Here is a 72,089-nt window from a genome sequence, read left to right as displayed (position 1 = left end):
AAAAGAACACTTTCTATGCTGCTGCGTACCATGATCAAGAAGAACCTGAAGGAATAGGAAGAGTGCTTGCCACACGTGGACTTTGCATATAACAGGGCAGTACATTCTACCACTCATTTGTGTCCATTTGAGGTTTTATATGGATTCAAACCACTTGCTCCGATAGATTTGTTATCATTATCATTGCAGGAAAGGAGTAACATGGATGCCTCCAAGTGTACTGCATATGTAAAGAAGATACATGAGAAGACAAAAGAAGCAATCAATAAGAAGGCCAAGTACTATGCTCAGTGGGCGAACAAGCATCGCAAGAAGATGACATTTGAACCAGGAGATTCTGTTTGGGTACATCTTCACAAAGAACGCTTTTCCAGAGAGCCATAAATCAAAATTGATGCCAAGAGGATATGGGCCATTCAGAGTACTAGCAAAAATAAAGGATAATGCCTACAAGATTGAACTCCCTGATGACTATGGTGTTAGCACAACCTTCAATGTCGCTGACTTGGTGCCATACTTTGGACCTGAAGAATCAAAGTCGAGGACGATTCATTTTCAAGAGGGGAAGGATGATGAGGTCATCTCAACCAGCCATGCACCATCACATGTAAACCAAGGACAAGGTATACAAGATGTCAAAGATGTCACCCAAGCAAGAGAACAAGTGAACATTGGACCAATTACACGCAGTCGAGCTAAAAAGCTATAGCAACAGGTGACTTCACTCCTAGCAGAAATTAACTTCAACATACATGAGAATGTTATACTACCTAAATGTTCTACATTGGTTGTACTTAGGTATGTACCCGAAGCGGACGATGCTGCTCTACCTGGAGATGAAACTCAAAGATCAAATGACAAGGAATGGAGTAACAAGCACTATTTTGATCAGCTTGGAGCCAAAGTTTGGAGTGAACACTTCGGAACCCGTTTCGAGCAGTTCGGACTAGCATAATGAATCAACCATAACTTTTTATTCCCGATAGTTCTGGAGATCCACAAGTACTAGATGCAACGGGATTGAAGTCTACTTTCCAATGCAACAAACCGCATGTCATTTGGACTTCCCAATAAACCGCAGATTAGTGGAGACTGTACAGAAGGCCAACAGCCACGCGAGGCTCCTCGGGAGTTCAGTTCGTGGTGACCTTGTTGAGTTAGCATAACTCCAGAAACTCTAAGGTCCATTCACACCTAACTAGGAGGGTTGTTCCTAGTATAAATAATCCTTGAATCCAAGGTAGTGGACAAGACTTTGATAATGAAATAGAACCCCTTTTGTTCAGTTGTGTGCTAACAAATTCAAAGAGTGATCTCTACCCCTTTGCTCTTGTGATTTTCTTGAGGGATTACAGAAGCGGCCGCTTCATCGGCTCCCAATTGGTGCTCCTAGTCCATTGATTTCAGGTTATGTTGATTGGTTTTTTGAGAGTGTGGTTGGGCGAATCCTCAATTCACATTGTCGATTAAAGACGATGGTTGGCTTCGAGTTTTATTTATCAGGTTGCACTAGTTATCGCTGCTTGCAGCAAGTTATGTTGACTGTTCTACATCTAGTTATCTTGATTGGGATTCTACATCGTAAAGATCGGGACCGAGTCTCATCATCGTGTTGTGAACATGCTGCATGCAAAAGCTCCTACTTTAGAAACTGTGCAATCAGGAACTGGCGACAACTTTGCAATTGTACGAGGATATTTCTACAAAATTCCTCGGAAAAACAAACTTGTCAGATTTTTTGAATTTCATATGGGCTTCAGACCATGTCCTCCTTTGGGCTGGATGGGCCCGGCTTGATCCTGCTCGCTCGACGAACTGGCTCAGTAAGCCTCGGCCCATCTATATGGCTGCCCCCGTACCTTATCCGATGACATTGGGGTTGGTAGGGTTTTCGTTAAATTGGCGACTCGGCAGTGGCGGCAACTGTGCAATGTGCATAGATCTCAACCAGGGTGGCGGCACGGTATCCGGTGCCGATGGTAGAGCAGATTCTTGGATCCAACGATCGTATCGGCTGGTCTGCCCACCTGGAGATGAGCCGGATAACGTCAGAGCACACTGCAGTGGCACACACATCGGGGTGATCAGGGCAATGCGTGGTGGCTCCATTCCGTTAGTTCATGGCAGCGCTGACCATGACATGCACGGAGGTGTGGCTTGGCTTTGCTAGCATTGCTGGTGGCGGACCAGTGCACTTGTGCGGGCCGGGGGACATGCATGGTTTCACTTGATCGGACGGTCATCCCGCCCCATGGTGGCAATGGTGCTAGCTAGTTCTTCCGCTCACAACAGCGGGGCAGCGGACGAATGCGGTGAGCCCACTTAGAGTGAGGCGCATGCTGGAGATTTGAAGACAGGTTATGCGGAGCAGTATCTATCCTGAAACAATGTCTTTTATCTGCCCTGCCTTGGTCAGATTCAGGAGAATGACCCATTGAGCCCCGTACTCTTTTCTGTTAAAAGGAAGACGATTTTTGCTTACCTGACGTGCCAAAAATAAACAATTACGTGGAAGACAAAATCCATATCAACCAAAGAAGTAAATCGACAAATAATGTGGAGAAATCGAAAGATGGACGGACGGGTTTCCTATTGCTTCCATTGCTCCTACGTTATAGATGTTTTGGTCTAGGATCTGTCTCCTTTTACCCACCTGTTCTGTATCTTCAAGTACACATGTTTGCACCATTTCCCAGTTCATCACTTCACGCAAACTCGAAGTTGTAGCTGTTTGTGTTTTTGGACTATTTTCACCTACAACACAGTTTAATTTGTTAATTAAACACGTAAACCCCACAATCATAAACACAAACTGTGTGTTGTAGCTAGACTTGTAGCTGTTGGTATTTTTGCTACAATTGTTGCTCCTTAATTAATTTCGATGGGAAAGAATAACCTGGCAAGATCGAACCCAGCAGTAAGCATCCGCGGCCTCTTTTTATCTAGTGGCTATGCGTGTTAGGAACTTTGGCTTTCAATCCTGCCGCTGCCGGTGGAGAACTTGTCGACGAAGCATCCAAGAGGTGGAACTTCAAGGATGTGTGTGCTACAAGTAGCCAGTGCGCACCACTACGCTAGATGTGTCTCTTTCCCTATATTAATTAGTAAATTACTAAAGTATATATACTATATAAATAACCAGGCAAACTACTCTTGAACGCACCAAGGAAGTGTACCCAGGTATGTAGTACTTTATATAGCTGATTCCAACTAATAGCTAAGGTTCTTTTTTTTGCTACAAACCGAATCAATCAATTAAGCAAGGAGAGTTCGTGTTTACGTGCAACCGCCCGATCATCTGGTCAGGACTCATGGTACTTCACTTCATGGTATTTCCTTTGTTTCCACCGCTCGATTTTATCGGATGGACAGCTCTAATTTTTTTCAAAAGTCCTCTAAAATTTCTCGTCCATTATATGGTCATCAGTTTTTTGGTGGAGCAATCAGCCTACATTGTTCATTGTCATGCATGGGCTGGACTCCACTTCGATTTTTCAAGTTGTATGGAAATTGAGCTGACGATATTCCTTCTAATTTTTTTAAATTCTTCCATCGTTTTAATGGAGCCATAACTTCAGCGCATGCTATTAAGCTATTTCGTCATGTTGATTACAGATAGATACACAGTACTAAAAGATGCCAATGATACAATCAGCATGGACTGACGTGCCACCTCATGCGGCGCCAAGTACACCAGGTGCTTACCCACAACAAGAGTACACCAGATTCCAATAACTAACTAATACATCTCCAACCATCCATCATCGGGAAAAGCAGCAGCGATAGTGAATAAATAGCCACAAATAATGAGACATACATATATGATGCTAATCCTGGAATTAAACCCTCATTAGATAGGCAGTAGGGTGCACCCATATCCCTTAACCACTCAAGCAACGCCTGATTCTTGACGATAAAGATGAACCTGACATAGCAATGCATGCCAGCTGAGTGATACTAATGAATGGGATCTCAGACACATGTCACTGTTGATCGGACATCGATCCAAGAACACATGAACGAGGATCGACATGATTCAGGGGTGGACCGTCTTGTGACTTGCCATGTACCCCTATGTGGAAATTAAGAATAATAGTGGTTGGCAATTTAACATCATGCATGCACACCCGATCGAACGTAGCCTGTGTTTCGTCCTAACAATGAATGCAAAGAAGATACTTCGATCACTACACGTACAGTTACCTCCAATTTAGCATTTACACGGTGTAATTAACTACTGCCGTGTTCCTTTTTAACTTTTCACTAATTTTGAAATGCAACTTTGAGCATTATTTTCTACAGCTACATGTTAAGATATACGACTAATAAAATTATAATGTCGTTAAACTATTTCCACAATACAATTTTGTCCCCATTATAGCTAGGGCGGCTTGCGACTTTACTTAATTACCACTTCCTCCATTCCAAATTTTAGGTTATTTTCGCTTTTCTAGGTGCATAGATATTATTATGCATCTATATATATACATATATATATAGATGCATAATAAATATAGATGCATAATAATATCTATGCACCTAGAAAAGTGAAAACGACCTAAAATTTGGAACGGATGGAGCGGTAATTACCAAGGGTAGCTCTATATATATGAATGAATGTGGTTACTTGTGGCACTTCTGAGTTCTGAGCATGATACAAGACCAAATATTCCAGAAACTAAATAAAGATTTTAGCACAGGGGTTAAAAGTAACTTACGTACTGTTACTATATATATTTACCATTACAGTCCACTAGAAATACACGTGTTCTTTTTTTAATGCAGTGCTTAAAAGTAACTTAAGTTGTCAAATGCCATTTATTCAGGGTGTGGATGTGTCAAAATTTGCACAGATAATTCAATAATTACCATCGTTTGTAACATGAGATCCACTTTACATAATGATGATCAAGCAAGATTAGGTGCATTACATGCTGTTTGCCCTTGCATTATATATTGTTGGCGCTAGAAATCGGTCAACCGATTCCCCAGCGTCTAACACACGACCCGGGAGAATCTGCTTAACTCCTGTTCGGGTGATTGCCCTGGTGCAATTCGCGCGGCGTGCCAGCCAATCTGACCTGTTGATTGGCAAGGAAGAGTGCGTGTCAAATCCAGAAGTCGCGATCGGCTATACTTCCGATCTCGAGAAAGCTTATCAGCAAATCGGCCGATTTGCCATAATAAAGAAATTGGCTATGAAACAGCCGACTATCAGGTAGCGTGAACGGTGATTAGTTTGAAGTAATCGGTACAACGCTACAGTAGCAACACTAGGAACAGATCTAATCGGCTATGCGTAGAATAAGTAAATTAAACAGCAAATTATGAAAAAAAAAACCGAAACTGCCGATTCCTAGTTGGATAACTAGTGATAAAACTAGAAAAACAGGTAAAACCTATGATTCTAGTAAATATCGATAACTGGTGAATAAATCTAAACGAAACGACAGCGATGCGCCCGAAGTTAAAGCTTAGAACTTACTCGGTAAACGGAACCTACAAGATCGGCCGGAGGTCAAGTTGATGCAGCCCCGCCAACCCGTACGAACTCGTGAAAAAGAAGAAAGTATTTGGCGAAGTCGCCCGCTTGAAAGTAAGTACGAGGAAATAGTAACTTGTTGTATTGAGTAGTTGATGATTACAGATCTACAAAGGTAGCTATTTATAGCCCCGTACAGATGACTCCTTAACTGACTAGAACTCTATCTCTAATTCAAATAGAAAATGAATATTTACAAGTACGATTCGTACTAGGTTGGTTATTATACGCTTTACGGGCTGATCTTCCCTTCATCCTTCTATTCCTTTCCAGGCCCATACCGGCCCAATTGTTCCAACCTTCTAATCGGCCGATTCCTCATCGGCCAAAAGTAACCGATCGGGAACCTGGCGTGTCCGATCCAAACCCCCAAGAGTTAAGCGAGGCAGAAGCCATCGGCCGATCTCGTACTGTAGCATTGGCCGATCTTGGACTGTAGTGCCAACCAACCGATCTCGAACTGTAGCGCCATTCGGCCGATTTCCAACTGTACTTTTCCAATTTCCTCTTTTCCTGGCGCCGATTTCACTGGTGATGAAATCTGGCGTCAACACATGCCCCCCAGTTTCGGAGTAAAACATAGTCTTTTACTTCGAAATTCTTTTCAACTTCCCCTCCGAAACAGCTGCAATGAAAATATCCTTCCGTTTCGCGGTCTTCCAGCTGATGATTGCAATCTTTTCGAAACAGGCGCCCACGACAACCACTACTCCCGAAAAACTCGAAACACCGGCGCGATAAAAATTCCATTTTTACCCCTCCTTAGGCGCCCTTTAAATAGCAGTTCACCCCGCATTTCACCTTCGAGCTCACGTCCTTCTTCCTCAGCGCGCGCGCCTTCTTCTTCCCTCAGCACTTTCCCTTAGCTCCGAAGCTTCCTAGCGCCATCCTCCTATTGCTTTTTCTCTCACCCTCCAATGGCGGCACCTTCAGGCAACTCTCCCGGGCGCAATGCTCCGGAAATGGCGCCCCCGGCGGAAGTGACGACAGCGGTTGCTCCGTCGTCAGAAGAAGGAGCTTTATCGGAGATCCCAATGGCGATCCCCATAGCGGCCTCATCCTCCGCAGCTGCACCGTCGGTCACGCCGATTACAAGGAACTTCATCCCAGAGGTTATTACCGAATCCTTCCTCTATCGGCAATGCATTTACTCTAGATCTATTTCTTACTTTTCGCACCCCCTTTCCTTTTTTAGGCGGTTAGACATCGCATTACTATCCATCTTACGGGAAATCCCGGCCTTGTCTATCTCGGACCCATGGGGAACCCAGATCCAACCGAGCTCATCAATTTGGAAACCCATAGAATCCCCTTCAAAGAATCCACCATGGACCTGGATCACTGGCTAAGTACTTTTAGGTCTTGGCCAAATGAAACCCCTGGTTGGAGGGAGTGGTACCAACGGATAGCCGAACCGAAGAGGGTCCAATGGGACGAACTCAAAATCGGCCAGTGCATCAACCTGTCTTTGTCCCAGATGGAGCGAAATGAACCGTTGGTGATAGCGGCCTCTTACTTTTGGTCTGATGCCCTCAATGCTTTCTTGTTTGGGCATGGACCTATGACTCCCACACTGGCCGATGTGGTTCTGTTGACCGGCCTTGACATTTCCTCCCCAGACACACCTTTCTGCCTCTTAGCCGCAACGTCAAATCGGCTGGACACAAGAGGAATCGGCAGGTGGAAAGGATTCATCAGATGCAACAAAAGAGCCGGGTCTGTTGAGAATAGGGAGCACACGGCCTTTTTAATGATGTGGTTAGAAAAACATTTCTTTTGCGGAAGAGTAGCCGGCCCATCAACCAACACCCAGGCTTTAGCTGAAGCGCTATCGGCAGGAACCCCTGTTCCCCTTGGGAAACACTTGCTAGGGGCGGCGTACCACATGCTCCACCAAATCGGCATCAAACTATCCAAAGGGGAGCCGATTGGAAATCCAGGTGGCCCCTGGTGGTTCATCAATTTATGGTTGAACCTTTATATGAGCAAGATCACTCAGCAGAGGGTGGAACACATGATGTTCCCCAACATTGAATCGGCAGAAGAACCTACTGCTCGTCGCCGATGCACATCTTTCGGCGAAGCGGCGTCGGCCTTCCCGGGTTGCTTGTACTCTGCTACAAAAGTGGCCGAGTACTTCCGATGCTTTTACAACGGCTTTAATGAAGATGCAACCGTCTGGTTTCCTTATCAGCGGGATGACCCAATCTTTGAACTCCCAACCTGCTTCGACTCGACCACTGGCCGATTCGACGAAGAACTCACCGATGAGCTAATCAAGCCAGGAATCTTGCCAGCCAACTTCTTTTCGGGGAAAGATGCCCCCACGTACGAGTTCTACAATCCCTCTGCTGCAGCACGCCAACTCGGCATGGGTCAGCTGCCGATTCAAGTATATTTTGCTGGCCGAGTCAAGTTCAGAGATGGGCTCACAACAGGTCTGGACTACAGTCGGGTACGAGACCGGATCCCGGACTCCACCACTATTGACCTGAACAACTGGATAGTAGCCCCCTTCGCTGTCCAGCCATTCAAACTTTGGTGGGCCGAATGGAAACAATTCCTCTTCTGCAACTCGGCATCGGCATACTGCAATCTCCTAGATTCAGCCAACATCGACCCGAACGCCGAGGTATTTTCCTTAGCTGATTTTTACTCTTTTTTCAACGTAGTTGAATACTAATGCTTCGCTCCATTTCTCCAGTCTGAGAATCGTGTCCCCCCAACACACAGCCGGAGTGGTCGGCTAATAGAAGATCATCCATACACCACCTACCCTCTGATCGGCTATGATGCTCCGTCCGTGGATGTAATTGCTGGTCGATCGAAGCAAACACAGAAGAAGGTCACCAAGAAGACCAGCCGCCGAGTCCGGGCCCGTATAGAGTCGGCGGATCCTCCCATGCTCGTATCGGCAGAGACTTCGGCCGCATTACCCCCTCAAGCCACCAGAGAGACCGATGCTCAAGTCATCGCACAAGCTGGGGCAGCCGCCGCGTCACTGCTGTTAGAGGCCGTGCAGGTAAACTCATGTTTAATCCTTCCGATTGTCGTTTCGATATTAATCCTTCTTATCTTAGACTGCACAGAGTACCCCCATGGACACACAACAATCGGCAGCAACCCAATCGGCCACCGACGCGCCCCGGCTTCCATCCGTTGAGGTACAACACAATTTCACCGATTCCCTTAGTGTTTGAATAATATGCTTACTCAACCCTCTGACACAGGTCATCGGCACGCCAAGCGCTCCTCAACCATTGGTCCCCTCTCGGGAAGCTGGCCCAAGCACAGCGCCGATTATTGTGGAGTCTTCCTCTTCTGATGAACCCATGGTACAAGCCCCTGAGCCGAGGACGACGGCTTCCCGAATGCAACTTGAAGAGATTCGATTCAAAGAGGTAAGACATCTTTCAACTTCATTTAGCCGATATGCTTTTACCATCAGCCGATTTATTTTTCTTCTTTACTACTTCCAGGAACAGGACACCCCTGATAACAGCCTCTTCTCTTTTGCGGTCGCCCTCTCTGATGATGAAGAAGTCGCTTCTCACCAGGTCGCCCTGAGCTCCATTCCTGACGACGTCCGAGCCAAGCTTACCAGCATCCGATCCCTTCTTCAAGGAGACATTGGCCGATTAGAAGAAGATCCTTCGCCGATTCGGCAGCTTTTCGGTGACGTCAGCGGACGAGTGCCAGAAGAAGCGGAGGAAGCTTTGGCGCCGGCCGCATTTATTGAGTCCATGAGGATCCCGGTCTTCAGGGCCCTTCGTCATATGGCCGATCGCGCCAAGCTGGCCAAGACTCGTGAAAAAGAGGATGCGTACAAACGTCAAGCTCAAGAGGTGCACCAACGTATTCATTTTCTGGAGGACTCCCGCCCGGGGATCGTCGGCGAGATAGACCGTCTCAAACGCCGAAGGGCAGAGCTTGCCAAGGAGATGGAGCAGGTGACCAAGGCAATCAGTGCCGAAGAGAAAAGGCTCCAAGAACTTCCTTCTGTCATTGCCGATTTAAAACAGGAGAGGCAGCATTTGGCCCATGAAGCCCTGAAGCTCCACCGTAGCGCGTCAGAAGTCCCCGGATCGGCGGATGAAGACCAACGGGTCTTGGACTCTGCCGATCAGATCCGGCGTCGAGCGATTGCGGCTATCGATACCCTTCTGGGTAATCTGTAAAGGCACTGACTATTTTGTACGATCCTTTAATGACTGCTTTGACCGTCCTTCGCGACGCCTCTTTTATTTATTGCCCTTCTTACTTCCGATGGGACGCACCCTTACCAAATATCCATGCCTCTTTCTCTTATAAATGCCGGCCTAGACTCCCCCTTCCGAGAGTACCAGTTTGGCTTCGGCTTTATTTTCTCAATCTGCTCTCGTCGGCGCAACCTTCTGTCATGTCTTCATCGTCCTCCTCTCCCTCTGTTAACCAGGTGAAAACCTTATCCTTCTTCTCCGTTTAACTCTTTTGAAGGAGATCACTTTTTAAATCGTTTTTCCCTCAACCTCGACGCCTTAGCCCCGGACTTGAGCGCGCCATCGAGCTTATACACTCTGATGAACCATTGTCGTCGGAGGATAAGGATTTAATCAGGGCTCATCGTGACGAACTTCAAGAACATGTCTCTGCTGACGCCCGTCGGGTCTTGGACTTTTTGGGCAGCAACACCCGCCGGCGACCTCAAGTCGACCGAAGTCATCCGCTTCCTCCTCGAGTCGCCCTCGAAGATGCAGCGGCAGGAACTTCGCGCCCGGCCATGGACCGGAGCCATCCCCTCCCCCGTCAAGTCGAAGCGGAGGCTTCGATGAAAGAGACAGAAGAAGAGTACCTCCATCGTATGACAGAGTTAGGTCGGGCTGAGAGAGAGCGTAAGAAAAAGAATGGTGAGGCTCCAAAAGAGATGGACGAAGAGTACCTCCGTCTTATGATAGAATTAGGTCGGGCTGAGAGAGAGCGTAAGAAGAAGAATGGTTAATCGTTATTTTTTTGTTCTAAGGGCGACTTGTACCTTGTCGGCCGTGTAATCCGCCGCCCGTACCGAATGAATACATCGGCCGATTTGGACGACTACATGTTTTTTCTAGATGAACCGTTTTGTATCGGCTATGTGCTGTTGTATTGCGGTCAATCCATTATGCTCCGACCCATATACTAGGGTAGTATTTTTCAAGTACCTTCCATTCAGAGCCCTAGTAAACTCTTCTCCTTCGATTGTTTCCAAAATATAAGCATTTCCTGGAGCACATCTGCCGATTTTATACGGCCCTTCCCATGTAGGGGACCATTTTCCGAACTTAGGATCTTTCGACCCGATCGGCAATACTAACTTCCAAACCAGGTCTCCAGGGGAGAATTGTTTGACTTTGACCTTCTTATCGTACCACCTGGCTACCTTCTTCTTGTTTTCCTCAATTCTTATCGAAGCTCTCAACCGCTGGCCAGCCAAGTCATCGAGTTCCCTCTTCATGAGTGACGAGTAGTCATCGGCCGTTAACTGGTCCTGGAGCGAAATGCGCCTCGATCCCGCCCTTGATTCCCACGGTAGTACTGCATCATGACCGTACACCAACTGATAAGGGGATAACTTGGTGGCTCCATGGCAAGCCATCCTGTATGCCCATAGGGCTTCAGTTAGACATAGATGCCATTTTTTCGGCTGCTCCTCTATCTTCCTTTTAATTAACTTAATTATCCCTTTGTTGGAGGATTCGGCCTGGCCGTTGGCTTGGGCGTAATATGGAGAGGAGTTTAATAATTTAATTCCCATATCGGCCGCGAATTCCTCGAATTCCCCTGATGTGAACATTGTTCCCTGATCGGTCGTAATAGTCTGGGGAATGCCGAATCGGTAGACGATATGGTCTCTTACGAAGTCGGCCATGGTAGCCGATGTTACGGCTCTTAACGGAATTGCTTCCACCCATTTGGTAAAGTAATCGGTAGCCACCAGAATAAATTTATGCCCTTTGCTTGATGGAGGGTAAATTTGGCCGATAAGGTCTATTCCCCATCCTCTGAACGGCCATGGCTTGATAATGGGATTCATGGCCGATGCGGGCGCACGTTGGACATTCCCGAACTTCTGACAATCCTGGCATCCCTTATAATATTTGAAGCAATCTTCGAGGATCATTGGCCAGTAATACCCATTATTCCTGATCATCCATTTCATCTTATGTGCCGATTGGTGTGCCCCACATACCCCTTCATGGATTTCTCCCATTAGAGTCTTAGCTTCCTCAGTTCCCAGACACTTGAGTAGGACGCCATCAATTGTTCGGTAGAACAAGTCATCCTCGAGCAGTACGTACTTAGTAGCATGGAAGCGTACTCGTCGATCCACTTTCTTAGATGGGTCCTTCAAGTAGTCGGCAATTTCTTTTCGCCAGTCATCGGCCGCAAGTTCCAAAGCCATAGCGCCTAGAATTGGCCGATATCCAGACGCGTGCTGGGCGAGTCTGTTGGCGTCTTCATTGTGATCTCTTGGGATGTGCTCGATTACTGCCGATGTGAACTCTTTTAAAAGCTGCAGGCAATCTTCATAATAAATTCTCAATACATCGTCCTTGCATTCGGACCTCCCGGTTAATTGATCCACAATAAGCATGGAATCTCCGAAGACCTCAACAGAATCAGCCTTGACCTCTCTTAGTAGTTGTAATCCCTTCAATACAGCCCGGTACTCCGCTTGATTATTGGTGGCGGTAGCTTCTATCGGCGGAGAAAAATCATAGCTTGCCCCCCGAGGCGATATGAGGACGATGCCGATTCCTGATCCGACCCCACATGACGATCCATCAAAGTATAAAGTCCAAGGCACCGGTTCTACGAAGGTAGTCTCTGGTCCGCAGTGTTGGGCGACGAAATCGGCCATGACCTGACCCTTAACGGCTTTAGCCGATTCATACCGTAAGTCAAACTCCGACAAAGCCAATATCCATTTGCTGATTCGTCCTTTCCAGATCGGCAGTGACAGCATGTATTTTACTACGTCGTCTTTGCACACGACTACACATCCCGCCGACAGTAAGTAGTGCCTGAGTTTGGTGCATGAGAAGTATAGACATAGGCACAACCGCTCCACTGGAGGATATCTTGTTTCAGCGTCCAGAAGTCTTCTACTGACATAATAAATTACTCGTTCCTTTCCTTTGAATTCCTGGACTAGAGCCGACCCAATAGCCTTTTCATCGGCTGATAAGTATAATTTAAATGGCTTACCAGTTTGAGGAGGAACCAATACCGGTGGTGAGACCAAGTACTGCTTGATATCTTCCAATGCTTTGCGTTGCTCCTCCCCCCATATGAACTCCTGGTCAGGCTTCGACTTCAATAGTGGTGTGAACGCCTGAATCCGCCCAGATAGGTTTGATATGAATCTTCTGATGAAATTCACCTTGCCGATTAAAGACTGCAATTCAGTTTTATTCTGTGGGGCCACAACTTTGTTGATAGCCGCTATGGTCTTCCGATTGATTTCTATTCCCCGTTCATGCACCATGAACCCTAAGAATTGTCCGGCGGACACGCCGAAGGCACATTTATTGGGGTTCATCTTCAGCCCATGTTTCTTGGTGCATTCCAGCACTCTTCGCAAATCAGTCAGATGTTCTTCGTGTCCTTTGGACTTGACTACGACGTCGTCGATGTAGATCTCTACCAGAATGCCGATGAGTTTGTGAAATATGTAGTTCATGGCTCTCTGATACGTAGCGCCAGCGTTCTTCAAGCCAAAAGTCATCACCACCCATTCGAATAAACCAAGGTGGCCCGGGCATCTGAAGGCCGTTTTGGGTATATCCTCTTCGGCCATTAGTATTTGATTGTATCCAGCGTTTCCGTCCATAAAGCTAATAACCTTGTGTCCTGCGGCAGCGTCTATCAGTACATCGGCCGTTGGCATGGGGTACCCATCCATCGATGTGGCCTGATTAAGATTCCTAAAATCAACGCACACACGTAACTTTCCGTTCTTCTTGTACACTGGTACAATGTTGGAGATCCACTCGGCATAACGGCATTGCCGAATGAATTTCGCTTCGATTAGTCGAGTTATTTCGGCTTTTATGTCTAGTAGAATTTTAGGATTGCAGCGCCGTGCAGGCTGTTGGTACGGCCGATACCCTGATTTTATGGGTAGCCGATGTTCAACAATAGATCGATCTAAACCGGGCATCTCATGATACTCCCAAGCAAAACAATCCTTAAATTCTCTTAACAAATTTGTCAATTTACATTTGTACTCTGGGTCTAAATTTGCACTAATATAAGTCGGCCTTGGTTTGGTACCATCGCCTAAGTCTATCATCTCCAATGAATCGGCCGACGTGAACCCGCGCCCTAGCTTCCCATCTTCTCGGGCGAACTGATCCATTTATTCTGAGTCTTCGGAGCCGACTGCTCGGATCGGCTGTAGGCCAAAATCGGACACCTTCAGGAAATCGGTATCCCATACTCTGCCGGATATGCACTTGACGGTTTCGCAGCTCCACTGCTGCGTGTCGGCTGCCGCGATGCTGTATGCGGAATCGGCGTTGACTACCTCGATGTTGTCGCCGACCCACTGTACGAGTCATTGATGCATCGTCGATGGGATGCAGCAATTTGCGTGTATCCAGTCCCGGCCGAGTAACATATTGTAGGATCCCTTGCCATTAATGATAAAGAAGGTAGTGGGAAGGGTCTTACTGCCGATGGTGAGGTCGACGCAGAGGGCGCCGTGAGCAGGGGACACGTTGCCTTCGAAGTCCTTGAGCATCATGTCCATCTTGGTCAAGTCATCGTTGCTTTTCCCAAGCTTCCGGAGTACGACATACGGCATGATATTGACTGCAGCTCCTCCGTCTACCATTAATCTGGTGAGGGGGCGGCCGTTGACATGCCCTTTGAGAAACAATGCTTTCAGGTGTTGTCGTTCGTCGTCCTCGGGCTTCTCGAACGTGGCTATCATTGGCTCCAAAGCCAACTGTGCCATCTGTTCTTCTATTGCCGACACATCCTGTCGGTCGGCAGGAGTCATAAACTCCGTCGGCAGTATGAAAACCATGCCGATATCGGCTGCCGATTCATCACCCGCCGATTCGTCGCCCCCTCTGTCGTTTCTTTTGGGGCGCCATACCCGAGGCCTGCCTTCCTTCTTGTCCGTCGTGCTCTGTTGTTCCTCCTCCTGCTGTTCCCACTGGCGGAGACGTTGGATCCTTCATTTTTGAGATTTGGTCAATCCATCGGGACACCACCTGGGGTTTACTGGTTTGGTCCTTGGCCTGGCGCGCTCCCATTCCGGCTCACGTCCTAACGGGTTTTCGTCTGTCACCCGAGCATCGGCCATCTCTTCAAGCCGACTTTGAACGTTGGCCCTATTTTCTGACCGGTCATGTCGATTAGTCCTGCCCCCCGGCCTATCATGGCGTCTATCTTCCGACCGGTCATATCGGTTACTTCTGCCCCCAGCCGATCACGCACGGGAGGGCGCTGGTCGTCTTGGTCGCGCCAGTTCCTGTTGATCGGTTCTGGTCTTCCGTCTCTGGAGCGAGACCTGTTGAACGGCCGATTGCCACGATACGGGCCGTTGCATTCTGGGCAATTATCGGCCGAAGGTAGCCTGAGGTTGCTTTCCCAACAGTGGATGAAGAACGGGCACCTCCAGTGATCTTCGTGCCGCTGCATCGCTTCTTCCCGGGATCTTGAGCGTTCATGCTGACGCTAATATTTCTGAAGCAGGAACTGGGAAGTAATGCATGGCTCTTTTGATTCGCCATCGTCGTTCTCCATCCGTCGCTTCCCCTTAACGTCTTCAGGCGTCGCTTGATTTCTGGGGTCTACGGCACCACTCTTTCTAGCCGATTCGGACGTCAGCACCTTCGTTTGGAGCGAGTTCTTCCCTGTGTCAACCATGTTAGTGGGGAAGGGGTGCTGGTCGATCTTCATCGGCTTGGCTGATTTTGTTGGCACTTCAAATTTAAGTCTGCCTTGCTCAATGGCCGACTGTATCTGCTGCCTGAAGATTTTGCACTCATTAGTATCATGAGACGTGGCGTTGTGCCACTTGCAATATTTCATCTTTTTTAGCTGTTCGGCAGAAGGTATTGTATGATATGGCGAGAGCTTGATCTGTCCTTCCTGGAGGAGAAGGTCGAAGATTTTATCGGCCTTCGTTGTATCAAAGCCGAATGTTTCTGGCTCCTTTTTGCCGAACGGGCATGATATCGGCTTCTTTCCTTTGACCCATTCTGCCAGACCGACCTCAGCATCTTCTTCGGCTTCAACCTCCTCCAGGAATGCAACCTTCTTCTGGAAGTTCCTCCGTGGATCGAAAGAACGTACCTCCTGTCCAGACAATCGGTGGACGATTTGGCTTAAACTCTCGAACTCCTGTGAGGCGTATTTTTCTTTGATGTGGGGCAGGAGACCTTGAAAGGCTATATCGGCCAGCTGCGCGTCGTTTAGAGCCAAAGAGTAACATTTGTTCCTGATTTCCCGAAATCTCTGTACATATGAGAATATCGGCTCGTCGCTTCTCTGCTTGAGGCTGGTCAAATCGGACAGTTTCATCTCATGTACCCCAGCGTAGAAGTATTTATGAAACTGTCTTTCCAAATCGGCCCATGTAATAATCGAGTTCGGCGGTAATGTTGTGAACCACTGGAAGGCCGACCCGGACAAGGATGATGAGAACAGCCGCACCCGTAGAGCATCTTGTGCAGCTGCTTCTCCGCATTGGATGATAAATCTATTCACGTGCTCCACGGTCGAAGTGTCATCCATCCCCGAGAATTTGGTGAAGTCAGGAACTTTATACCGATGGGGAAACGGTAATAGATCGTATGTAGACGGGTATGGTGTCCTATAGGTGTAAGTTTGTACCTTCGGCTTCAAGCCAAATTGTTCCTGAATCACTTCTGCTATACGTGCCGACCAGTCCGGCTGTTGCTGGTAAACTGTTGGCTGAGGGACTGGCACGTGCTGGTATATCGGAAGTGGGATGGCCTGATGCTGAGTGAAAGTAGGTGGCATCTGAGTGAAAGCCGGCTGTGCATTCAGGGTCGGCTGTTTGAATGAGCCACTCACTTCATCGTATAGTACGAGCTCTGCTGCTTTACTCATCTCTGGTGCGACAGGCTGGTACGGCGGCATGGTTGGTCGAGTGGCTGCTTGGAAAGATGCCTGGAATTGGGGACTTCCCTGACCGGCCGATTGATCCTGAACGGCCGTAGCTGATGGTGCCCCCCAAGGCGCTGGGCTAACTGGAGGGAACGGCGCAGAGGACAACTGGACGGGGTGGGGCTGAAGGTGTTGTGTAGCATTATACCCCATAGGATTTGACGATAAGGAAGCGCCTGAACCCCCAACGGGAAATTGGATCGGCTGAGAAGCCGAATAACCCTTGTTTAGTGGGATCAGCTGATTATATACCGGTCCCTTGTATCCTTGAGCTGCTCCGCTAGCCATGGAGCTGATGACGACATTGTACACCGTATTTGCAAGCACCGGGGATTGATCAATGAAGGCGTGATAAACGGAATGTTGGACCATCTCGGCCATCTTGTCCGAGTCCTCGGTGATTGTGATCTGGCGAGGAGTTGGGAACGGAGATTTTTTGACAGTCTCCCCGCTTCTGGTGCGACTGAAGGATTGTAGGCAAGCCTTCCGGTAGTATGCCGTCTGCTTCTCTAATTCTTCTTTCTAGTCGTCCCTGAGATCTGCCTCTGTCACTGCGATGACGTTATCTTCGGAGACTTCAGCAGCTTTCGACATGGTGGCGGTTGTATTGGTCCCACCGAGCGTGCCAAAAGTGTGTTGGCGCTAGAAATCGGTCAACCGATTCCCCAGCGTCTAACACACGACCCGGGAGAATCTGCTTAACTCCTGTTCGGGTGATTGCCCTGGTGCAATTCGCGCGGCGTGCCAGCCAATCTGACCTGTTGATTGGCAAGGAAGAGTGCGTGTCAAATCCAGAAGTCGCGATCGGCTATATTTCCGATCTCGAGAAAGCTTATCAGCGAATCGGCCGATTTGCCGTAATAAAGAAATCGGCTATGAAACAGCCGACTATCAGGTAGCGTGAACGGTGATTAGTTTGAAGTAATCGGTACAACGCTACAGTAGCAACACTAGGAACAGATCTAATCGGCTATGCGTAGAATAAGTAAATTAAACAGCAAATTATGAAAAAAAAACCGAAACTGCCGATTCCTAGCTGGATAACTGGTGATAAAACTAGAAAAACAGGTAAAACCTATGATTCTAGTAAATATCGATAACTGGTGAATAAATCTAAATGAAACGACAGCGATGCGCCCGAAGTTAAAGCTTAGAACTTACTCGGTAAACGGAACTTACAAGATCGGCCGGAGGTCAAGTTGATGCAGCCCCGCCAACCCGTACGAACTCGTGAAAAAGAAGAAAGTATTTGGCGAAGTCGCCCGCTTGAAAGTAAGTACGAGGAAATAGTAACTTGTTGTATTGAGTAGTTGATGATTATAGATCTACAAAGGTAGCTATTTATAGCCCCGTACAGATGACTCCTTAACTGACTAGAACTCTATCTCTAATTCAAATAGAAAACGAATATTTACAAGTACGATTCGTACTAGGTTGGTTATTATACGCTTTACGGGCTGATCTTCCCTTCATCCTTCTATTCCTTTCCAGGCCCATACTGGCCCAATTGTTCCAACCTTCTAATCGGCCGATTCCTCATCGGCCAAAAGTAACCGATCGGGAACCTGACGTGTCCGATCCAAACCCCCAAGAGTTAAGCGAGGCAGAAGCCATCGGCCGATCTCGTACTGTAGCATTGGCCGATCTTGGACTGTAGTGCCAACCAACCGATCTCGAACTGTAGCGCCATTCGGCCGATTTCCAACTGTACTTTTCCAATTTCCTCTTTTCCTGGCGCCGATTTCACTGGTGACGAAATCTAGCGTCAACATATATATACCTACCTCGGCCATTACCTACTAGGGGCCTGTTTGGTTCATGGGACTGTTTGGTTCATGGACTAAAATTTAGACCTATCACATCGAATGTTTAGATACTAATTAGAAATATTAAATATAGGTTAATTACAAAATCAATTGCATAAATGAAGGCTAATTCACCAGACGAATCTATTAAGCCTAATTAATCCATGATTTGACCATGTGATGCTACAATAAAATGTATTAATCATGGATTAATTAGGCTTAATAGATGCGTCTCGCGAATTAGCCACGGCTTATGCAATTAGTTTTATAATTAGTTCACATTTAGTCCTTCTAATTGGTATCAAACATCTGATGTGACCCGAACTAAAAATTAGTCTATGGATCCAAACACCCGTAAAGTCAAAACGCATTATTTGTCTTGGGCTCGCTTGTATATCAAGCAAAATATATAAAAAGTTGATTTTTTCATTGTCTTGTGGAGAAAGAGAATGTGTATTATTGCATCATGTGCATATATATTGTTCAAAATCTTCTATTCATTCTGTTATATTTTCTTAATTAGTATATTGCCAACATATATATATATATATATATATATATGCACACGATAATGTGCGGTAGTATGCACGCATATCACTCTTATAGTCCACATAAACAAATATTAGTTTTGGAACACTATTACTGTACTTACTGTCATTTACGCAACTTCATATATTACATTCCCGCGTCCGTTTTCTCTCTCCAAATCATTTGCATGCCTTCAAAAAACAAAAGGTGGTCAGTGGCGTGGCACTCTGCAATCAGCAATCACTCGTCTAGCTAGCTTCCCTTTCGGTTAAGTACTTGTATACGCAGTGCTAGCAGCAGCAGTGTACTCCCTCCGTTTTAAATTATAGGTTATTTTAGTTTTTTAAGTTTGTAGATATTTGTATGCATCTAGATATACATTATATTTACGTACGTATAAATATTTATGAAAAAACGAACACAATTTGAAACGGAAACAGAGGAAGTAGAATCTAGCGCTCTGGCATCGGTATTGGGTGGAGAATTAGTGAGTTAAACCAGTGGTGTAACTGAGGTAATAACGTACAATGCAAGCTACGTACACAAACACGTACACCGGCCGGTACGATATTATCCAATTTATTAGCTGATGTTGCCGAATAGCTGGAACCAATTTATTGTAGTGTGACATCGACGATGTGATCGCTATCTGGTCGTCTCAGGTCCCACTCGATTGACTGGGCCGGCCGGCGCGTGTCGAGTCACCGGGAAGCTCCGGCGTTAGCTAGGGCCCAGTAATAATTTTTGCCACCTTACTACAGTGTGACCCTGCTAGTTGTGATCATGAAAGTTACCCCGTACCAGGGGAACTGGAAGGAACAGGTCTTGGGGCGTTTGATACCGGTCGTATCGGATGTTAGATGGTAATTAGAAGGATTAAATATGAGCTAATTATAAAACTAATAGCAAAATTTCTAGACTAAATCGCGAGACGAATCTATTAAATCTAATTAATCTATAATTAGCAAATGGTTACTGTAGCACCACATTGTCAAATCATGGACTAATTAGATTTAATAGATTTGTCTCGCGATTTAATCTAGGGATTGTACAATTAGTTTTGTAATTAGTCTATATTTAATACTTCTAATTAGTATTCAAATATCCAATGTGACAGGGCTAAAATTTAACCTCAGTCTCCAAACACCCCTTAGTCACATGATGATGTCTGACCTATGCGTATGTGTCATGCATGCATGCAACCTCTATGGGCAGCTGCGCCGTGGGCACGCTGCTTGTTGCTAGCTTACTATGTTCTACAATGCTGAGAGCATATCAGGCTCTCTATTTTTTCCTCTCTAGTAAAAAGATTTCTCTTTATTTTGAGTTGCTCATTCCAACAGATTATCCATTTCCTACTCTCCAAATCCCAACAGTTCTTAATAGGTCCCATATATCATATGTGGAGCATATCTGTCATCCTCTATTTTTCTTTTTTTTCCATGCATCTTATCTTCTTCCCCAGCTCCCTTTGCTTTACCACCAGCTCCTCCCCATTGTCTCCTCCCTGCTTGGCCTTGCTTCGCCAGCCAGCTCCTCCCCGCGCGGCCTTTACTGCGCCACCCGTTCCTCCCCGCACAGCCTTCCTCCGCCGACCGGCTCCTCCGCGCACGGCCTTTGCTGCGCCGCCCGTTCCTCCCTGCCGGCTCGTTCCCAAGCTCCCTTTGCTCCGCCGGCCGGCTCCTCCCCGCCGCTCCTACATGGCCTTGCTCCGCCGGCTGGTGCGTCCCGAGCGTAGCCCTTCCTCGACCGGCAGGTGCCCTGATTCCGCGCCCGCGCACTCATGCTCCGCCAGTGTTGTGCGGGCGATCGATGAAGGCTGGGGCGGCGCTGTGCAGGCATTGGAGGAGACCAGGCCGGCGGCGGCGCTGGAGGGAGACCAGGCCGGCGTTGGAGGAGACCGGTCGACGGCGGCGCAGAGGTGGCATCGTGAGAGGACAGGGCTTGCGTGGGACCCACAGTTGGCAAGGCAGATGGGAAGGCAGGTTGGCTTGCCAAGTTTAGCCAGCGGGAAGAAGAATTTGACCATTCATATGGGATAGCAGGGAAGATGGCAACTCTCTTGGAGCAAGATTTTCATCATGAATTGTTAAATTTTAGTTTAGAGAGTTAGATATCAACCCTCGTTGCTCGTAATGCATCCAGTGCAGTGCAGAGAGGAGACCGGCCCGGCCAGCTCAAAGCAAAGTGAACCCCCACATGTCTGTACACGCGGCAGCAGCACACCAAGGACGACGTGTCCATTGATCTCTCTGTCTCAATCTTAGTTGGGGATTCAGCATATATAGTCGGCTTTATCCTCCAGAGCAACCGTTGGTACCGGTGGGCCACTATGGACCACCAAATGTTCCATCGGGCATTTTAAGAGGCTACTAAAGCAGATCCGAGAGGGAGAAGTTGCGAGCGTAGCAGATTAGCGGTGACTCACTCTACCTTATTGCTACGGGTCCGCTCGCTATCACCACGCCGTTGTTGCACATGCATGCGCTTGCATCCGTCATAGATGTGCTCGTCATCGACGACGCAACCGATGATGATGCGCTCGAGTGCCCCCGCCGCCGCGATGCACTTCCCACGAAGAAACACAGATATACACTAGCCCGCCGGCGAAAGCTTGCTTGGTGGCCGGCGCCTTCCGAAGTTAATCGGGTGCAAGGGACGAGTCCGATAGTTGTCGTGTTTTTATATACATCCTCGTACAATAGTTTTTTTCTTCCGGTTTTGGCCCAATCCGAGTATAATATTAATGGGCTTACCATCCATCCAAGCAGCATTTATAGATCCAGCAAGTAAAAAACTTCGAGCCTGTAATTTACACCGGCCGGGACTTGTCGAATCGGCACTGGCTGCTCCTCAGTCCTCGCTCCTCAGGAGGGCAGGCCAGAGTAGTAGGGCGTTAATGATTCATAGCAACTACTGCGTTTATCCCCCTCTAGCTTTACGATAACGCGGCAGGTTGTTGTTACCTTTTAAATACGACCCTAGACATACTATTATATATTCAGCAAAAAACATATTATTAGTATTAAAACATAACTTTAACTAATAATCTTTTTGATATACTATCTCCATTCTTAGATATATGACACCATCAACATTTTTCATTCGTTTGACTATTCATCTTTTTCTACAAATATTTACACAAATAGATAAATCTACACGACCTTTAGTCTCACTAACCCCCTTTAGTACCGGGCGCCTGACCGGTATCGCTTGTTTGGTACTAAATGCCACGCTATCTAGTACCGGCCAAAATACCCGGTACTACACGCGCATAGTCGCAAGTCACAAGTCACGCGAATTTCACGTGTAATATGCGCGTGTGCAGTCCGTTGGATTCGAACCCACAACCTCAAGCCTCGCGTACCTTCCTTACCATCTCACCGAGAGGCCTTTAGTACCGGTCAATAACACCAACTGGTACTAAACGATACGCCACGGGTACTGGTGTTATTGCCCGGTACTAAGTGGTTCAGGCCTTTTAGTACCGGGTCATAACACCAACGTTACTAAATATATTGCCCGGTACTGAAAGGCCTCCGAGGATTGAAAATTTCTACCCAGTACTAATTTTGCGCATTAGTATCGGATGAAAAGCCGTCCAGTACTAACGTTAAGGACGAATGCTCATATTTCTAGTAGCGGATGACAGATGTAGCGGTAGTCATTTTACTTTATTTAACTAATTTATTAAATAAATATTGTTGGTCTAAGTTTGGTCAAAGACTCAACGGCGTCATATATTTGTTAAGAACGGATGCGGGTGTAATTAAAAACATAATATTATAAAACTATATATTTCTCAATACAAAGATACTCTTATAATTTTTCTTATATCCAAACTCAACATATACATTGGCATTGTTGTTGATTCCATCCATATAGTAATATGCAATCAAAATTTGGAATAGTTGACTCCAATTCAGGAGGCCTAAAATATCCCTTATCTTATTTGTAACCGCAGGGATCGAGTGGTATTATTTGATTGTTTCCTAGATATGTTCCAAAGTAACTTAATATTGTACAAGCACATCTATTGTGCCCACTATGGTTGTGTTTGGTTTGGGGGTCGAACTGGGTTGGAACGGGTTCGACCCCATCGACCCGCGTTTGGTTGAAAATACATCTGGGTTGGGTTGGACCCAGGAGGGAATATTCCTCCTAGATGCGGGTCGAATGCATCTGCCCAAAACGAGCGGACGCACTCGACCCACATCAACGCCATCCCTCTCCATTCGTGCGTGCATGCGAGTTGGCGTGGGGGATGGAGGGAGGGGGCGATGGCCAGCGTGGGGAGGGAGAGAGGGGGCGGCGGCTCGCGCAGGGAGCGAGAAGAGCGGCAGCCGGCGCGGGGAAGAGGCAGGGGCGGTGAGCGGACGGCGCCGGCGCGGGGAAAGGGAAGAGCAGCGGCCGGCGTGGGAAGGGAGGGAGGAGGCAACGGTGGTCGACGCGGGGAGGGAGGGAGGGGGCGGCTAGCGGTGCGGGGGAGGCTGACGTCGGGGAAGAGGAAGGGAAGCCGGCGTGGGGATGAGGCAAGGGCGCCGAGCAGCAGCCATCCGGTGGAGGAGCAGAGGCGAGTGGAGGGAGGATGAAGAAGATAAGGTGAGGTAAAAAAGAAAACAGGATGACAGATGGGCCTCACAACTGACAGGTGGAACCCGTTGCTAACGGTGTTAAAATAGCATCCATCACATCCCTCTCAACCCCTTCAACCAAATAAAAGACCGGAACGAACCCACCCTCTCATCCAAATGCGAGATGGGTTGAACCCAACCCACAGAAGTGGGATGAACCCAACCCGTCCTACTTGATTCCAAAATCCAACACATGCTAAGTACAAGTTTACATGGTTTTCTATTATTTGATATGCACCCAAGAGAACTCTTAAAACTTAATACCGCTTGCTTGCCATGTAAAACGACCATTTGTGGTTCTAATTAATGAATGTGCGCATGGTACTATTATACATCTAAATATCTAATCAATGGGAGGAGCCAACAGCCCAACAGTGTCAGGTGCGCCAATGTTAATAGTTCTTGCATGCATGCAGCTGAGGTTGCACCAAGCAGCACATCATGTGGCTTTGACATCCCTTTGCGTTGGCCCCATGCATTGCATTAGCTATACGAGCGCCGACAAAGTGACAAACGCTAGACAGCTAGCCGCAATTGCTTTGTGCTAGCTAGCTTGGCGCGAGTGCTAGCCAGCCCTAGTAGAGGACCCCATGTGTTAATGCAGCGCACGGCAGCAGACCACGCATGATGATGCGTCCTCAATACTGCAGTGTCTCTCCATGCTTGGCATTCACTGCTCATGTGCTTGTTCCATTATTATTGCCCACATCAACAATATGATCAGCTAGCATAAGCAGCTGCTGGTCCAGCCGGTCGGGTTAATTAAGACTTGATCCTGTTGTGGTTGTAGGATTTTAGTGTAACGTGGTTAGCGTGGTATCCACGATTGCATGTTTATATAGCCTTTAGGGTGGCGTATACAAGATGGAGTTTTGTTACAAGACTTGAGATACAAGTTGACAAAGAATCTATCTCTAGAACTTATCTCTAGATACTCTGGAACTCCTATTTGAATACGCATACAAGATATCTATATCTCCAACAGCCTCGCTCAATCTAACTTGTCTTGATCTTCAAGTTCAGATTGTGTCTGTAATCCTCAAATGCTTGTGTAGCCAAAGCTTTGGTAAATCCATCAGCAAGCTGATCCTTGGATGGTATAAACCGTACCTACAACAATTTCTGTACAACTCTCTCTCACACACACAAAGTGAAAATCAATTTCAATATGCTTTGCTCTTGCATGGAAAACGGGATTAGCAGAAAGATAAGTAGCTCCTATGTTGTCACACCAAAGACAAGGAGGTTGACTTAGCTTAACACCAAGTTATGCAAGAAGGGGCTCTACACAAATTATTTCAGTTGATGCATTTGCTAAGGACTTGTATTCAGCTTCTATACATGACCTTGATACCGTGGGTTGTTTTCTATCACTCCAAGAAATAAGGTGAGGGATATGGGTACCCTATGGGTCCCCACCAACCAGGATATGCTCCTGCGCTCATGCTCGGGGGTTGGGTGCCTATTTCTGGTCGACGTGTCTCCATGGCTCTGCCAGTCCTCAGGCTCAGGCTCGGGGGCTGGGTGCCTCTTTCAGGTCAGCGTGTCTCCGTGGCTTCGCCTATCCTTGTGCTCGGACACTAGGACCTGCTTCTGGGATCAAGTTTTTCTTCCTTTTTGACCATTGGACTGATTATACTAATCATTTCAATGCTCGGGGGCTACTCCATATGGAGTGCGTCTTACAACGCCCTCCATGTCCTTCGATTCGACTTATTGGATTCCCGCCATCCATCAACTCGTCACTTGACTTCGCTCTGCGCGTATGGCTCTGCGTTCGCTCGGATTTTCTTCTTTTTTGAGCACTGTGCAGCCTCTCCGTCACTATGACGCCATCGCAGCTTCAGCCGACCACATTCCAAGCTTCGCTGCGATGTCCTCAGGTTTCTGATTGCCTACACATCGCTTGGGGGCTTGAGTGATATGGGTACCCCATGGGTCCCCACTGACCAGGATACTAGCCAGTCCTGACAAGTGGACCCGCTCAACTAGAACGTGCGAGCCAAGGATGTAAAGATATTTGAAGTACAAGTCAAGGAGGTTGGGCGATTCAAATCATACCGGATATTGCGGGATACTTGTTGTAATCCGACTCAGATTGCTTTCCATGTAACAACCAACTAGATTAGATTCAAACCAACTTGTAACCCTACGTCATCAGCCTATATAAGGTGGCCAAGGACGCCTCCCGTGGGCATCCAATCCAATCTGTATTATGCACCAGTGCAAAGCAATACAAACCACCAAAATACAGAACGTAGGGTATTACTCTCCGGAGGCTCGAACCTGTCTAAACCCTCATGTTCTCATGATCACCTTCGAGTTCTTGGTCTCGCAATCCTCCCTGCCTCCAAATCAACCACTTAGGTAACCTCCTGGTGGACTGCGGGCTACTAAATCCGACAGTTGGCGCGCCAGGTAGGGGTGATTGTGAAATCCTCCCCAGCGAGCTCAATGGCATCTCGTCACGGCATCATCTTCCCTGATAGCAAGAAGGATTTCCTCGCAAGCTCCCACCCACCCACACCCTCCAACATAACTGGGTGAGTCGTTCATCATATTGGGATTAGATCGAACTAATTTTGTAGCAGCTAATCACAAGACAATTCTGTGTTTCCGATCCGGTCGTCCGAGCCCTCATTCCCCATCGAGAAAACCTCCTGGCGTCCGCAGGTGCACGTACGCCAAGGGCTCCGACCAATACGTCCTGTGACCTAATCACCGTTGGCTCACAACATCCATGAACAAATATACAGGGCATGGCTGACTCGGACTCGGCACGAACTAGTCAACAATGAGCCCAAGATGATCAAGAACTAGTCAGGCGCGGACCCGATTGGTTGGCTTCATTAGCTGCTGCCCGCTCGGACACTATGGCCTAGCTTCGCCGCGACATCCTCCGCTGAGGGACCGAAGTTCTCCACCAAGGGATCGAAGTCATCCTTGGGGAAGTCGGCAGCCATCCCTTCGCTGACCCGCTCCACAACGATGCCCAGATGGCTTGTATGCACTAGGACAACCTGCACACGACAACTGCATGCAGCCACACAGGCCCAAGCGTAATCTTAGGTTGGGGAGATCGACGACAGGCCTCGGAGATGGCGTGTTGGTTGTGCGCATGCACGGCCAGCGCTGCCATCAGCAACTCAGCAGCGACGACGTCATCAACTTGCAGCGCGACCACCTTGACCCGATATCAGTTTCATCACCAAGTTCACCAATGACTGCCTCCTCCGGCTCGACAACGATTACTAGCTCTGACTCGGCACGAATCAAGCTAAGTCATATGTTCAATTAAATATTTTACGGCCTCCATATATCTCCATTCGCCTCAATTGTCCTATGTCCCCGTGACTTTCGCCGACCGCCTCGGCTCTCCTATATCTCCGTGACTTCCATCGACCACCTTGGTCACACCCCGATTGCTCATACAGCTTGGTCCGTCTACTACACGGGCAGTTGGGACTATGACTTATGAGTGCCCAGTGCACACTCTCGCTTTTTCGCACAGTTCTGACTACTTGGCGATCTCCTTCATGTCTTGTACGTCTTCTCTTAACGGTTGCCAAAGTACTCGGGTAGCACACGCCTTAATTCGTGAAACCTTGACTCATCCTGCGCATCTCCTATATGCGAGCATCAGATCAGCCCCAGCGCTATAGCCTAACATAAGTCATCCTCTCCGTGAGCAGTGGTCAGCAGGGCTAGGTGCTTAAACATAATAGGCTAACTACCTGGGGAAATTACACGACCTCCAAGAGCGAATTAAACTTCCGAGTTGTTCAATTATTAAATGATCTACACTATGCTACATAATGTTTGAATTGTTCTTTTACAACTCAAAAACTACTCGGCGTGCCTGTCGGTGTTTTAGACCGGCAACCCGCCTAGGGGGTACCCTAGGTGGTCTTTTATGCGGTAAGGATCGTCGAGAATCAAGGAATCAATGGTGATGCAGGGAACACGATTTAGACAGGTTCGGGCCGCTAGATCGCGTAATACCTTACGTCCTGTGTGTTGGTTTGTATTTGGTGAACTGGAGTTGTTGTTGAGGGGGGTCCCTGCCCACCCTTATATACACGGGAGGGCAGGGTTACAAGTCTTGAGTCCTAGTTGGGTACTATTACAGAGTTCTACTCGGTAAGGCCCGAGTAGTTTTCCATAAACATACTTGACTAGTCCAAGTGGGATACGCCTATCCCTTGTTTCGATCATGTTCGAGTATGCCCCTGAGTGGGCCGTCCAAGGTCTACTCGTGGGCCTGGGGTGCATGCCCGACAAGCCCCCGAGTACTTTGTAGTCGTGCGCCACAGTCTTGGGCACTGCGGGCCCTATCCGAGTAGCTAGTCGTAGAGTTTGAAGACCGAAGTGCTCGAGTACTGTCGCGTGGCTGGAAGGTACTCCTTTTGTTCCTTCGAGTTGCTTCTGTTCCGAGATTTTATATGGTAGTGCGATGTCAATCGCACACCATATGGAGTAGCCCCCAAGCCTTAGGTTGAGTCGAAGAGTCAGGCTTAGGGTCAAACCAGTCTTTTGTCTGTTTTACCCTCGGCAGTCTTTAAAAAAGAAAAAACTGACCAACGGGTATGGTACCCGCAGCCCCCGAGCACTTAGACGATCTCTGTCGTTGAAGTGGTCAGCAGTCCGTTGAAAAGAGTAGCCGTTGAGTGTTTAAGGCGATTAATTTGCAATTAATCTATCCGTTGCGTAACTGACGCATGGAAAATGGAGCTGGCGGAGATAAAACTGGAGGGCCCCCTTTCGGTTGTTTTTACGCCGCATGGTAATCAGATCTGATTATCTGCCTCCTCCATCCTCCTGCTCCACATTTGCGCCACCGCCAGTGCTGCCGCCGCTATTGCTGCCCTTTGAGAGAGATCCGAGTGAGAGTGATGTTCTAGCTTGAGGTTGAGTCCATCGAATGCGCACCAAGAAGATGGGCAAGAAACCCGAGAAGATCCAGGGCAAGGCTCCGGCGACGGGCAAGGAGAAATCCAAGAAGGGGAAGGAACTGGTGCTGCCGGAGCCGAAGGTGGGGCCGACGAACCAGACTGCGCCGCCGCCACCTGGGGCAACATGGCAACATTCGGTGATGAAGGAGGAAGCCGTCCAAGCACTAGTCGATGCAAAGCTCCTGCAGTCGAAGGAGATTCTTGAGTGGCGCCCGCATTTCCAAATGCGTGGCAATTTGTAGAACATCCAGGCAAGACAGTGATGCTCGTGCACTTTGTGGAGAGGGGGTTGGCTGTGCCCACCTCCGACTTCTTCAGAGGTATCCTCGAGTACTACAAACTCCAACTTGTCCATTTGAACCCCAATGGTGTACTGCATATGTCTATTTTCGTACACCTTTGCGAAGTTTATTTGGGAGTTCCTCCAAGCCTCGAGTTGTTTAGGAAGTTGTTCCGTTGTAAGCCTTAGCCGAGTGCCCAAAGGACAGAAGTCTTTGGAGGCGCCGGGTTCCAACTCAGGAACTCAGGCGCATACATTGAGTACAACTTGACTGACTCCCATGGTGAGTGGAAGAAAAGGTGGTTCTACATTGGGAACCATGATCCTTGCTTGCCTGTGGTGACTGGTCACGCGCCCAAGCACGCGGAAAACTGGGTGAGTGAACCCGAGGACACCCCTGAGCTCGATCTCCTGATGCAGCAGATCACTGAGTTGAAGGTACTCGGTCTGACTGGAATCAATGTGGCGGCCAGCTTCCTGAAGAGAAGGGTCCAGCCACTTCAACAACGTGCTCACTCGGGAAGTGAGTATGTAGGTCTTAAGGATCCATCACGTATGTCCGATGAGGATATATCCGATGATGACGTAGAGGCGTTGCTGGCCAAGTTCTTCAGTAACTATCAGGGAGTACCAGTAATCCCTGCGGCCCTTCGTCAGTATGACGCCTGGTATGAGCCAGAAGTGGTATGTCTTTTGCACCTGACTTGTTCTCTTTTGTCTTATGTGATATTTGTTGTTGATACCGACTTGTTGTTTGTAGTCTTGAGTTCTTGCTGACTACTTGGCGCAGTCGGAAGAAGAATCAAAAACTGTTGCCGAGGAGTAAGAGGACGAACCCTCTCCTCCTGCCAAGAAGCGCAGAGTAGTCCGCAAGATGTCTACGGCTAAGTCTGCTTCAACTCCTGAGAAGCCTCGGGGTACCAAGGTATGTAGTCGTGAGCTTATCTGTAGCCGATAAATTTGAACTTGCTATTGTTATGACTAATTCGTCTTTGTCATAAAGGCTGTTGACACGGCGCTTGGTGGTGATGAGGCTGCTTCTGAAGAAGTAGTCGTAACTAATCCGGACATCGGTGATGTATCTGTTTATATGGTGCCAGAGAAGGTGCCATCAACAGAAGTTGGAGTAACCCCCAAGCTACCGGCTCCATCGGCTTCCATACTACCCGTTGATGATCAAGCGGTGCTGGGGCTGCCTGCTGGAGGAGCGGTCATTGCAAAGAAGGTGTCGCCAGTACTCGCTACTGGTAGTTTGCTGTCCAATGTGATCGCCAGTGGTAAGCATTGTCCCTTCTAAATGTATTCGTTTGAGTTGTATTGTAGTCATGACTTCGGGTTCATAGGCCTTGGCGAGAAGACAGCGCCGGCAGCTGTTCCCGTGGCGCCCAGTACTCGGCTGCCTGTCGTCGAGAAGAAACGTGTGCGGTTCCGCCACGTTCAGCCCGGTGAGCTTTCTTGTCTGTTGGAATGACTTTGAGTTGTCTTGAAATCATGTAGTGACGTATTTTGGTGCAGAGATGCAGAGGAAATTATCCATGTAGAAACAGGGGTAGGGCCGTATCCCTCGACTACATTATCTGCTCCTTTGGAGGATTTAATTGTTGAGGAGGTACCCGAAGTCGACGCCGGTCGTCTTGGGGCCACCATGTCCATGCTTCAAGATGTTATCCGTTCGGTGGAAGTACCTGCTGCTGCATCGGGTTCTGGAAGTGCCGCCTTACCAACATCCACTGGCGGATCGCTAACCGTAGTGGGTGTAGAAAAAACCAAAGAAGCGACTGCTCCAGGTATGTTTCTGTAGTCTTTTTATTGTAGTCATAGCAGGTAGCTGACATGATAAATGTTGTAGGTGCCACTCTGGGTACGATTCCTCATCTTGCGGAGAGTACCCAAAGACCAGTACTTAGCCTGCCCTCTGACTTGGAATTTCAGACGGCCATCGATGTTTTTCGGGGCTTCCAGGTAGATTTCCTTGTTGTCTCATGAACCGAGTAGTTGTGAAGCTTTTAACTCACCATTGCATACTCGGACCTTTTCAGGAACGAAGTCATCAACTGGAGTAGGAATGTGCCCGACTGACAGAAGCTCTGAGGGTTCACGAAGTCGGAGCGAAGTCTTTTACCGTGGAACGTACGGATCACGTGGTTCTGCAGCAAAAACTAGAGAGCCGCTACAAGTCGCTGAACAAGAAGTATCAAGGTAAGTATTTCGCCTACTCTGAGTATGTCCAACTGTAGTTGGTTGTGGTTGAGCTTATTGTCTTGTAGAGCTCAAAAAGCAAGAGACGGCTGCAAGGAGCCAAGTTCTCGACTGGAGAAACGCGCACGACCGAGTGGCGTGAAGCCGAACATCTTCGGGCCGCGCTGATGGAGGCACAGGCTGCTTGCGAACATCAGCAAGACCGAAAAATGCAAAATGGCGTTATGCTTGCCATGGCCATGGTGGCATGCAGAGATCATGCCTAGACCATGGGAAGACTTCGGGGCGAACTCCAGGAGCTAACTGTAGCAGCTGAAGACTTGGTGAACGCCATAGCCCCCGTGGAAGAAGGCGCAGGGCCGCAATCACTAGTCGAGCGATTGAAGGCTGCCCCGAATAGAGTGGCGGGACTCTGCAAAACTATTTGCAAACAGGTCCTTGCAGTTGTGAAGTCCTACTATCCGAGGGCAGACTTGGCAGCAGCTGGTGATGGCGTGGCTCGCAACTGCACAGAAGAAGCATATGCGCAGTACCTCGAGGAGGCGGAGCCTATTGCAGCAAAGATATCGGAGTTTGTCTCGTTAGAAGAACCTTGAGCTTTGTATGTACTCTTGTATTTGTGTCGCGTACTTTGAATGATACTTTTGATAAATGAATACTTGGCCATTAGTCTTGTTGCTTGAAGTTTGTTGTCTAGCGAAGAGTAGTTTCACTCTATCTTGTCCGACCCAAAGCCCCGGAGTCGGCTGGGCCTGACCCTCTGGGGGAGGAGCTCCGCCTCGCCCGACCCTGAGTCCTAGGGTCGGCTAAGCCTAACCCCTTCGAGGGTGGAAACTCCGCTTCGCCCGACCCTGAATCCTGGGGTCGGCTAAGCCTAACCCCTTCGAGCAGAGGGTCGGGGTAGTCCAAGCCCCCCGAGATAATGGAGTAAGCGTAGGCCATGCTTGGCTTGTAGTAGTCCCGAGTGTCGAGTAGTCGTAATGCTGTCGAGTACTCGTCTTTTGAGGGACACGGGTGTACTGTACTCCTTTGTCCTTTGTGGATGCACGGGTGTACTGTACTCTTTTGTCCTTTGTGGCATAAGTACCGTCACGTGGGTAGAGTCAGGAGTTGTCAGACTCATTGATCACGAGTGCATAGTAAGTCTTGGGCAGGTGGTAGTTGCAGCTTTCGGCTATAAATAGAGCCATCTGGAGAGCGAACCAAATCAAGTTCCTGATCAGCGATGGATTGCCTTCGGTTGCTTCTGTTTGAGTGTAGAGAGCCGTCAAAGAGTGCACCGGTGCTAGAAGATTCCTCGTAGATTGAGGCCACCTTCCCTCCATAGACTCCTGCGCTTGTAGGGATAGCCGCGATGCTAGAAGAATCCTCGTAGGAGGCTTCGTCGCACGCCTCATCTTGCAGCTCGTGATCCAGTGGAGTACGCGCTGGAACTTGCGGGTGATGGGTGATGAGTGCCGCGGTCTTTATCCCGCTCTCTGAGAGGTGGAGGTGTGGCCGTAGATTGGATTGGCTCCACAAGGCTAGCAAAAAAGCAGCCTTGGTTCCCTCTAGGCGCGTCGTGCCGGATTCATCGTTGCCGCTGTCAAGGCAGTGGCAATGCTGGAGTTCCTGGCGTTGCCTTGGGTAGAGGACCTGGATATGGCTGCGTTTTGCGCAGCTTCCTTGCGTGTGGGCCCCTCCCATTGTAGTCGGCAGACCTGAGTGGCCTTGTGATATAGTAAAAGCCTGAGGCTTAAATGCAGCCCGCCAGTAGGCAGTTGCTTGTAGTCTTCATGTATTCCGAGTACTTGTACTCGTATGTAACCTAATGTATCCTTGTTTCAGTAAAGAAATATTTTTACGGAGATTTTGTACCAGGGCAGTGATCCTTGTTGAGTTGATAACTCTTGTCAAAGCTGAGGTATCTTTAAGTCGGTAGTCGGGAAGTTAGCCCGAGTAGTAATTATGAGTGCCTTGGAGCGATTACTCGGATGCCACTATGGATAATAGCGACAGAGATGTTCTATATTCCAGGAGTTTGGTACTTGTTCTCCTGAGAGCTCTTGGAGTCTGTAAGATCTAGGTCCCGTAACCTTTGATATGATGTAAGGACCTTCCCATGGTGAATTGAGTTTATGCAACCCTAACGTGTCTTGGATACGCTTAAGGACCATATCGCCCGAGTTGAAAGATCTTTCCTTGACGTTGCGGTCGTGGTAACGCCTTAAACCGTCAAGGTATCTGGCGGATTGCACTAGTGTTGCGCATCTTGTTTCTTCTAAACTGTCTATATCTGTTCGTCTTGTTTCTGTTGCCAGTTCTTCGTCGTAGTGCTCAATGGATGGTGATTGCCACATGATGTCAGCGGGTAGTATGGCTTCTGAACTGTATACTAGGAAATAAGGTGATAGCCCCGTAGTCTTGCACGGTTGGGTACGGAGGCCCCACAGAGCATTGGGTAACTCTTTGAGCCATTTGCCACCTTTGGTGTTGCCAACGTCATGTAGTCTTTTTTTCAGGGCGTCAAGTATCATGCCATTAGCATGCTCGACCTGTCCATTGGCTCGCGGGTGAGCGACCGAGACATAGCGGACGTCGATGCCGCTGTTCTCGCAATATTCCCAAAAGTCGTGATTGTTGAAGTTTGACCCTAGGTCCGTGATAATCCTGTTTGGAAAACCGTAGCGGTGTACGATTTCGTCCAGGAAGTCGAGGACCCGGTCTGCCTTGGGGCAAGTGACTGGTTTGACCTCGATCCACTTAGTGAATTTTCGATTGCCACGAGTACTCGTTTGAATCCTATTGCGCAGTTGCTAACGGCGCTATCATGTCGAGCCCCCAACAGGCAAACGGCCATGTTGGAGGTATTGTGACTAGCTTGTAAGCCGGTACATGTTGCATTTTTGTGAAGAATTGACAACCGTTGCATTTCTGAACTAGTTGTTTAGCGTCGGCCAGAGCTATTGGCCAGTAGAAGCCTGCTCTGAAAGCCTTGCCAACTAGTGTCCTCGAGGAGGCATGGTTGCCACAAATTCCTCTGTGAATTTCCTCTAGGATTTCTTGGCCATCTTCTCTGGTGACACACTTCATGAGTACTCCAGACGATGCACCTTTCCTGTAGAGCTTGTCTTCGACTAGAACATAATTTTTTACTCGCCGGGAGATTTGCTCAGCTTTACTTTTGTCGGATGGTAATTGGTGATCTTTGATGTAGTCGATGAAGGGTGTCCTCCAGTCGACTTCTATCATCATGATTTCACGAGAGATGTCAGCAGTTGGAATTGCTGGCGGTGTGACTTGGTCGGATATGGACAGTTTGCGCAGTTCGTGTACTAAAATTCCTGCTGGAACCTCTGCACGAGTGGAGCCCATTTTAGATAGGACGTCGGCAGCAACGTTGTTGTCGCGGACGATGTGATGAAATTCCAAGCCTGAGAACTTGTTCTCCAGTTTGCGGATTTCTTTGCAATAAGCGTCCATGTTGTCCTTGTTCCGGTCCCACTCATCATTGACCAGGTTTATAACGACTAGAGAGTCGTCGTACACCAGTAGTCGTTTGATGCCGAGGGAGATTGCAAGGCGAAGGCCGTGTAGCAGTGCTTCGTACTCGGCTTCGTTATTAGATGCTTCCTAGAATATTTGCAGCACGTACTTGAGTTGGTCTCCCCTGGGGGAGATGAGCAATACGCCTGCGCCGGCTCCTTCAAGTTTGAGGGATCCGTCAAAGTACATTACCCAATGTTCTGGTCGTTCGACTGGTGTTGGAACTTGACTTTCAGTCCATTCAGCTATGAAGTCGACCAAAGCTTGGGATTTGATGGCTTTCCTTGGCTTGAAGTCCAAGGTGAGAGCTTCGAGTTCAACTGCCCATTTGGAGATTCTGCCAGTGGCATCTCTGTTGTGGAGAATTTCGCCGAGCGGGAAGTCGGAGATGACTGTGATGTTGTGCTCTTGGAAGTAATGGAGCAGTTTCCGGGAGGTGAGCAGAATTGCGTATAAGAGCTTTTGTATCGGTGAATACCGAGTTTTGGAGTCTGAGAGTACTTCGCTGACGAAGTAGATAGGTCGTTGGACCTTGTAAGCGTGGCCTGGTTCAGACCGTTCGACTACGATTGCCGTGCTGACGACATGAGTAGTAGCTGAGATGTATAGGAGCAAGTCTTCGTTCAGAGAAGGAGCGGTGAGTACAAGAGGCATTGACAGGAAGTCTTTGAGTTGTGCTAGTGCCTCAGCTGCCTCTTCCGTCCATGTGAACTTGTCCTGACGTTTGAGAAGCTTGAAGAAGGGTAGTCCCCGTTCTCCAAGTCTCGAGATGAACCGGTTGAGAGCGGCCATGCAGCCTGTGAGTTTCTGCACATCCTTAATGCTAGCTGGTGCCTGCATGTTTGTGATGGCAGATATTTTTTCGGGTTGGCCTCGATGCCGCGATGGCTAATGATGAACCCGAGTAGTTTGCCGGAAGGTACTCCAAAGACGCACCTAGTAGGATTGAGTTTCCATCGAAAAGCGCGTAGACTAGAGAAAGTTTCCTCCAAGTCCGCAATGAGTTCCTCTCGGTTTCTTGTTTTGATGACTACGTCGTCAACGTAAGCTTCAACATTGCGGTGAAGTTGCTTTTCGGAGCACATCTGTATGGCCCTTTGATAAGTTGCCCCTGCATTTTTTAGTTCGAAGGACATTGTTTTGTAGCAGAAAGCTCCGAAAGGTGCGATGAACACTGTTTTGGCTTGATCTTCCTCTTTGAGGCTTATCTGATGATAGCCAGAGTAGCAGTCGAGAAAACATAGTAAAGCGCACCCAGCGGAGGAGTCGACCACTTGATCGATCCTGGGTAGCCCGAAAGGGTCTTTTGGGCAGTGTTTGTTGAGGTCGGTGTAGTCAACACACATTCTCCACTCGTTGTTTTTCTTACGAACGAGCACGGGATTGGCGAGCCAGTCAGGATGAAAAACTTCCTTAATGAACCCTGCCGCGAGTAGCTTGGCTAACTCTTTTTTGATTGCTTCTCGTCTGTCTTGAGCGAACCGGCATAGTCGTTGCCGTTTTGGAGTAGCTTTGGGATCGACATTGAGAGAATGCTCGATCAGCTCCTTGGGCACACCTGGCAAGCCGGTTTCCAAGCGAAGATATCGTGGTTAGCCCGAAGGAAGCTGACGAGCGTGAATTCCTATTTAGGATCTAGCCCTGTTCCGATCAGTGCTGTCTTGGAAGGGTCGCCCGTCTGGAGGTCAACTGACTTGAAGTCGTGCTCGCTGGCGGGTTTCACCTTTGTGGACCCCAACTTGTTTTCGGGGATCTCTAATTCGGTTGGATGGAGCTTCTTTGAAGCTGTGAAGACTTGTTGCATGGGACTAGCTGCTTGAGTAGTCGCAGCAATTTCCACGGCTTCGGTGTCACATTCGTAGGATCGCCGTAGATCTCCTCGCAGTGTGAGTTCTCCCTTGGGGCCTGGCATTTTGAGTACCAGGTAAACATAATGTGGTATGGCCATGAACTTGGCGAGTGTTGGCCTTCCGAGTATAGCATGGTAAGATGTCTCAAAGTCGGCGACCTCGAATCTGATGTACTCGGTACGGTAATGTTCCTTAGTTCCGAAGGTGACTGGAAGGACAACTTGTCCTAGTGGTATAGCCGCATTACCAGGGATGATGCCATAGAAGGGTGAATCTGTTGGAGTAAGCATTTCAGTAACGTCGAGGCACATCTTCCTTAATGTCTTGGCGAAAATAACGTTGAGTCCGCTTCCGCCGCCGATGAGTACTTTGGTTAACTTTGAGCCTGCCACAACCGGATCCAAGACTAGTGGGAAACGGCCTGGTTCTGAGAATTTGGTCCATTGATCTTTTCTATTGAAAGAAATTGGAACTTCTGACCATTTTAACAGTGTAGGATCCGTTGGTTCGATGGCCATGATCTTCCTGAGTACGAGTTTGTTGGCTCGCTTGGATGCGGTGTTTGGGATACCACCGAAAATGACGTTGACGGTTTTTGAGGCTGTCTGGAAGTCGCCTTCTTCGTCTTCGTCGTTGCGGGCTTTTTTCTTACCCTTATCTCTTTTCTTGGTGTACTCTTCAGGAGGTGGTGGTGCGGGTAAGTCTTGCATGACTCGGCGCATGCTGTAGCAGTCTATCGCCGAGTGCTTGCTAGTCGGGTGCCATGGGCACTGCTTTTTGAGTAGTTCAGTGAAAGTTGGCCCTTCATCGTTTCTGCGGGGTTCTTTTTTCCCGGAGTTGGTCATGGCGGCAACAGTGTTGTCGGGCTTCCTTTTGCGATTGTGATTACTCGAATAATTGTTTCGAGCATCATTATGCCGGGTTCTATCTGGGTCATTGTTGTGGTTGTTGTCGCGTCCACGGTTACGGTGGGAGCCGAACCGTTCTTGCCCTTTGTCTTCTTCATCCGCCCACTGTTGCACCATGACTTTGAGTTCTTTGACATCAGCTGGTCGTCGGCGACCGAAGTCTTGGTATGTTCATCGATCGTAGAGTCCATTCTGGAAGCACTCAATGACGTCTGTTTCGGAGATAGTCGCATAGGGTCTCGCCTTCTTTTTGCTTAATTTGACTTAAGTCGATCTTGTTGCCTGGTCTAGCCATGGAGCCGGCGAAGTTGTTGGTGAAAGCCTTTGTCAAGTCTGCCCAGGAGTCAATGGACTTGAGTTTGAGTGACTCAAGCCAGGTCAGTGGTGCGGGTTCCATGCATATGGGGAAGTGGATAACTTTGGTGTCGTTATTGCCCCCCGGCTGCTTGGACGGCTAGCGAGTACCATCCTAGCCATTGGATTGGGTCTTGTTTGCCATCGTACTTGGTGATTCCAGTTGGCTTGAACTTTTCGGGTAATTTTGTTTTCATTACCCGGTTTGTGAAAGTAGGAAAATGGTTGTAGTTGTCGACTTCTCGTTCGCGCCGACTGTTGAGAATTTCTCGCAGATTGCTAAAGTTGGACACTTCGTGGTTCTTCCGAGTAGGGAGGATGCTTTTAACCGAGTTGGTGCAGCTGACCTCACCAACATCCTTATGTCGAGCAGGGGCCTTATGCTTGCTTGGACCTTGGCTGTATTGCCGAGGTTGGTTGACTGCATTGCCGTTTCTTGGGGCGGTGTTATTGTCTGCAGCTCCCCTGCTACCTTCTTGATGAGCTGTGATGCGAGGAACAGATGGGATTGGTGATTCTTTGTCGAGTAACTTGTAAGCTTGCTCCGCGAGTTGTGCGATCAGTCCATTGCCGCGCTGCACGAGTTGAGCTGTGGCTTCGTTATCCTTATCCTGAGGCATCAATGTTGTTAAAAGGTTGATTGAGGCGATAGCCGCGAGTGGAGTATTGTGCTTCTGAGCCTGGACTGCGTTGAAAGCCCTTTCAAGATTTGTAATAGGAATATTTGTAGCCATCGACTGTCGTCGCTCGGCTCGAGTAGCATTGTGCGTCCTTCTTTGGTTGCGCTGCTCGGAGGTTTCATCGTGAGGGGTGTCAGCTGTAGACTCATCTTCGGAGATGTTGTCGATTTGTGCTAATCACCTGGGGGTTCTGTTCTGGCTAGTACCCGGGTTGTTATTCTGAGTAATAACAAGTATCTCCCTGTCCGGGTAGTAGCTCTCGGAGCTTGATGTTGCAATTTCTGTGGAACTTTCCTCGCAGTTGGAAATGAGTGGAACGCCTTCTTGATATGGGAGATTGTCTAAATGGGCAACAAGGCGCGAGTAGTAGCCACGGTCAAGGAAAGACGGTCGAAATCCCGGCCAGTGGACGAATCTGCCATGTGATGTTGAAGTTATTACCAATCCTTGGGCTGGACCAGATAACGGTGTCTCTAGCGAATAGGACGAGTCGGAGTCGACGTCTTCATCATGCCCGAGTTTGAATCGGGTTCGAGTAAGAAAGCCTTGGTGAACTTTGGTTGTGTTGCGGAGTCCGTGCGGGAACCGCTCTGAAGTCGAAACCGACTCGGGCACTGGCTGGAACCGACTAATCCGAGGTGAGTCCGACTCCAAGTTACGGGGTCGGTTGAGCCCGACCCTTTGGGGGGTGAACTCCGCCTCGCCCGACCCTGAGCCCTGGGGTCGAATGTGCCTGACCCTTGAGCAGAGGGTTGGAGTAGTCTGAGGCGAAGTCGAGTTCGATGCGTAGTCAAACTCGAATTCGTCGATTTTGAAATCTTGATTTTTTTCTGATCAGATTTTCTAGTTTCTTCTCCTGAGCATCGACAATCTGGCGCCGGAACGAACCCGAGCCGTCGGCGACGCAAAGCCAAGATCCGAAAATGAAGGTGGCACCGGCTTCGATGAAGAAGACGGGCCTGTTGATGATCTTTGCCATTGAGTTCGCGCTGAGAAACTCGATGAGTCCCCCTACCTGGCACGCCAGCTGTCGGTGTTTTAGACCGGCAACCCACCTAGGGGGTACCCTAGGTGGTCTTTTATGCGGTAAGGATCGTCGAGAATCAAGAAATCAATGGTGACGCAGGGAACACAATTTAGACAGGTTCGGGCCGCTAGATCGCGTAATACCCTATGTCCTGTGTGTTGGTTTGTATTTGGTGAACTGGAGTTGTTGTTGAGGGGGTTCCCTGCCCGCCCTTATATACACGGGAGGGCAGGGTTACAAGTCTTGAGTCCTAGTCGGGTACTATTACAGAGTTCTACTCAGTAAGGCCCGAGTAGTTTTCCATAAACATACTTGACTAGTCTGAGTGGGATACGCATATCCCTTGTTTCAATCGTGTCCGAGTATGCCCCTGAGTGGGCCATCCAAGGTCTACTTGTGGGCCTGGGGTGCATGCCCGACAGTGCCTTCCGTCGCCCAGCCGACCTCTCTAGCTCGGGGCGGGAGGTGACTCGACGTGCTTCCGTGACTCATCCGACTCCCAGGCTCAGGGGCTAGGCGCCGCAGATTACTCGGCATGCCTCCAGTCGCCCGACAGACCTCTCTGGCTCGGGGCGGGAGGTGACTCGATGTGCTTTCACGACTCGTCTGGCTCCCAGGCTCGGGGGCTAGTCACGGCAGATGACTCGACGTGCCTCCCGTCACCTGGCGTACCTCTCTGGCTCAGGGCGGCAGGCCACTCGACGTGCTTCCGCGACTCGTCCGGCTCCTAGGCTCAGGGGCTAGGCGCCGCAGACGACGAGGCGTGTCTCCCATCACCCAACCGACCTCTATGGCTTGGGGCGGGAGGCGACTCGACATGCTTCCATGACTCATTCGGCTTCCAAGCTCGGGGGCTGGGCGCCGCAGATGACTCGGCGTGCCTCCTGTTGCCCGGTTGACCTCTCTGGCTTGGGGCGGGAGGCAACTCAACATACTTCCTCGATTCGTTCGGCTCCCAAGCTCGAGGGCTGGGTGCCGTAGATGACGAGGCATGCCTCCTATCGCCCGGCCGACCTCTCTGGCTCAGGGCGGGAGGCAACTCGACATGCTTCCACGACTCACCAGTCTTCGTACTCGGGGGTTGGGAGCCTATTTCAGGTCGGCATGCTTTCGTGGCTCCGCTAGTCCTCGCGCTCACGCTCGGGCGCTAGGCGCCTATTTCAGTTCGGTGTGCCTCCGTGGCTTTGCCAGCCCTTGTGCTCATGCTCGGGGGCTGGGCGCCTATTTCTAGTTGTTGTGCCTCCGTGGCTCCATCAGTCCTCGCACTCACGCTCGAGGGCAGGGCGCCTCTTTCAGGTTGGCGTGCCTTCGTGGCTTCATCTATCCTTGTGCTGGGGCATTAGGACCTTCTTCTGTGATCAATTTTTTCTTCCTTTTTGACCATTGGACTGATTATACTAATCACTTCAATGCTCGGGGGCTACTCCATATGGAGTGCGTCTTGTGACATCGTCCATGTCCTTCGCTTCAACTTATTGGATGCCCACCATCTATCAACTCGTCACTCAACTTCGCTCTGCACGTATGGCTTTGCGTTCGCTCAGATTTTCTTCTTTTTTGAGCACTGCGCAGCCTCTCCGTCACTATGACACCATCGCAGCTTCAGCTGACCACATTCCAAGCTTTGCTGCGATGTCCTCAGGTTCCTGATCACCTCCACATCGCTCGGGGGCTTGAGGGATATGGGTACCCCATAGGCCCCCACCGACCAAGATACTGGTTGGTCCTAACAAGTGGGTCTGCCTGACCAGAACATGCGGGCCAAGGATGTAAAGATATTGGAGTACAAGTCAAGGAGGTCGGGCGATTCAAATCAGCCCGGATATTGTGGGATACTTGTTGTAATCCGACTCAGATTGCTTTCCATGTAATAACTGACTAGGTTAGATTCAAACTGACTTGTAACACTAGGTCGTCAGCCTATATAAGGTGGCCAAGGGCGCCTCCTGAGGACATCTAATCCAATCTGTATTACACACCAGCGCAAAGCAATAAAAATCACCAAAATACAGGACATAGGGTATTACTCTCCGAAGGTCCGAACCTGTCTAAACCCTTGTGTTCTTGTGATCACCTTTGAGTTTTTGGTCTCGCAATCCTCCCTGCCTACAAATCAACCACTTGGGTAACCCCCTGGTGGACTGCCAGGCTACTAAGTTCAACACAAGGTTTGGTCCAACAAACACAGCAAAGCCTCCTGATCGTCGATCATCTACACTTCCTGCCCAATCAACATCAGAAAAGGTGCTCACTAGAGTGGAGCTAGATCGCTGAATTGTCATTCCCAACTTAAATATATATTTGATATACCAAGGAATTCTCTTTACAGCCGTCCAATGTATTTTGGTTGGAGCATGAAGGAATTGGCATACCTTGTTTACCGAGCAAGCTAAGTCCAAGCATGTGAGATTAAGGTATTGTAGTGCACCTACCACACTTCTACATTTGGTGGAGTCATCTTCACTTAGAGCTTCTCCCTCAAACCTGGACAACTTCTCAATAGTGGCCAGAGGTGTAGTGCTAGGTTTGCAGTTGCTCATGCCAACATGCTTAAGTATATTTGAGGTATACTTCTCTTGTGATAACACTATGTCATGTCCATACTTCTTTACCTCGATCCCGAGAAAGAAATTTAACTCACCTAAATCCTTCATTGCAAAATCAAAATTAAAATCCTGCAATAATGTTGTTATGGCTTATTGTGATGATCTTGTCACTATAATGTCATCAACATAGATAAGCATGAAGATAGTTACATGATTCTTCTGATATATAAACAAAGATGTATATGATTTTTATGATCTAAAACCAATAATATATAACTTGGAGCTTAGCCGAGAGTACCATGCTCTTGGTGCTTTCTTTAACCCATAAATTGCTTTGTCAAGCTTGCAAACAAAATGTGGCTTGTCAACGTCTTCAAAATCAGGAGATTATTTCATGTATACCTCTTCTTCCAGAACACAATGTAAGAACGCATTATGTACATCTAATTGCCTAAGAACCCATCCTCTTGACACAGCAATGGATACAACCACTCTAACAGTAGCAATTTTAACAACTGGACTGAAAGTGTCTTCATAGTCTATGCCATACCTTTGCTTGAACCCCTTAGCAACTAGCGTTGCTTTGTATCTATCTATGGATCCATTTGACTTCTTGATTCTATAGACCCACTTACAATCAATTAGGTTTTGTCCTTTCCTTGCTGGAACAAGATGCCAAGTTTTGTTTTTAATGAGGGCTGAGAACTCATCTACCATAGCATGCTTCCAATTTTGATTTTGAAGAGCTTCTTGTAGATGCTCATGTTATCCTGTTTCACACAAGTATCCAAAACAAACAATGCTATCAGGGAACTGCTTAGGTTTAAAAATTCCAGCCTGACTTTGGGTGCGACGTCATTGTTGTTCTTCTTGTGCTAGAGAGGGAGGAATATCTACCATAGGATGCGGCGCTGCAGCTGTTGGAGAAGCCGTAGGCCCACCCGACGCAGAAGATCCCGGCGTCCCCCTGGCACTGCTAACCGTGTGAAGTGGTCGGGTGGCCACGCGTCGACGCGTCGTTGGGAACCAGCGAAGCTGTCGGGGCCGGCACACACATAGGAGAGCCACGCGAGGACGGTAGCGGCTCCTGTCTCCCTGTCGGCAAATCCTCCTTAGGTGCAGCTCAACCTGATGCAGGGGAATCCACTGCCGTCGTTTAGCCAAGAAGGGAAAGAGGCAGCATTGGGCATGCGATAAAGCTCAATTTGCCCTAGTTGCTAATCCAAATGTGAGCTTGTTGTTGTATCTTGGCCTCCCTGAATCTGTGAATCATCCAAAACACTAGAGAGGGGATTAGTAACAATAGGATCACTATAGTTTACCCCTTGTTGGTTGGGATTTTGAAGATGTTCACGTAGGAGAAGGATCTCTTTTTTAAGAAGGGCGCTGGCATTGGGATGCAGGCTGGCAAAGGGGAAGACAGATTCGTCAAAAATGACATCCTTCAAGATATTGATGCACCCTGTAGATATATCTAGACACTTAAAGTATTTGTGTAAAGTGTTGTACCCAAGGAAGGCACACTTGAGAGATCGAAAAGAGAGCTTTCTTGAGTTATATGTCCCTAAATTTGGCCAGCTTGTGCACCCAAAAATACATAGAGAGTTGTAATCTAGTTTGTTGTGGAGAAGGAGCTCGGTGGGAGTTTGAAAATCAATAACTTGGCAGGAGATTGATGAGATAAGTGGCAGCTAGAAAGGCCTCATCCCAAAATTTTAGAGGCATGGAAGTGCTAGCAAGAAGGGCTAGGATGACTTCTACAATCTGTCGGTACTTTCTCTCAGCAGATCCGTTTTGTTGATGAGCATGGGGCAAGAGACTGGATGAGATATGCCTATCTTCTGAAAAAAAAGAGTTTAGCTTTTCATACTCTCCTACACAATCGGTTTGCATTGCAACTGTCTTTCTTCCAAATTTTGTCTCAACTAGATTCTGGAAATTTTGGAAGACTTGAAAAACATCAAATTTTTTCTTGATAAGATAAATACATGTGTATTTGCTATAGTCATCAATGAAGCTAACATAATAAGAATGTCTTTCAACAGAGATTGGGGCAGGCCCCCAAACATTAGAGAAATAAGCTCAAGAGGGATAGTAGATATATTGTTGGATTTACTATAAGGTAACTGATGAATCTTAGCTCTTTGACACGAACCACAAACCGACTCACTATCTTTATCACTAGAACTAGCTAAACCATTATTCTCAAGAACCCGCTTGACAACGGGAAAAGCAGGGTGACCTAAACGGCTATGCCACCTTGATGTAGATGGCTTATTGACTCCAAGAACTTACTTGTGGAGACTTGCACCGCACGAATTTAGGGGATATAGGCCTCCTTGGCATGTACCGCAATGAAGGGTTTTTCTCGTAGCCTGATCCTTGATAAGAAAGAAGTTTGGATGAAAATCAAGATATGTATTATTATCAGAGGTTAAGCGATGAACGGAAATGAGAATTTTATGGGCACTAGGAACATGGAGAACATTATTTAGCAGAATATCTTGAGAAGGGGTTTTTAAAAATGCATGGCCCATGTTACTAATTGCCATACATGTCCCACTTGCTGTGTGCACTTGATCATGTATGTAATACTTGTCGGACATGGTCAGCTTCTCCAGACAGCTTGTGATGTGATCTAAGGCACCGCTGTCAGCATACCAATTGGTGTCAATCCCATACGCTGTCATAGGCGCCTTGCTGTTTTGATCGTCATCGTATCGGTACCAGCACTCTGGAGCTTCATGGCCAACCTTCTTGTAAATCTGACATTGTAGCTTCTTAGTGTTCTGCTGCTTCTTGGGGGCACCAAAGGAATTGTTGCCATGACCTCCAGTGCAGCAACCACCACCACCGCACCCACACCCATGGTTGTCACCACCACGTCCACGGTAGCTTCCACGACCTCATGATGCAGAGTTGGCTGAGGAGGAGAAGCCGTCGTTGTTGTAGTTCTCATGCAACAGCTCCAAGAGAGTCTCATATGTCACAAGTTGTGCATAGAGCTTGTTCAGAGGAATAGGATCCACGCGGCCCATGACTGATGTCACGATGGGGTTGTACTCGTAGTTGAGGCCGAGCAGAATGACGGAGATCAGCTCTGCATCTCCAATGGGCTTGCCACTGGTGTCAAGTTCATCAGCAAATACCTTGATCTTGGCATATTAGACGGCAATAGACATGTTGCCCTTCTTCAGAGTAGACAACTGCAGCCAAAGATTTGTCGACTTTGCACGTGACTGCGAGGAGTACATGGTCTCCAGTGCTGCCCATGCTTCTGCAGATGTGGTGACCGTGGCCACCGATGCCAACACGTCCTTGGTGAGGGAGTTGACGATGTAGTTGAGGAGCTGCTGATCTTGTACCTGCCATGCCTCATATGCAGGTTTCAAGACCTCCTCTTTTCTTTTGTCCGCCTTCTCGACGCTCATGGTCTTTGCTGGCGCCTTGGAAGAACCGTCTAGGATGCCCATGAATCTGGCACCCTTGATGGCCGAAGGGATTTGTGCCTTCCATAGTAGGAAGTTGTCGCGGGATAGCTTCTCAAAGATGGCCGGGCCAAGCATTGCCAACGAGTTGGACGATGAAGCCATAGATGGGTTTTGGGCGTAGATGTATTTGGGAAGAAGTTAGACTCTAATTACCATGTAGGATTTTAGGGTAACGTGGTTAGCCTCCTGGCATCCACGGTTGCATGTTTATATAGCTAGGAAAAGCACCTAGCATGGCGTCAAGATAGAGTTCTATTACAAGACTTGAGATACAAGTTGACAAAAAATCTATCTCTAGAACTAATCTCTAGATACTTTAAAACTCTTATTTAAATACGCATACAAGATATCTATATCTCTAACATAGTGGTGTGCCACGGCCGGGCCACCACCCAGCAGCGAGAACAATTGGGAATGTTATGTATTACACACCTAGTTTTGGAGCCGCACCGATGTTTGTTGCTGCACCGGTACCTGGAGATGATAGACCGTCAGTGCACTCCATCAAGGGGCCCTAGCTCAACTCCTAGATAGCTTATACTCCCTCCATTTCAAATTATAGGTCATTTTAGCTTTTCTAATGCATCTAGACATAGGGTATATCTAAGTGCATAACAAAGTCTATAAATCTAATAAAATCAAAACGACCTATAATTTAGGATGGAGGGAGTATTAGCTAGGTAGACCTTAATTAGTTGGTTGCATATCAAGCCCTACGATATATCTTACATTAGTTACTTAGGGTTGTAATTAACGACTTGGGATCTCCACACGGCACAACATGATATGGGTACGAAATAAATATACTGGAGATATGTCATGTATGTGGGTACTGTTGTCTACATACGCACCATGCAGGCCCATCCCTAAGGGCAAGTACATTGCTACACGTCAGCGGTCTCATAGGTCGTCTCATGCAGTGCCACGTAGGATTTTTGATGATGTGGAGGAGAGAGAGCGAGGAGAGAGAAAGAGACCGTTGCTTCACGAAACAACCACCTCATGAGCTAAATTGTAGGACTACGAGACAACTTAACAACCATTGTACGAGTTATTGTTGCCATGCAACTCATAATATTTTATTTTTCTTATGCATAAATTAAGGAATTATATACCACTACCAGACAACTTATATGACAACCTATTGTACAGGTTACATGTTGAATTGTCTCAAGATTACATGTCAATGCATGAGACCGCCTATTAGACGACACCAATGTACTTGCTCTAAGGGTGTGCAACCCGTGCGACGGTATAGGCCTCCATTTTCCACAGCCAATCAAACCTACTAACCCCTAGCCCAAAATATGTTTCTCCTGGTCCTTTGGCTCTCTGAAGCAATGCCAAAGCCCAAAGCTTCTTCGTCACGCCGCCACCGTAGTGGAGGCTGGAGTCGTGGAACTTGATTCCTTGAGACCTTCTTGTTTTTAGACGGGACGTACTCACTTACTGAGTTGCACAGCCACAAGACAAGCAAGTTAGTTACAAGGTAGTTTTCTTTTTCTTTACTCGATTGATCAATTCTACTTATTGGTTCACATGGACTAGTTAACAAGCTTTTGCCTTATTTTTTTTTATACATGCGCATCAAAATGGTCTAAATATCTAATGTTTCATAATCGAAGTCATATCTTCTGCAGACCAAACTAGAAAATATGATTCTGATCACCAAAAGTGTAAGAAAAAAAAACAAAGGATAGAGGAATGAACTCAACCTCAGAAAAAAAATGCTATGAATAAGTTTATTATAAAAAATCGCTAGTAGATCTCGCTTAGTTTTGTACGGGGCCTCGGTTTTCGCCTGGACGGTCCTGGCACCATGTATGCACGAAGGTTAGTTCTGAGACTTTGCAACAGTAGCTGCACCTCCTGTAATATATAGCAAGTACTAAAGGGTGGGAGTTGTGGTGTGAATTCGGTCTACGACGAGTCAGTCGTCTGCTCATTATCCAGTGACGATGGTTTCCGGTGACATGCCGGGGGCCGTCCAACGTGCCCAACCAAGCCTGTGTATTTCCTATCTTGTCACCTCCGAATTTCAATGACCTCTGGTTGGGCAGTACACTACTAGAGAAAGTGTCATCACTGTCGGCCCATCACCGCTAGTTTTTGGCGATCCGGCGGTGATAAGTTATCACCGCCGGCTTTTTACATGATCCAAGAGTAAAACTAAATTCGGCGATGATAATACCTCGTCACCACTGGTTTGTATTATGAGCTGGCGGTAGTTATCACCGCCGGCTCATAATACAAACCAGAGGTGATGGAGTTCACGGACCCAAAATTATCATGGACTCCAATTTTAACTCGCATGGCATCTTGAACCCACACCACCTCTCCCATCAACCCCACCCCTACCCCTTATCCACTCACTCCCCGCACACCCGCACCTCCCTCAGCTCTCTCTAGCCCTTCTCCTCCACCCACTACCCCTTCACCTCCCTCCCTAGCCGCCGCCGCCCCTACCCCTACCCCGGCCGCTGCCCCTCCTCCTTCCTCCCCCGGCCGCCTCCCCTCCTCCTCCCTCCCCAGACCACCTCCCCTCCATTCCCCCCTCGCTCGCCCTTCACCCACTCACTCCTCACGGCGGTGGTGAAGAGCGGCGGCAGGGTGAAGGGTAGCAGGTCAACAGATCATGGCATGGCAGAAGGAGCAGCAGCGACAGGTCCGGAGCTGCGGCGAAGCGGTGGTGGCGGCACGGCGGGGAGCTGCGGTGGGGATGCGCAGGGAGCTGCGGCGGCGAAGCAGTGGTGGTGGCGCGGCGGCCAAACTCAGGCCCGTCTCTCTCTCTCTCTCTCTCTCTCTCTCTCTCTCTCTCTCTCTCTCTCTCTCTCTCTCTCTCTCTCTCTCTCTCTCTCTCTCTCGTGGTGGTGGTGGTGGCGCGACGGCCAGATCCGGCAACGCGCGGTGGGGTGTCAGGCCTGCGGCGATGGTGCGTGGAGGCACTTGATTTTTTTTCTTTTTTTTGTTTTTGGAGATGCTCATCACCACCGGTTCCACAACCGGCAATGATGAGGTACCCCCATCATTGTCGCCTTTCCTATGATGGATCCAAAACCAACGGTGATGGGCATTTTAGAGCCGGTGGTGATAAGGTATTGTAACATCCTAAAATTCATCACATAATTGATCTAGCAACATTCCGAATTTTTCTAGGTTCTAATTAAGACTTTATTAAATTATTATGTTTTAATTGGAAATCCTTCAAGCTAAGTGAACTCAAACATCATATTAAGTAATTTAGTTCAAATGAGTGTGTGTATGTGTTCGTGCTGATACATTCTGGTGTTTTGTGAGTGCAAAAGTTATTAAAATGTGTTTATGCATCCTTTAGGCTTTTTTGAAAGTTTATTCTCATGTTCTTAGAGCTTAATCCAATTTTTTGATGGTTCTAGAAGTCTTTCCAAGAGCTCTATTTTATTTGGGTTCCCCGTGTCCCAAATCATCTCCAAGAATTTTTCAGAATTTTTTGGAGTTTTTGGAGTATTTTTCATGATTTAATTACGATTTCAGGATTCCTGGAATTGTTTTCGAATCCGAAATTAATTCCCGAAATTAGAAAAAGGTGGAAAATAAAACTGGATTCCAACCCGGCCTATAAATACTTTTCGGTGATCTCCTTGACATCCTTTTTTCAACGTCGCAAACCCCACCTCGTTTCGATAACCCTAGCTCCCAAAGTTCGACGCAGAACATCTTCATCTGTTAAACTCCGGCGAACTTTCCAGAAGGAAGTCATGTGAGCAAATCCGGCGAAATCGTAAGTCCTCTGGCGAAGGTGAGCACATCATCGCATTGGTCTCGTCATCCTCGTTCCGTTTCTCCGGTGCGAGTTTGGTGACCGTCCTCGGCGAATTCCCCTTCTCCCCTCTCTTTCTATCTCTGTTCTATTCGCCACCTCCATGGCCGAGCCGAGCCTCTACTCGCTCGGTGCCCCAGCCCCAGGGCACCTGCACCGCGCGCACTCGCCTTGCCGCACCCCGAGCCTCGCACTGCGCCACCCCTGGTTGTTGTCGTTGTCGCCTAGCCGCTGCTCTGCGTGCCACCGCCTGTGCGCCACCGCCTACTCACGCGTCGCGCCGCTGCCACCCAGTGCTGCTGTCTTGCGCACCAGCGTCGCGCCACCTCCGATGGCGCCAACCGCGCACCCCCGCACCTCCCTGGCCCGGCAGCCGGCCGCCGACAAGGAATCCCCATGGGTCGTTCGGGATTGACCAGATGGCAGGAGGTAGAAGAAACCCACTTTGTAGTTTAACCCCTGAGAAAATCCATAATCACGAGATCCAGTCCAGCTTAATGTTTTTATCGTGTTTAAGCCCTCGATCATCGTGGTTATGCCCCTGGAAGTTTCTAAACCTCGCCAGCAAGTCCCTAGAGCTTAGTTAAGCCGTATCTTTCACGTTTCAGCTCCGTTTTGACTAATTCTTTCGCTCACGTGTTCGTCTTACGTGTAGATTAGTTTTGTACCGCTTTTCAGTACTGTTAGTGATGTTTGGTGTACTGTTTATTATTTATTGTATTGCTTTCTTTGCATGTGTTTGTGTGATGCGTAAAGAATGTGCCGTTTGAGGAGTTTTTGAAGATCAAGGCTTTGAAGACTCTGAGCAGTAGCAGGGCTTTGAGGAATGCAAGTGTCCTTGGTCATTCCTGTTTATGCCTAAATGACATTCAATTTATTCACAATATTTATTTATCGCTTGCATTAATACGATGGGTTCCTATTAAGGATGATGCCTAGTTTCTTTGGACCATACCTTGAATATGGGTTGTTTAAATAAACTTGATGGTAGATGATGCTTAGTTTGCTCAACTAGGTTGGTAAATGAACAACATGGTTATTTATTTATTTACTCTATGTTCTTGTATGCTTTATTAATTGCAAGACCATATATGTTAATTGGAACATGGAGAACCACCCAGGAAAATAGTGCAACCACAATTGTCATATGGCTCTAACTTTAGCTATTAACTAAGTTAACTTGTTACATTATGATCTTACCTGAAAAGGGCAAGAGGGGTTGCATTGTTGGTGCATAGCCCAGTCCTCTTGGGTGGTATTCTTGATAAGGTACTGCACTCACTAGGAAGGGTTATGCTCTGCTTTGACTTGAAACCTCAGTGGATTGTCTTGTATTTGAGTAAACTTTGTGAAGACCTCATAGTGAATCCCTAGCCACTCACCGTGGAAGTGTTTAAGGGCCTTGCAAACCCAGGTGACATGGGAAACACGAATTGTGGGTAAAGTTGTACAACCTTAGAAGAATGTCTAAAAATTGTTATAACAGTCGTGCTCACAGTCATGAGCAGCCTGGACCCTCACATGATTAATTCACTTGAAGATGAATCAACTTGTTGTTATTTATTTATGTTCATGCCTTTGGTATACTGTTGCTCAATATTAATTGTGGGTTGGTATAAACATACATTTGCTAGTAACTAGCTGCTAAATAAAACTGGACCAACTAAAAGTGCTAATTGCAGTTAACCTTGTCAGCCTTCCACCATATAAAGCCTTGCATGTCATGTATTCTTTTATCTTGCTGAGTACGGCATGTGCTCATGGTTGTGTTTTATATATTGCATCTACAACACCCGGATTGTTGCACAGACCCAAAGAATTTTGAAGAGTTTACTAGAGATTTTGAGAAGTTCTAGGCGAGTCCCCCGAGTCAGCTGCCTGTGGAGTTGGAGCTTTTGTTTACGTTTTCTAGTTAAACGTTCGTTTATTTCTCCGCTAAGATTTTTGAGTCACTCTGCTCTTTCGTCATGACGTGGTTGTAGCTATTCGCTTGAAGTCTACTATATGTGTGAAATTTAGTTCCTGACACACATATAAGATGCACTTGGTTTTCCCACTACAATCGGGTGTGACAGGTATCGTGGAGTAGTGGTAGCTAGTAGCTACTTTGTTTTTGCTGCGTCGAATGTGCTAGCTGTTACGAGATCCCGAAAAGCATGCGTTCGTTTTGTTGCTAGCTGCCCTCTCGTGATTGTAGCAGAAGAACTAAGAGTATATATACTCTCTCTATTTCAAATTATAGATCGTTTTAGCTTTTTTTAATTTTATAAATATTATATTATACATCTACATCATATTTAAGTGCATAGCAAAAATTATACACCTAGAAAAGTTAAAAGATCTACAATTAGAATGGAGGGAGTAGTGCTACCGTAATTGATAGCAGCTAATATATAATAGCCTTGGTAAACATGGCAATATCGCTGCTAATATCATTAGCTGATGCAATTTTCCGTTCGCTCTGAATGCACGTGAACACCGGCACTGCTGGAGTGGAGTGGAAGCCCTCCGCGCTTTGGTAGTTTAATTTTTGTGTACGCCCGCCAGCAACCAACACGAGGTTTGCCAGTGCCGCGCCGAGGCCCGGACCGGCCGATCGGACGGTCACGTGCACGCGCGCGATCGACCAGGTTGATCATTTTGACGGCCAATAATAACTCATACAAATGTTACTTATACATCCATCATGCATATTGATTTACTGTTACCGCACGCACCATTGAAATTACGTGCCTTCGTGCGCGCATATGGCGTGTCAGAGCGTCGTTGTACATACCTGCCCCAGAGGCCAGAGCCGTTACCACCTACCGTGCTAGCTACTCCGTAGCTACTAAGTCAAAAGTATTTGAGCTCACTTTTTTTTTCAAAAGTAAATCTATTTTTGTACAGCAAAATAGTTGACCGCCTGCCATGGGGAGAAGATATACGTGCACTTGCATCCGCATGTCATGCATGCATGTGTCCTCCTCGTTGCCACATCATCTACAATGTAGATAAGGGTATTCTTTTGTGTCCCCAAGACACGACACGATGGAACGGGACAAAGCAAGCAGAACGTACAGTATTGAGTACACCAAATCGAGGACGGTATTTTATTTAGATTCGCGTACTTGCTCCCTTCGCGTGGCCGCCGTGCTTCCATTCCATGCATATATCAAATCATCCGGCGCGCGGGGCGTGGTCAGTGGCGTGTCACGCCGAGTAGCTAATCTCAGCCGGCTGTCTAATCTTCCAGTTAAGCGCAAGTGGCAGCTAGCGGTGCGCATGGCCTGATGATTGATCGAATTAGTTGTATCAGCACAGTAGTGCTGGAACTGAGGTGACGCGCTAACAACAACTACCTGTACATTTTCATGCACACGCACTAATTAATAAGCACGAGACACTAGTTCTGGAAGACTAATGGATCATCAATGATTGCGTTAGTTGAAAAAGAGATCAGGGAGCAGGAAGAAACGACGACGACGCCGTCGGCCTGTACGATTAGCCTGCAGCCACAGAGAGATGCATGGCTATTGGCTGACCTGCCGTTGCTGCTGGCAACGTCGATCGGCCGTCGATGGCAGCCGCCGCTTTTTGCCGACACGGTACGCATGCACGTACAACGTCTCGCGGCCCGGCCTGGTCGGTTGGTGGCCCTCTGGCTGACTGGGCTATGTATAACTGCTGCTACACCTGGGCCAAGCTGACCTGTACAGCACACTCAGCGTACTTGAGTTGATTCCATGATAATCGACTCGATGCATGTGTGTGATTGAGACGCTATCAAACGAAAAACTCGGCGTGCGTTCAAAAACATCGCTCCAACACTACTACAGAACCTCCAAAACCTCTTTCACCGTCGGTTTGGGATCCTTCATATGCAATTCGGCAGTGATGGAGTACCCATCACTGTCAATTTTGGAAGCGACAGTGAAACCTTATTAAAAAAATGGCCCCACCCTGCTGCCCCGCCACCGCCTGCACCGCGCCTCCAGCGACCCCACACTACTGGGGAAAGCGCCGTCTACCGGTTGGGAACCCCCTTTAGTACCGGTTGTGCAATCGGTATTACTAGTAACCGGTACTAAAGTGGTATTAAAAAATTAAAAAAAATTGAAATCCACCGCCAGCCCCGCCCCCCCCCCTCCCCCAGCTGCCCTCCGCGCGCCCCCTCCCGCCGCCCGCCTCCGCCGCCCTCCCGCTGCCTGCCCCCGCCACCCCCGCCTAGCCCCTCCTCGCTACGCCACGCCGCCCCTCCGCTCGCCCCCCCCCCTCCGCCACGCCCCTCCACCTCCGCCCCTCCTCCCCACCCTGTTGCCCTCCGCCCCGTCACTACTCCTCACCGCCGGTGAGGGCGAGCGGAGCGGGGAGGGGAGGGGAGGCAGAGGAGGAGAGGAAGGTTGAGGGTGAGAGAGGAGAGAGATAGAGGAGGGGGGATACGGATGAAATAGATAAGATAGAGAGCGGCCGGTGTTGAGAAACAGATAAGGAGACGAACGGCCGGCGGATGGGAGGTCTTTAGTACCAAGTGGGAGTTCCACTCGGTATAAAGGTCGGATGGAGGCTCCACTCGGTACTAATGTGCCTTAGGGCCTTTAGTACCGGGTGGAGCCCCCACCCGGTACTAAAAGGGTGTCACGGGGGGCTCCTCGGGGACTATCCGTTAGGTCCGGTACTAATGCTCACATTAGTACCGGACTAAAATACAACCGGTACTGAGCCTAGGGACGAATGCTCGGTTTTCCAGTAGTGCCGCCGCTGCCTGCTCGCCCCTTCACCTCCGCCTCCGTGACCTCGCCGCCTCCACCATGCCTCTCTCGTCGCCGCTTCACCAGCAACGCGCCTCCGCAGATCCCGCCGCCGCCTCGCTCCCTCCATGTTCACCCACCGTGCCTCCATCTCCACCAGAGCGAGAGAGGGGGGAGGAAGGGCGGCAAACCTAGCTTGGCCCAGATCTAAGAGACGCCTTGCCCCTCCGGAGCCCGCCGTGCCTTTTCCCGGCTCGCCGCACCTGCATAAGCCGAAGCTGCCACGCTGGCCACCATGCCTCACTCGCCACGGTAGCCGCTCCCTATCCCCCCGCTGCCACTGCGCCTCCCCCCGCCACAGCTTGCCCCATCATCCGCTGCCGCCGCTCCTGACTTCAACCAGTGAGGGACGAGCGGAGGGGCAGGAGAGGGGCAGCGAAGGGGTCTTGTGGAGAGGGAGAGGGAGGGAGAGAAGGGGCTCCCTGCCAGGAGGGGAGGGGAAGCTCGCCGCCGGGAGGGGAGGGGAGGGAGGGGAGCGGCAGGGGGGAGAGGGAAGCAGAGGAGCGGTGGGGAGTAAGATAGAGATGAGAGGAGATAGATGGCGATGCCAGAGGAGGGGGAAGAGAGAGATGAGGGAGCCAGCGTGGGGTGAGTTGGAGCGGCCGTGAACCAATAGAGTTGGAGTTAATGAAATTTTCGGGTCCGGAACTCCACTATTGCCGTTGGGCGGTAGGAAAATCCGGCAGTAATAGTTATCACTGCCGTTTTGTTGCAAACCGGCGGTGATGCCTGTCTTCACTTGCCGATTGTGTTGTCTACAACAATTTTTCAGCATTTGTTGCTCGGATTCAGCTATCACTACTTGATTTTCTTAAACCGGCAGTAATAACCCGTCTAGGATAGCTATTTGTGTAGTAGCGCAACGACGTCTGAAAAATGATACTGACGTATTTGTCTCAAATATACTATATATAATTGCATCGTAGAGTACGTGGTCGTGATTAACTGATTATATACGTGTTTTAGCATCTGATTATATACAGTTAGGAAATACGTCTACAGGATGTACCATTTGATTCATTTATGGAATGGTTGAGAAACTTGATGGTGGTCCTTTCAGTTGGGTGATATTATTTTCTATTAAGAAAAGTTGATCATATGGTTTAAGAAAATTGGTTGAACATACAGCTATCCATGTATTACGGTGCACGTAACAAACACGCTCTGAAATATAACCGTTTACGCATAGAGAGGATAACTTTTGTACCTGGGGCGTGTTCCTTCTAAGCACGATGAAGGGACCGTACTACCACCGAATGAAGAGACAGCGAGCCCATACGAATTATAAAGGCGCTGCTGTGTTGGCCGCCTCAGCGTAGAGCACGTATGATCTCAGTCCCCAGACACGAGACGACATATGCATCACCGGGCATGTTGAGCGCGTAGCGTGTGATCGATGCCGCCACCTTGCATGCAAGCCACGTCCGCAGGGCCTGCGAGGCCGCGATCGTCGACCGACCCCATGTGTTTAATGCGCCGCAAGCAGCATGCAGCATGCTGCATGCTTAGCTTGCGAGCACCAGCCATGCTTCTGAGGAGTTGTGATATATCGATGCATGGTTGACCTGTCACTGTATATGCTTGTAACTTTCCTAGCAGCGTACTTATGCATGGACACGTATGCACCTACCGACTACTACCGTACCTATAATTGCAGATCGCAAGGGATTAATTATCATTGGTGCGTGATTGGCTTGAGCATGTGTTTAATTCAGGGGATACGACCATATGCGTGCACGGATCGACCACCGGCAGGTACGCTTTGGTGCCAAATTAATATTTTGGGACCGGAGATGTTTCTGGCTGCACCGTCGGTGATACCCCGTCGGAGCGTACTTTCGCAGACCTGAGGTGGAGCCCATCTTTAGTTGCGTGTGACTAGGGCGTAGGTATGGTTGAATTTTTTTTCTACTTTCTGCACAGAGCTTATAATAAGATACACTAGCAATAATGCGATGGTCCTTGAGTCCTGGATTGAGGACCATTTTTACATGTTATCCGCTAGCTATACTACGCACCTTCTGAAGCTGCAACATTTCGAAAATGCAACACTCTGATGTTTTGGGAAAGGTGAACCTTCTGTTCATTCCTTTATATTACGGGACTAAAAGAGAGTCAAATAACGCAGAAAGAGAAATCAAGCAGCTCGAAATTTCAACCTCTATATTTTATTTTATTACGGCATAGTACGTGCAGGCGCAGAGATTCGAATTCCAATTCCAGAGGGCTCAGTTGGGGTTCCGGGGACCAGCAGCTGTCCGGCCACGCGCTCGCTCCGGGACGAGCCCGCCGCATGGGCCCTGGATAAAGTGGGCCTCCCGCTTGCAGCTTGGTGGAGCCCGCGCGTTTTGATGGGCAGCCCGCGGACAGGAGCGGCGCGACAGCGTGGATGGACATAGACCGGGTCGGGCTCGGGGCCTGCGATGTCGACCTGGCGACGTGTTCGCTGCAGGGAGCACAAGACTTTTCTCCTGCAAGTACTACACTGTACCGGAATGGCAGAATGACGCAGCTAATTCTGGTGCAAATCACGAGGAACGGTCTCCTGCACAGTGGAGAGGAAACAAAGATAGTTTAATTGAACAAAAAGTAATATTAACAAAAAAAGGTGTAACTTGGAACATGAGTTGAAACTTCAGCAGCGGAAGGAAGGTACGCATTTTTCTTTCACCGATCGAGTACCCCGTAGATGCTTCGAAATGACTCCAACCTACTAGAGTCGATCTAGCGTATTACTAATCTTCAATTCGTCATGGTTCACTGATACGTACTAGGCTTGGTAGCTGATGCTCTAATACAGGTACGACGCTTGAGATCCAATCACCCTCTTTCGTACAAACAGGGCAAAGTGCCACTGCGGTAGTGTAAAGAAGCTTACTACACCCGTTTCGATCGTTCAATAAAGGCTCAACGTTTTTAGCGGTAGTCAAATCCGACACAAAACCATGGTGGGCCGAGGAATCGAGCTCTGACGACGTAGGCCGCGCGCGCGATGTGTAGATAGAGCGACTGCAGAACGTTCCGCCCTGGTGGGACCCTGTGTTTTTCACTTCGCTGACTGCAACGACCGCTAGCTGCCCCACGCTCTCTCGTCTAGTGCATGTGCATGCATGGGCACCCTGCTCCGCCGCTTTGCTTGCTACAGCTCGGGAGGGTGGAGTGGCAAGAAAAGGTGGCTGGCTGGGGTTGAGGCGGGCATTCTCAGCTCGTGCGCAGCTGCCACCGACCGTCAAGCTAGAGTACCTCGACCCGGGCGGGGTCTCCCTCCTGTGGCTCGTAATCGAGCTGCCGACCTGGCGTACGTCAAAATGGCCAAACCATATGGCCTGGGGGGTCCCTCTTGTCCCGAACGTGACGGCTTCTGACACGTAAACCGAATCCGGTGTCCGGCGGCGACCGACTACCACTACAAGTGGAGCATAGGCATTCCGTGTTGATCGACGGCTCTCCTTGGAGAAGAAATTAGAAAGCGAGATAGAAACCGGCAGGGAGGTTCGTTCTTGGAGAGTCTTTGGACGGGGCACGCGTCTGCACGTTAACTTCTCGCGAAAAGGTCAAAGAAGAAAACCAAGGAGTTTGCCGTCCTCTGTTTCCGTCTCCAGACCAGAACAGCAGCGCCACGTTTACCGGCGGCAAATAGTACGTCAGCTCGCGAGAGCCGGCCGAGAGAGGCCATTTTCCAAGCAGGATCAGGTAGGGTCCGCGGAACAGATCGCCCAGCGCCAGCTGTCCGGCCACGTGCTCGCCCCGGGGGAGGCCGCCTGCCCGCCTCGCGGGCCCCGGATGAAGTGGGCCTCTCCGGCTCTCCCTCCTCTGTCTGCCTCGTCGGTGAGAGGGTGGGTAGGGACCCCTCGTCGTTGATGGGCTGCCGCTGCCCAGGCCCCAGGGACACGGAGCAGCGCCACGGCGGCATGCCGACATGGGCGTCCACGTCGCCTCTCGACCGACCGTGTCCTACTGCTCAACCGAGCTTGGTTTCACTCGCACAAATCGCATGTTTTCGACGGCCATGCTCAGTTGCTCGCTTGATGGCGTGGTAATTGAATTCTCGGTTCTAGGCTTCTAGCTGGTCAAAGTGAAGCAGTAGTATTGCTAGAGCCACACAAGTCACGCGGACGGAATTTCAGGATGGAACACAAAGCCACACGAAATGTGTGATGCTTTGTGGATGTCCTCGGTGAAATGGGAAGGTCTTATTAGGCATGCCTATGCATTAAAAGGTATAGAAAGAATAGTGTTTTCCCTTTCCTTTTTCGATAGATGTTGAAGTATATTTTGTCCATCTCAAATGAACGGTCACAGTTTCTACTACTCCCTATATACATGTATACGCCACACCTCAGAGTAAATGAACATAAATCTTGTTATTGCATTTGTCGGGACGTAAACATGCCACACGGAATGGAACATGTGATATCTATCTCTATGGTCATTGAATCGGAAAAGGTTATCTAGCCACAAGGATACATCCCACGCACTTGCGAAAAAATGCAAAAAGAGGAATATTCTTTTCTTTACCTTTCCTTTTTGCAAGAAAGGCAAGGTCTCCCTCGCGCTCGAGACATATCCCTTAGCGAAACGGAAAGCCCTATCCCCTTAGCAAAACGGAAAGCCCTTTTGATTACAGGCACATAGCACATGGTATTATAGTGTTTTGGTAACTCTTATGTTAGGTGTTGAATGGAAATGTGAAAGATATACTTTTCTTTTGGTTTCCTCTCTTTTGAAATGGATATTAAAATGATAGTTTCACTATCTCGAAAATTATAACGATTGTAGTGTCACTTCCCAAATTCATAGCATCAAAATATATGGCTATGAAGATATAAGTAAAAAATGATAAATTTGGAAAAAAAACGTTGACCGAAATTGAAAAGGAGAGAAAACCATGAGTGAGGGAATTAAATAAAATTTCAAAACGAAAACAGAGGAGACGGATTTGAATTAGTACGACATAATTTTTTTTCAAGGAATAATAGAAAAAAATGGTCCAGCGCCCGTGGATTCTTGAAAATGACTCTAAGCTACAGTCTAGAGCAATATTCTCCACTCACTCGTGTTTGACCATGATGTGGTCACAATCAGCCTCCACCACCTTTCCTTAAAACAAGACAAATCGACATCATTATGTTCAACGTAAATGCTAAGATAGTGCTCTCTCAACCCCATAATAATATTCAAGTTCTCAAAGGAAAAAACCCATAATATTCAAACTCTACTCTCAGAAAACAAATATATATAAATGCCACGTCTAAAATCAAAATAATATAAGTGCCCATATAATAAACCCAGTAGTATCTATCAGTATATCCAGCGGTGCAGCACACGTCGGCCCAAACCCGGTGGCCCCCGCCGTTCGATGCGAAATCAATCACGGGGCTAAACGTGCCTGCACGGGCCCCACCGCCCTCATAAACCCGCCTCAAGAACTAAAAAGCTTCCTTCCTCAGCAACCCACCACCACCCATCCGCCTCCTCCCCCCTCCGGCCCTCCCCTTCTCCTTAACCCTCTCCCTCGCCTCCACCACCACCGCTTCATCCCCTCCACCTCTTCCTCTCCCCCCGAGGAGGCCGCCGCTCCCATGCCCGCCGGCGCCCGGCCCGAAAAGCCCGAGCCGGACCGCGACCGCGAGGCCTAGCAGTGCCGTTTTTTGGGTACACGGCGCGGGAAGCGATGGCGAAGCCGACCCCGGTGGCCTCGGCGGAGGAGGCGGCTGCGCTGCGGCGCCGGCTGAGGCGGCTGGTGGCAGCGGTGGCGGCCGGGAGTGCGGACGCGGAGGCCTTCGACGAGGCGGCCGAGGCGCTCGCCAAGCTCAGGGACGCCGAGCTCGGCCCCCGGAAGGACCGCGCTGGTGCTGGCGGCGGCGGCGGCGGGGTGAACAAGGGCGGGGCGGAGGCCGCCGTGGTGCCGGAGCAGTTCCTGTGCCCCATCTCCTCGGAGATCATGAGGGATCCCGTCGTCCTCGCCTCCGGCCAGGTACTTGCTCCCAATGCCTTCCTTGGGTTCGGGGTTGTGTTGGGTTGGATTAGATTGCGCGACCGTTACTTGTCAAACAGGAGTGTTCGTTGTCTCCGATTCGGGGGTTTTATTTACTAGGGTTAAATCGTTGTTGCTCGACCCGTGGTAACTGTGACAGGGGAAGCAAAGCAAGAATGTTTAGCCTTAATACGATTTTTCAAAGAAAAAAATGAAGTGCGATTTAATTGTGACTTCCCCCAAGGGATCGAGTGGATGGATTTCGAATTGCCTTTGAGCGCTACCGGTTGTTTCTTAATTCACCTTCCCCGCGTAACTACTGTTGATTGCCCCTCCCTTGTCCTCATCCTACTCTGTGCTGCTGCAACGTCTGAACCTCCAAACACAGCTGAAATTAAATTCGTGGTGTGCCAGAAGCTTCTGATGAATCCGCCACCTGTCCCTTTCCTGGTTCCTACAGTTTTGTTCCTATCCCTTTATTTCTTTCTGGACTTCAATTTTTCCCCCTGCTACTTTTTGCTCATGATTCGCCGCTCTTCCGTGATGTGATTGAGGTTGCTGAGCAGTGTTTTCAAAATTTCCATCTACTAGTATCTTTTTTGGACTGTTGCATTTGTTACAGTCAGATTTTCTTTTTTGTCATTTGATTATTCTGAGAAGGCGAGGATTAGAACTTTCTCTTTCAGCGCACCTGTTGCTTTTGTCGTTCTATTAACTGGTGGACATTCTTCAGGCATGGGCTAAAATAGACTACTTTTACTGGGCGGCAGATTATTCTATTTTTATGTGCTGTCCTTAATTTCTGAACCTCTTGTCCAGCTCTTGAAAATTACGGTTGCCGATTGAATAAGTGCTCCATTCCTGTTCTACTTTCTCCATGGCAAGTGCATAGAAATGAACCCACATGGCGTTTCATCCTCTGCTACGCAACCCCGTGCGCTTCTGCTTCATTTCCAGCGATGACATTGCGTGCTCGAAGGCGAGACCCAGTTTTCATGGCCTGGATTTGGAGTCAGGAGGATTTATTATTCCAATAGGAAAATTAAGTTTCAGATGGGTGCTACCATTTTGACCCTCTGACGTCCCCCATGCTAAGACATTGCATGTGACTCGAGTTATTGCCATGTTCACATGCCGTTCCTCTGCTCTTCTTTGCATGGGCATATCATAAAAAGATTCAGCTTTTATGGTGAGAGATTTTGTTTGCATCGTTCTGTCGGTGTGATGGGAGTACCACGACAATTGAACAACCCATCAGCTATTTTTGGCCAGCTATTGATGCTGTGGTAGTGGTCCTTGTTTGCTGAGACTTTCATGCCCGCAAACTTTGTACCTCGGTTGATTTCTTTCCGGGTTGTTCTTGGTTCATGTTTCAATCGCTTGGTTTCTTCCCGGATTGTTTTTGGTTCCTGTTTTAATTGCTTTAAACACTCAAGTAAAAGTTTATCTTTGTTTCAATGGTTTGCTGTATGTATTATGCTGAATTCACTAAGAAACTATGTGTTGTGTTTGCACGATGGGTAAGTTATGTCGAATCAAAGAAAGTTGCAATATACGATATTTCTGGAGTGGACTAAGAGTGTAACAGGGCTGCTTGCTCTTTACTCAACTACTGAAGTTACTTTTAAACATTGGGTTTTGATTTTTCAATAATAGGGTTTTAACACTGAAGTTGCATGTCCCTTTCAAGATATGCTGTATCCCATACTAGCTCTGCTATATTGACCTAGTCCTGCCTTTGTCGGTGTGTCTTATTCAGGATTTATTGTTTAGTTCAGGAGAAGGAAAAAGGTGCGCATATGAACTTTTTCTTGAAATCGGGTCTCATATTAGGCAGTGTGCATTAATGATTGATGCCATTTCTCAAAATTCTTTCTATTTAACTCCTATTTCTTATGGTCCCGATTTTGACATTGTGTATTGGTGCATTCATATCCTTCTTTTAGCATTTCATATTTTCATGATACAATCTTGAGATAACACTTTTGCACCTTGTGCAGACGTATGATCGCCACTTCATTCAAGAATGGTTAGGTGCTGGAAACCGAACATGTCCGCAGACCCAGCAAGTCCTTTCAAATACAATTCTCATTCCGAACCACCTTGTGAGAAGCATGATCTCACAGTGGTGCACGGATAATGGGATCACTCTGCCACCAGTGGAGAACCAAGAAGAAGATCTGGTCACAAAAAATGAGCGGAAGACATTTAGTAAAATATTTGAGAGGATTGCATCGTCATCAAACCTATCTGAGCAGAGGGAAGCTATTAAAGATCTCAGGCTGCTGACTAAGTGCAACAGTTCACTAAGAGCAGCCATTGGAGAGAAACCGGATTCAATCTCTCAGATGATTTCCACTGTGTCCAATCCAGAGCTAGAAAATAATGCAGAAGTTCTGGAGGATATGGTGACAACTATTCTTAATCTTTCAATTCATGAGAGCAACAAGAAGATCATTGGAGATGATCCATTGGCAATCCCGTTCCTCATAAGGGCCTTACAGTCAGGAACCATGGAGGCTCGCAGCAATTCCGCAGCTGCCATCTTCAGTTTGTCTGCTCTTAACAGCAACAAGGCTAAGATTGGTGAATTAGGTGCCATGAGGCCTCTGGTGGATCTCCTTGAACATGGCAGCATGATAGCCAAGAAAGATGCTGCTTCGGCCATCTTCAACCTCTGCATGCTGCATGAAAACAAATCAAGGGCCAGCAAGAGCGGGGTCATCGACGTGACCTTGAAAGCTATCGCAGATGACTTGCTTGTGGATGAGTCCCTGGCCATCCTTGCTCTGCTGTCGGGCGACCACGAGACGGTGGAGGAGATCGGTGAGACCGGTGGTGTGGCCTCCATGCTCCGTGTCATAAAGGAGGACCAGTGCAAGCGCAACAAGGAGAACGCGGCGGCGGTCCTCTTTGCGGTCTGCATGTATGACCGTACCAAGCTGCGGGAGGTTGCGGAGGACGAGAACCTGAACGGGTCCCTTGCCTGGCTCACGCAGAATGGCACCTCGAGAGCGCGGCGGAAGGCTTCCGGGATCCTCGACAAGATGAAGAGGGCTGTGCACCACACTCACTACTCTTGCTAGTGCCCTGCCTGCCCACCCGCCCGCCATGGTTGTGTAGTTATGGCCTTATGGGAATAATGGGGGTGCTGGTTTCTTCGCTGTATATATAAATTCGGTTGCATATATACTCTTGGTCTTTGGTTTGGTACATATGAGGTTACAGTCTCGGTCTTGTAGAGTAAGTGGTGATTTTTCCTCTGAAAGCGTTCGTGTTCGCCTCATCATCTGAATTTGCAGTTTTCACATGTATATCTGCAGGTCTGATCATGATGCAATCGCATGAAATTTTGTCACAGAAGATGGGCCTTGTTTGATCATGATTTGTGACACCTTTTCTGTTGACACGGGTCAACATTCCCCGTGACAGATGGGTTGCTGAGACGTATGGCTCACGCGTTGTCGAATCAGATACCTAATCTGCTGATTTGTGTACAGCTAGTGGAGTAGGTCCCTTTCAGGTCTGCCGGCGAACCTTCCTCCGGCTGTCACGACCACGAGCATACGGGAGAGAACCACAGAGCGTGGGCTGTCTGGACTTAGGCTGAAGAACGTCAGATGTTGAGGTCCAGTCAGAAGTTACGTTGCGCTGCGTTTTATCATGTCGTTGTCACCTCACTTGTTGACGCCCCCATCGCATTTTGGTCGCAGAATCTTTTTGTTGTTCAAGGTACCGAAAGTTGCTTGCCATTGTAGCCGTGATTATTCTACGTTGATCAGGTTGTTGGCTGGAAGTTCGATACAGGCCGTGCGATCTGTAACAGCAATCGCGTACCATGCTTACCAGCGGTGTCTGGAGCATATGTGTAGAACAGACCGGATGTGCGTGGAAATTGCCACCGAAATAGCCATGAAATCACGTTGAACGAACGAAACATTGCCGAGAAGCGAAGGGTCGGAAGGAGATGATCAGAATTTGGAGCATGTTTCTAGTGCCAAAAATTTGTTCCAGACTTCCAGTTTACAGACAACTTTTTCAGGAAACAGGTATACTCCCTCCATCCCAAATTATATGTCGTTTTGCCTTTTTTAGATTCATAGATATTATTATACATTTAGACATAGGGTATATCTAAGTGCATAACAAAATTTATAAATTTAATAAAGCTAAAATGACCTATAATTTGGGACGAAGGGAGTAGTAGAAACTAAATGTTTGGTGAGGGGAGATTTGTTGGCCACAGTTTTGCTTTTAGGGTGCGTTTGGTTGGGCTGTGGCTTTGGAAAAGCTGCTGTGAGCTGTGGGCTGTGGAAAAGCAGCTGTGAGAAAGCAGCTGTGGGAAAAGCAGAAGACCGTTTGGTTAGAGGAGCCGTGAAACTGTAGGCTGTGTAAGAAATACCTATAATACCCCTAAAGGTCTGTGAGTGTGTTTATAGGTAAATTGCTGGTAACAAAATAATGCATTCACTAGTTCAAATGTAAACCACTATTTTAGGAAGAAAAAAAATAAATTTTATATGTTTTTCATCCATTAAAGTAATTGGTCCACATAAATAGAACTATCCATCAAAAGTTCTATACAAGGATGCTATCCCTCAACATTACTCTCCTCCTCTCGCACTAACCAAAGGATCAGCTATCCTAGTACGAATGGTATTCATGATATCCTCATTCTCCACATCGTCACTATCATCTCCTTGTGTTTGTCTCATACCACATGTATGTTGTACCAAGTAATCCTCATCATCATCACATCTCTTGAGCTCCTTATCACACAAATTGTTGTCACGAATAAAATTATGCAATGCAAGACAAGCCATAATGATATGTTTCTGAGTCCGAGGTGAGAAACTTGGCATGTTCTTCAAAATACGCCACTTCTGCTTTAAGACTCCAAAAGACCTTTCAATGACATTACGAAGAGATGAATGCAAGAAATTGAACATCTAGTACTTTCCTTGAGGAGGCCCCAAACGATGCTGAAATTTTGGTATATGGTATGTGCTTCCTTTGAAAGGCGCAAGATATCCAATTCGGTTTGGGTAACCTGAGTCCACAAGATAATACTTTCCTACAAAATCAAGTTAGTAAGGTACATAATAATACAAATATTGCTAATTTGTTGAAAGAACCATGTATACCTTTAGGAGGCATGGGAAATGAAGAAAAATTTGCCAATGCATGATTGAGGATACGTGTGTCATGTGCAGAACCCGGCCACCCGGTAACCGCAAAGGTGAACCTCATATCAAAGTCACAAATAGCTAGCACATTTTGAGATGTATATCCATGACGGCATGTGTGGTTAACCACTTCGTCCACTGGTACTACCACTTTGACATGTGAACCATCTATTGCTCCAATTGCGCCTTTAAAGTATGGCCAAAAACGGTCCTCTCTCACCCTTTCATGCTCCGTAGAAAAAGTAGGATCTCTCGGCTTAATATTGTCCTTAGCTAACTTGCGCAAACATTTCAACACTTCGTGAAACTTCATGTGAACTGTCCAAAGTGACCGTGTGAAACGATTTTCAGTTTGTGAAAAAGATTGTGGTCCTCCGATGATCCACAGAAACATTGCCAATGACTCAGTAGACAAAACATTGTTGGTTGAGGTCAATCCGTAAGTAGAGACTAGCAAGTCATGAAGTTTATCGAAAACCTCGGTGCTCATCCAAAACATCTTATAAAAATATCTCGGACGTGACATACACCTCATCACCCATTGAATTTCAGTTTCTGACATTTCCCTGTATTCAGCTTTGTGCAAATACCGCTCAATATACAAGTTGCCCATTTCTCCAATAGCACCAGCATGTTGTTCAAGTTCAGCTAGCAGTAGTAGTCCTTTTTGTCCTCCTTTGGCCACATCTCCCAATCTATCATCCATCTACATAAGACATTAGTACATTAATAATTAAATACAACAAATATCTTGACAATACTAAATGAAAAAGCTAAACATAACACACTAATAGATAAATAATGTTTCAATATAGGGTAACAAATTATGGTTCAACATAGGGAAATTGTTGTCACATATGACAATAAAATAATTTGACAAACATGGAAACAAATCAGTGGCGCTTCATCATCTCCTTTTCTAGCTCCCTCTCAATCAAATCCAGTCTGCCTTTAGCTGTTTCTAGAGAGCTAAAGAGCTCCCTAAATTCAGGGTTAACAATTACGGAAGCGGCTGTGTGCATTAGAGCAGTTCCTTCTTGCACCCCACATTCTTTCACCATCTTCATAGTCTCGGTAATGGTAGGAACTAGGTTAGTTGGAGGAGCTGATGATGCTTCAACACTTGTGGAGATCCTTTCCGCAGCATTTTCTATCTTCAAACAAGTGGACTTGTACAAACGAAAGAATGGGCTCTTCTCATCCTTCTCTTCAACACCAATAGAGGTACCTTTGCGTTTCCTTTTTTCTAGGTTCACTGTCATATCCTTCTGCGTAGGTTTTGCTATCTTATCCATATTCTCATCACTTGCCTCATCGGATGATATATTTCCAGGACAGGATGCAGAAGACCCAGTTACATGTGCCTTGCCAAACCAGATATGCAGGTCATCGAGAAACTTGGGTCCTTGTTTTCGAAACTTAATATGGTGGCATTTGGTTCCTTTCTCACGATTGTTGCATCTCTACAATTAGAAAAAAAAATTAGCAAGGCACACCATAACAAAGAATGGGAAGAATATAATTATCAAGAAACATAGTTCTTACAGCAAGATGTTCGTCCCAACATTCGTCTGAGCAGCCAGTTTGTTTTGCCTCATCCCATCCAAGACCAGTTGCACAATTCTTGAACTCCATAAACGTTGAATACTCATTTTTCAGAAGATCTAACTTGTTCTTCAATTATTTTTTTATTCTCCTATCACCGGATTTTTCTGCAAACTTGGAAACAACGTTCTTCCAACCGGTAGTAGTGAAAATTCCCATCGGCCTATTCCCTGCTTCAATCTCTTCTTTGCAGGCATCAATCAAATGCCTTAAAAAAGTATCACCCCAATCCGCATTATCACCCATTCTTCAACCAATCAAAGAAAACTCATAGGAACTAAGCTAAGACATAACTATGAAGCCAACTATCCAACTATTAAACTAACGAGAAATAAATAAGCATAGATGTCCAAGTACAAATGTTCATCCATTATATATTTTTGAATTATCATTTTGCATTTAACCATACTGAGTACAATTGATTGTTCATACCTCAAGAAATTCCTTTTCGCAGGTAGCGTCCTATTTGATTTTGTGTTGTAATTGTACCCGACAACATAAAACAATTGAAATAGTGTAAATGATTTATACGAAACAAGTGTTATAAAAAAAATTGGTTGAAAAGGAAAAATGGGAAAACATACCTTGGGTGTATATGCTCCTGGTGACCAGGAGCAGGTGCAGGGGCCGGCGATGGGGCGCCCTCCTGTTGAAGCTAGGGGGCGGCGGGTGGTGTCAGGGGGCCGGCGGGAAGGGCTCAGGGGGCCCGCGACGGGGGCCTGGCGGCGGGTGTCGGGGGTGGCGATGGGGGCCCGGCGGCGGGTGTCAGGAGGAGGCGGCGGCCGTCAGGGGGCCGGCGGCGGGCCTCAGGGGGCGGCGACGGGAGCCTGGCGGCAGCCGACAGGGGGCGGCAGCGGGCGTGGGGGGGGGGGGGCGACGATGGGGGACTGGCGGCGGCCGTCATATTGGCCGGCGACGGGGGCCTGGTGATGGGGGGGGTGGCGGCGGGCGTCACGGGGCCGACGGTGGGGACCCGACGATGGGGGGCGGCGGACGGGCGTTAGGGGGCGGCGGCGCGAGGCCCGGCGGCCAGGGGAGGCGGACGGTGGGCGGCCGGCGGCCGGCGGCCAGGGGAGGCGGACGGCCAGCCGACGGCCAAGGCCGGCGGGCGGTGGGATGGCGCTGTGCGGGGGGCGGCGGAGAGGAGCGGTCCGGTTGTTTTCGCGTGCGGGAGAAAAAATAGATCTGAAAGGGTACATCATAACCAGTGGCAGGTGGGTAATTTTTTGCCCCAAAAGCACTTGAAAGTAGGGGGAGAGGTGCTTTTAGATTTGTACTACCATGAAAGCTGCTTTTGGGCAAAAGCATCAATGATTTTGGAACCCTTTGGTTGGCTTTTGACTTTTGCAAAAGCAAAAGCAGGTTGGAAAGCCCAACCAAAGAGGGCCTTAGTGCTTCTGCTCCCTTGTATGGGTCATATAGTTAAAATTTTTTTGTATGTGTGGTTTTAATCCCCACCTGATGTGTCTGTAACTCTTATTCGGTTTAATGAAGGGTGAAGCTCCTCAAAATAAAAAACATAGCCTGGCCCAACGGAGTAGATTAGTTACAAACTTACGAGTTTTGCTTCAAAAAGCCTATCACGATTGCACACTTAATCGTGTAGACGTTGAAATGGACAGAAGACCGTGCATTCAGTTTCAGCCTGCAAATTTCTTCGACATATCACGCAAGTTATTGGACCTTGTCCAAAAATAAACAATATCCTCATCCTAAAATATGAGAGATTATGAGTTTGCAAAAATAAGCTGTATGCACTTGCAGAGGGATGATTTACTTTATAAGATAGAGTATTAATATCTACCACGTCAATGAACTAAACTATCAAAGTATATTTCATAATAGATCTGACTATGATTATTTGATATTGTAAATATTATTGTTATTTTTTTCTATGAACTTGATCGACATAGACTAGTCCGATGAAATTAAATTCCTGTTATTTTCAGGATAGAGGGAGTAACATATAAGCTGTCAAATCGGTGTGAAAATTAGAGGGTGTTTGGTTTCAGGGAGTTAAGTTTAGTCCCGAATGTTTAGATACTAATTAGGAGTATTAAATATAGGTTAATTACAAAACTAATTGCATAAATGAAGGTTAATTCGTGAGATGAATCTATTAAGCCTAATTAATCCATAATTAGCACATATTTACTGTAGCATCACATGGTCAAATCATGAACTAATTAGGCTTAATAGATTCGTCTCGCGAATTAGCCTTCATTTATGCTATTGGTTTTATAATTAACCTATATTTAATACTTCTAATTAGTATCTAAACATTCGATGTAATAGGGACTAAACTTTACTATGGAACAAACAGCCCATCAGAAGTATTGACCCGTCTACGCAGTCATGTCACAGAAGGGATGCAACATGAGCATGGCCATGTCAGCCGACATCATCTTTTCGTCCTTCACTTCAATTTTTTTCTCACTTAAACCATAAATTATTTTTTTAACCGATTTGCACCTTTATGTTGCTCAGGATTAACGCAACAACCTAATTCCAATATAAATATTTTCTTGTTCTTCTAAATGTTGGAACACTTTTTAGTGAAGCTCAAATATTTTTCTTCCAAACCTTAAATGACTTTCTTATGAATTTTTTGGTGGGATCTTTATTAATGGAATAATTTTCTCATAAACCTAGAACATTCATAGAATATTCCATATTTATAAAATATGTTCTTTAAGAAAATAGCGTCCAAACAAGCTCAAGAGTAGTCATGTTTTGTAGATCCTATCACAAGACAAGCTCAAGAGTAGTCATGTTTTGTAGATCCTATCACAAGAAACACAATACTTCAATCGTATGGTCTCGGATTTTTGGAGTGCGACCGCTAGGGACCCATCGCAGAAGAAAAGAATAGAAAGCCCATATGTATGAAGGATTTTTTTCATATTTTCAAAAGATCCAAATCAAAACCTGATTGCACTGTTGTTTCTTAAAAAAAGGATATTCAAAACAAGATCATACTTGAATGTTATTTAGATGTTCTTTTAGTTGGAACAATTTATTTGTAAATTTTGAACAATTTGATCGTGAAGCCGGAACAATTGTTCCAACTAAGAATAAAACTTATTCCATCTATAAAAAATATATTTTAAAAACTATCCAAAACATAATCAAATGTGATCTAATTTAGAAATTTTTTCTTAAGAAACACAATGGTGCAATCAAAATTTGAACAGGATGACTTCTTTGCGAGCTACAATATTGTTTTGAATTTGCGTTTTGCACATGCAATACGTCAGCCCCTGCCATGCTGCTTCTCCCGCGGGCCATTATGACCAAATAGCAAAAAGAATCAAGCCCAACAGACGCTTTTATAATTTTTTTTTCTAAAATAATACTAGCGGGCTGGGATTTTCGTCCTTTAACTAGCGGGCTGCCGACAATCAATATGCATCGATTAATGCAAGCTATGTGGAGCCCAGCTGAATTGCCACAATGTCGAGATGAGTTTGGGCATCGCTTGACGAGGACCTGGCATCATTGCAAGTACTACTATTGCTGTCCAAAGGGATGGTTATTTTGACGATGGAGAAAATGGAGCACTAAGTTTTCACCATTCTGATAGCGTGATAGTAACCTACCTGGTGATTTGGCATGCTCTGGGAAGGCAAACGATGAAAGAACTGTGTACCCGAGTCCATTAACGTCTGTTTACACGAATTTATTAGGCAAACACTGCTCAATAGTGCACTTTATTTGATCAAATAATGATTCACATTGTGTTGGGAAGCTATATATTTTGGTCACATCTAAAACCTTAAACACCAATATTGAAGCATAGTAACTGCAAGATTTTGTAGGAATATGCATTTGTTCCTGCATCGCCCTGGCTGGCTTCAAGTTCGGCCATTGGAGCAACATCTAAAAATAGCCATTGTTACACCATGGACAAACACCAACGTATGTACATGACTTACAAGTAGGCTCACGAGGGGAATGATGACCACCCTTATGTGGCGGAACCACCCAGATTAACCCGGCTAAAGTGTACTTAAGTCGTCTAACACGCGAACATACACTTTAATCAAGCTAACTCCACAGATATTACAACAATCCATCCAGATTAAAATAGTACGATATTTTATTACATCAGAGTTTCGAAATTCAAACAAATTTGCAGAGTGTTCAACAGCGGAAGATTAAAAGTCTTGCGGAAGCTAAACGTCGGTACGAAATATCACGGCGAAGCCGACCATGATATCAATAACCCCTATCCTCATCATCCGAGGAGGGATTCCACACAACCAACCAGCCCGGAGGGAGCTGAGTAGGCCAAGTGAGACTAGCAGCCACTTCATTGAAATCAGTAACACCTGAAAAGTGAGCCACAAGCAAGGTTGAGTATACTAATACTCAACAAAACTTACCCGACAGGTGATTACTACTTCACCAACTTCTAGACATGCAAGGCTTTTTGGCTGAGGGGTTTGTTTTGCCAAAAGCAGCTATAGTGAGTCCTTACTTTCAAGTTTTACTAGCAGGTTCTAGTTAATTAACCATTCTAGGTAAGCACCTATTCTAAGCAAGCATGTGAAATTTAATCAAGCATTAGTATTCATCATCCTTTGTTTCACTTCTTACTCAATGCAGCACAGTGATCAAGCAGTCTCAAACTGTGAGAGGCAGACGATTTGAATCGAGTTTCTTAACCTTGCAAGGTGAACCTAATCCCACGACATTGCGTACCACGACGGGTCCACACATGTCAGCTGTCCCCATCAATCCCCAGGCACGTGGTCAGGGATCACTTCCCTTGGATACAAGGCCCCACGATCCCGGAACGTTGCCGTATCGTGACTGCACTTGTACCCACATGGTGCACCAGGGGAAACACCGTTCCAGAGAGAGCGGAGAGTATGTCCACATCCCGGTTCAATCAGGTACTAGGCTTCCCTATCTCATACTAGGTATGAGAATAGTACGTTCAATTACTTGACTACGAACACCGGCACATTTCGACCTTAATAGCTTTCTTCTATACAGACGGGGCAATCCACCAATCCACCAAAACAGAACATATAGCCTAGCCCCGCACGTCAATCCGTATGATTCCAACATAAGTAAACAAGCAACCCCTATAACTCGCGAGTGATATGAAATCACTCGATTTTTACCGAGTTCCTATTTAGCATTGCAATTACTCGTCTTAACATACTAGAATTCAGCACATAGGTACCTGGATGATGCAACTAAGGTTTCAATCAACAACTATGAACTTAAATGCACAAGC

General features: G+C 47.6%; 2 protein-coding genes, 1 non-coding gene and 1 pseudogene across 3 annotated transcripts; 1 reads left to right on the top strand and 3 right to left on the bottom strand.

The window, feature by feature from the left end:
- Positions 1-44,899: 44,899 nt before the first annotated feature.
- LOC140221628 (uncharacterized) lies at positions 44,900-45,586 on the bottom strand. The gene is made up of 2 exons (XM_072291369.1): positions 45,174-45,586; positions 44,900-45,116 (listed from the first exon to the last, which is right to left on the bottom strand). The coding sequence occupies exons 1-2, from the start codon at positions 45,584-45,586 to the stop codon at positions 44,900-44,902; spliced, it is 630 nt and encodes a 209-aa protein (XP_072147470.1).
- Positions 44,971-45,109, bottom strand: LOC117841776 (small nucleolar RNA Z247). The gene has a single exon (XR_004637360.1). It is a non-coding gene; the product is annotated as a small nucleolar RNA Z247 (small nucleolar RNA).
- Positions 45,587-59,527: 13,941 nt separating the features above from the next.
- On the top strand, positions 59,528-63,336 carry LOC117851524 (U-box domain-containing protein 9). Its single transcript, XM_034733356.2, has 2 exons — positions 59,528-60,050; positions 62,051-63,336. Exons 1-2 carry the CDS (start codon positions 59,748-59,750, stop codon positions 63,134-63,136), a joined length of 1,389 nt encoding a protein of 462 aa, XP_034589247.1. The 5' UTR covers positions 59,528-59,747; the 3' UTR covers positions 63,137-63,336.
- A 2,767-nt stretch (positions 63,337-66,103) lies between these two features.
- On the bottom strand, positions 66,104-67,087 carry LOC140221400 (uncharacterized; annotated as a pseudogene).
- Positions 67,088-72,089: the final 5,002 nt, after the last annotated feature.

The sequence above is a fragment of the Setaria viridis genome, chromosome 1 (assembly GCF_005286985.2).
Source record: "Setaria viridis chromosome 1, Setaria_viridis_v4.0, whole genome shotgun sequence".
NCBI lineage: Eukaryota > Viridiplantae > Streptophyta > Magnoliopsida > Poales > Poaceae > Setaria > Setaria viridis.
Note: the sequence above shows the minus strand (reverse complement) of the source record. Positions and strands in the feature narration are given on the sequence as shown.

Coding starts and splice junctions, on each gene's coding strand:
- LOC117851524 (XM_034733356.2), top strand. CDS start 59,748: ATGGCGAAGCCGACCCCGGTGGCCTCGGCGGAGGAGGCGGCTGCGCTG. Junction 60,051..62,050: donor TCGTCCTCGCCTCCGGCCAG/GTACTTGCTCCC, acceptor CACCTTGTGCAG/ACGTATGATCGCCACTTCAT.
- LOC140221628 (XM_072291369.1), bottom strand. CDS start 45,586: ATGGCTTCATCGTCCAACTCGTTGGCAATGCTTGGCCCGGCCATCTTT. Junction 45,117..45,173: donor ACTCTGAAGAAGGGCAACAT/GTCTATTGCCGT, acceptor ACTTGACACCAG/TGGCAAGCCCATTGGAGATG.